This window comes from Watersipora subatra, chromosome 7, assembly GCF_963576615.1.
Source record: "Watersipora subatra chromosome 7, tzWatSuba1.1, whole genome shotgun sequence".
NCBI classification, from domain to species: Eukaryota; Metazoa; Bryozoa; class Gymnolaemata; order Cheilostomatida; family Watersiporidae; genus Watersipora; species Watersipora subatra.
Genome location: NC_088714.1, coordinates 2,545,143 through 2,603,394, shown reverse-complemented (window position 1 = coordinate 2,603,394; position 58,252 = coordinate 2,545,143). Strand labels below are relative to the sequence as shown.

Here is a 58,252-nt window from a genome sequence, read left to right as displayed (position 1 = left end):
ATAAGCTTGCAAATTTCTCTGAACTTGCTACAACATTATATTGTACTCTTTTTAGGTTTGTTGTGTCTATCAAAATGTATCATATAAGTTTTTTTTTCAACACAATCCCTTAAATTTATTATAACGTCAGAGTTGTGTTGTAAATTTGTCGATTTATAAGACATTGTGAATCGATTGCTAATGGTTATAGAAAAAAGCTAGGCTCAATTTTGCTTGTCGAAGTTAAATCCCAAGGCTGAAGCAAGCTATCATGGGGGATAAACTTCCTACCCAAGATAACAAGTTGGTAGTGGAAGTTGAAATGAATCTCAAAGCTATTGACTCATCATCAGGGAATGGTGCCACTTTATCTGAGACCCCACGGATTGACTTCCTTAACAACTCTGTGCCAACAAGGTGAGATATATTTACCTAGAAATATTATTTTTTGTCTATTTATAAAACGGTGCTCTCGGCGGCTGTTTAGTCAGTAATGATATATAGGGGCTCACAGTTTGGCCTTTTTTTGGGCTGTAATACTTAATTACCACTATAATACTCTATCACTAGTTTAAATATTATAGATGTGTCTTGTGTCGTATGCGTGAATACATCAAATACCTACTCTACTCATTTCATTTAATGCAATTTTTATTGAAGTTTGTGAATCAATTTGCAGAGCACTTTAGTCTCTAGAATTGTTTAAGCCTATCATCAGTATTTATTAGTGTTGTTACTCGTTCTCAGCCAATCCAACTCAACAGCATCGCCATCTACAAGTCCATCAATAGAAATACTTCCCGCTGATTCAATCGATGATGTATTTGGCTCATCTATAGTATCTGATGGGGGTGTCTATGTGGATTCAGAGGTATGTCTTATAAGCAATCAAATTTGGAGGAACGTTTTAAATTGAAACGTTCAAGAGAAACGATCAAATTTGTTTTGTGTGGGAATTTGTTTTGTTTATTGCTGTCATGAATACTTCTCTATGTTTATGATAGGCCAATGTTATAAAAAATGATGCACATCTATGATAAACACTGATGTTGTGCACATTATTCATGTCTCATGTTATTAGTATCATGACCATTGCTGCGTCATGGGCTGGCAGGTTGCTATGGTTAGTAGTATGTAAAGTAGCTGACCTGGCTCAGAATTTTCGCCCTGACAATTTTTGTCTAAAGATGTCTAAAAATCCTAGAATTTTCGAAAGTTTTCAAAATCAGCAATGATTTTGAAAAATGGAGAATATTAAAAATTCAAAAATAAAATGGAGAGAGTTAGAAACAGGCACGGCTGTCACCTAGGTGACACGCGACTGCAGGACCTTTCGGTGCTGATCACGCTTGCTTTTTGCACCTGTTTATTATACAAAATTCTTTAAACCTCTGATTGTCTATTTATTAGACGCTTGACTGAACATTAGGTCATTTGATGTAGGCTTAAATCAATAATCATATAATAAATGGCGAGAAGTTTAAAGTTAGATGCAAAACTCCTACAAATCGAAAACCACAACAATATGAACAAAGATGAGCTGGAGGAAGCTGTAGAAAATGCATGGGAAAGGATTGAAGTTGAAAAATTGGACATTGAAGGTTATGATAATTTAGATGATGATGAAAAATGGTTGGTAAAAAAAGAACGTGTAATTGAATGGGTACATAATGGGTTATGGTTAGATAAATATGCAGATTTAGAATTGCGAGATTGGCTGCGAACAGAACTGAGGCAATCGTATTTTGAAAAGTATAATGCAACTGAATGTCCATTGTGCAAGCAACAAATTGATGCTTAAAGATTTTTGTACCCATTGCCTGTAGGATTATAATGACTAGTCATTATAATCCCTAGTAACAAAAATCTGTTTATTAGTTGTTAGATGCGCAAAGTGAATATCCTTCCTGTGCATAGCACTTGCAAGTATATAGCGCTTGAATGATTTTGTGATATGACAGGTGTATGCTGTGCTTAGTTTGATGTAGGGTTAAAGAAAACTGTATAATAAATAACAATGCCAATTACAATCAGAGGAAAAACATACGGAGCTTCACACGCTGTGATGCGCAAGATTAGTGAAATACCAAAGGAGATACCGCATATGTGTTTAAGCAAAGAATCAAAACCAACAAGGTTTGGCACATATATAGTCAGTGTAATTAATATGGATACTGAGGAAAAATACAAAGTTTATATGCCAGAATATGCAGCTGATAGTGCTCTACCAGATAGGGAGTTTGTCTACTGCGGGCTTGTAAAGAAAACCGATGGTAGTGGGCACTCATATCACTGCATAGAATGGCTAGAGTAAATTTGAATTTAAAACATTTTACTAAGAAAAATAGTGCGACTGACAATCATTTTTAAAGTCTGTTGACTTTAAAAATTATCTTTAAAGCTTTTCTATAAAATCCGTCAACCGACTTTGAAATCCGTCGGCATAAAATAAAATCCGTCGACATAAATAAATAAAATCCGTCAACCAATTTTAAAATCCGTCGACATAAAATAAAATCCGTCGACATAAAATAAAAACCGTCAACCGATTTTGCAAAATCCGTCGACATAAAATAAAATCCGTCGACATAAAATAAATGGACAAGCTAAAGAAACTATATTATTCGCCGTCTGGCTATCAGCGTGGTAAGACAGCTGCTAGGAAGCTGCATGAAAAAATCCCTGAGTTGAAACGAAGTCAAATTCAAAACTGGCTTGACCGTCAACCCATCTACCAGATTTACAAGGCAAAGCCAAAGCGTATAAAATTTCCCCACTACAGCCAAGACAAACCAAACCATACTCACCAAATTGATCTGCTGAGCCTTCCCACTGACAAGGGGTACAAGTACGCGCTCACAGTGGTGGACATCGCTTCTAGGTACAAAGAGGCGGAGCCACTCAAAAAGAAAACAGCGGCTGATACGGTTGAGGCTATTAAATGTATATATAATAGGTCACCACTGGAATATCCAAAAGAAATAATGTCTGACAAGGGGCGTGAGTTTATGGGAACTTTCACAGAGCTGATGAACGAGAAAGGCATAAAAATATCTAGAAGCCTTAATAAGAAAAAGGTAGTGTTTGTAGAGCGTTTTAATAGAACGTTGTCTGAAAGGTTGTTTGCTCACCGGTACGCTGAGGAAATTAAAACTGATAAGACCAACCGAGAGTGGGTAAAGAGGTTGCCGAGTGTAGTGGCTGCGATAAATGATGAAGAAACTAGTATGATAAATATGAAACCGGTGGATGCTATAAAACTTGACAGTGTAACACAACCCGAGTATGACGAGGTCACTGAAGACTTGCCGATAGACTCATTGGTGCGGTATTTGTACAAACCCGGAGAATAGCACAATGACACGCGGTACAGAGCCACTGATGCCATTTGGTCGGTAAACGTATACACCATAGATGAGATTCGTTCAGCTGAGAATCAACCATCCGTGTACACGCTCCAAGGCATTGATGATCGAACGTTTACTGCAGAGCAGCTGCAAGTTGTACCACCCGATACAGAGGAATTAGATATACAATAAATGACGGAAAAAATATATCCCAAACTGCCGACAGCGCCTCCGGATGGAGGTTTTGAGCGGTACAACAGAGTGCGCGACATTCGCAATGAGCTGCAGGTTCTGAGAGACAATCGGAATGGTTATTACAAGAAATACAGCAAGGCGGTAAGTGGTCTACAGAATGCTCAAATAACTCTATCGTCACTGGCCGCCGTGGAATCGACAGCTGGTATCGCTACATCCCTTACTATAGTAGGGCTGCCCATTAGTGTGGTACTAACGGGTCTAGGTGTTGCGTCAGGTCTGATGGCTGCGGTACTGACACCCATAGCGAAGCACTGCGCCAAGAAAAAGGTCAAGCATGCCAAGAAGCACGCCATTCTGTGCACTGGCATATCTGTGCTAAACAAAAAGATCTCACGCGTGCTGGATGATAACTTTATTAATGACACGGAGTTTGAGGACATTGTGAATGAATACAATGCCGTACGTCGCGAGCTCGAGTCTTTTGACGTTGACAAAATAAGAGCGGAGGCTAAAGAAGAGCTAACTCAGCAGCTGCTTCAGCGTATGCCTGGCGCAAAAGAAGCTGCACAGTAAACCTCGCAAAATTTTATACTCGCGAGTATAAAATTTTTATTTAAATACGTTTGCGGGCAGTCCGGCGTCCTGTAGTTTCTTCAGAACAAAGCTAGCCGCTGCAATTTCTGCGGACAACATGCCAAGACTCTTGACCTTCATTTCGACGGTTCTGTCCTTGAAACCCAGTTCCTTAACCGCTTTTCTAGTGACTACTAACCCTGTAGCTAACAAAGCGCCTTGGTACAGCGCGTTACCAATATCCTTGAGAGTGTTGTTCATCTGCGCCATTTATTATACTAGAATATTCTCGCTTTTACAGTGGGCGTTGGTGTAGGCTTTGGTGTGGGAGTTGGTGTAGGCGTTAGTGCTAGTGGCTTTGTGTACCATTGCCAACCTATCAACAGTAGAGCTATACCGAGACCGACGGTTGTCCATGCGTGTTCAGTTTCTTTGGGATGTTCAGTTTCTTCGGGATGTTCAGTTTCCTGGGTTATCGCGGAGAGCTCATCGTTAATGTCACTCAGAGGTTCTAGAGGAGTCTGCATCGGCGTCATCCTCTTGGGGTTTTTCTTGACCGTTGTCATTTATTTCTAGAGAATTTCCTACCCACTTGTAGTCGATGTGGTTGGCAGTAGTGAGCAGTACTGAGAAAGGGGCCAAATACATTCCGTAGTCGTAGTAGAATGGCGGGAAATATTCTTTGAGGAATGCCTCGACAAAGACGTCTTTGTTTAGTTCAGCTTCCAGTTCCACCTCATCTACAGACACGACTCTAGACACAGATTTTGTCCAGAGTTTGGCGAACACCTTGGATACGTTACCGGCAACGTTGTCAATGATGCTCTGCTCGTGTTTGAGATATAACTTTTTAACTTCATTCTCTGACATTTTGGCAAGGTCTTCTTCCGTCTTGACGCGTGCCTTTACCAGCCTTTTTCGATAGTTGGCATCATGTACTGATGTCTCTTCAGCCTGCTCCGGTAGTGAAATTGTCGGTTCCATTTTATTATACAACCGTTTCCATGTCAGGTAGCACTTGATGATTACAAAGCTCCCCAGAGAAAAGAAGAGTGAACCCGTCGCGTAGAATATTTGTTCAATCATTTGCTAAGGATCAAATACTGTCCAAGGTCAGTGTTGACAAACAGCATAAAAGTATTTACTAGTCCAGCCTTTATTTCAGCGTGGCGCTCTGACGGGATAATGTCATTCTCGCCGGTAAGAGTCTCAAAAGACTTTTTACAAGTGTTTTTGGTTACCAAGACCCAATGAATATTTTCTCTAAAATCTTTGGGAGCCGAAACGTAGCGTTGCGTTATGAACCAAGTGGTTAGGTTGGCATGGCGCCCGCTAAAAGCGATCTTGCTGAGTGATGTGCGGTGTTTGTTGAGGTCCTTTTCCGCGCTGCAGTCGTCAATGATGATGAGCGACTTTTTACCCGACAGTTGGCCGCCTTTGGAGTGTCGCTTGATCAGGCTTTCTAGGTTGTCAACCAAGTTACCGTTGCACAAAACTGTGCACCTATTCAGCCAAGGACGATTGTAAGTCTTGTTGTCATGGAATGTGGGACAGATGATAAAAATGTGATCAAAAGCATGAAGGTAATACCTTTCAATTACATTTAGCGCGTGATAAGTCTTACCCAAGTTTGTTCGTCCGCAAATGATTGCGTTGTGCGGATGCTTTGGAAGTAAATTGTCCATTTATTGTTCGATATTACTCAGTTGGTTATTTACAAAAGATACGCGTTTGTCAGTCACTAGAAATACAAACGCTTTGCCATCGTCTTGCGTTACATCTTTTGATAGCTTAAGCTTGACATAGTCTTTGATCTGTCGACCCGTCCCACTCGATCTTTCATCATTCAAAGTCCTCATATCTATAATTAAACAAAACTTGTCCGTGTAAAATTTTTCTTGGTTGATGAACGCTTCTCCTCCATCACCAAAGTACTTGACCGCGTTCTCATACGAGTAGGGAGCTAAGTAATTTGATGTAAATTGCTGGTTTGTTGCGCCGTCTATATCTAGTCCGACATCTTTTAGCATCGGATTCCAAAATGTAGTGTCAACAGAGTTATCCTTCTTGAAAAACACCGCGATCGCTCGAAGACTTTCATAGCTCGCGTTTATGTTTATTTCAAACTCGGACTCTTCTTTTTGTATATCCTTGGTCGTGTGAGATTTGTAATCGTTGATAATGTGACTATGATTAGAATATTTTTGTTTAATACCTTCAGCCAAACTGGGTTCTAAAATGTAGTCATATTCTAAGCAGAGGTTGGTCAGCGTATACTTACCCGCGGCGAATTTGATATGAAACTCAACATTGTTTTGGATCGCCTGCGCAGTAAAGGCGGCGTAAGTCAAAAATGATCCTAGGTGAAAAGAATATCTCTCACCGTGAATCTTTGCGAGAATGTCTTCAGCCGCGCCGTTTATTGAATGTCGTTTCTTTTTAGTCGCTGTAGACTGAATACCTCTATGCGTAAGATCGTAAGTATACTTTTGCTTCGAATGCCAAAACTCTCTATATATCGCTAGATGAGCGTAATTGGATATGTCGGATATAGTTTGACCATTTATGGTCATCTTAAACTTTTCTACGATCGCCGATGTAAGGTGATCGGGAATGTCCGCTTCAGTTCCATCGCTGGCTAGTTTGAAATTGTAGGTTAGATTAAGCGATTTGGGGTAAAGAACTGTATTGGGCGTTAGCTGGGGCATTTTAATTACTAGCTCATCGCTAGGACTCGCTGTAGATGGATTGTGCACGACTCGCGCACGCATCTTGTGCTCTTTTAGACCCTGCCTGTCTCTCGCGGACAGGTTATGGTTTAATTCTCCTGTATACATTTATTATAATAAATAAATATGGAATTGGAAGGTAAAGACTTTAACCCCGATGTCGATGAAATCCCGGGAGAAACATCATTTATTGAGCCCGCATCATCATTTACCGAGCCGCGCATTCATGAACAAAATGATGCGATATCCAAGGCGAATAATTGGCTCGCTCAAGATGACTTGCCCAGCATTGATGAAATAATTTTAAAAAAGGGGAAAGGTAGGGTTGTAGATAAACGATTGTTTTCGGCTATTGTTGAAGTCGTAAAACCCCGAGATGTTGATGGAATAAATGCGGCTATAAATATTTATGACGAATACTCGCGGCGCGGAGGTACTTATGATGACTTTGTTAGTAAAAGGTTTCTTACGCGAGAAGAAATTGATAGCTATCTCGCCTCTTCTATGGATAGTGTACCTAATCCTCCCGTTAACACGCCGGGTGTAGACACGCACACGCAAAATACAATCGGTGTAAAACTATCCAAGCTGGATATATACTCTGGTATAGATCATTCCAAGTTTGTTCCGATGGATGACGGTGGCCTCGCGGTAAAAACGAGCAAAGGCTCGCAAATGTTGACTTATGTGCGTAACCCTGAGCTTTTTGTCAAGAATCCAAAGATCCCAACCGCGGAATATCAAGGACTTTTTGGCTTGAACAAAGACGAATACACGAAAAGAGTAGAAAAAGCCAATGCTAGAACCATCGCTCCGGTGGATGAAGAAGTGGATGCGGATCAAGGCAATTTGACTGACTTCAAGTCATGGCTATCTAAACAGGGAGATACGGTGAAAGACCGAGCAAAAAATTTCATAGACCGGCTCAAAAGTAACAGAAAAACATCAGAGTTTAATTATCGCGAAGAATTTGAAATGAGTGATATAGCGGGAAGGTTACCGGAACGAGAGTTAGTAGCTATTGATCAGAGATTTCAAACTATAGAAGGACAAATATCAGTGGCTGTGTCAAAAGCTGCGAACCTGACAGAGCAGATACAACAACTCGATGCTAAAGAGGACAAATCTCCTAATGAACTCGCAAAGTTGCAACAACTAAAAGAAGAGTTGGATGCGCAAAACGGTTTAATCAGTGATCTAAAAGGAGACCTTTCGGATAATACAGCAAAGATGCGAAAGCAGCGCAACCTAATTTTAGGCATTGGTGGTGGGTTAGCCGCTGGAGGAATTTTAACGGCCATATTCGAAGCGGTAGCGAATGCGTTGGGATCTGATGCGGTAAAAGATCTTATTCCTAAATCTACCGATCCGAAGGATATTATCGAAAGCGGCATTGGCAAAATTATCAAGAAAAATCTGGAAGACTTGGCCGCGTACTTTCATGACAGATATCTAAACACTTCCGGCGCAGTACAAGCATTTTGGCACATGATGGAAAATGCTGTAGATTATCTCGAATGCAACTTGTGGATAATCATCGCCGCGGCATTAACTTTGTTAGCGTATGAAATAAATAAGCACAGATAAATCTTTTATGACGCCATAAAAGATTGTTACAAAGATTGTTACAAAAATTGTTGTTTAGGTTTGCGAAGATTGTTACCTTATTGGATTAGCGCAAAACCTCCTACACCCGCAGCCGTGGCAGCGCCTACAAAAACTCGCTCATATTTTTTTTGTTCAGAGCTAGGGGTGTAATCTAAAGAAGGCGCTTTTAAATCAGGGTGAGGTAGTGTAGGCTTTTCACCGTAGAGCTTTTCATAAGTATCAAAGGCCGAATTTACCGAGTATATTTCATCGGTAGCCTCCTGCTTTCGAGCATTTTGCTCGTTTAGCCAATCTTGGTTTTTGGCTCGTTTGATGTTGTAATCCGCTTGTTCAGCGTTTAGCTTTTCTAACGCCGCATTATGTCTCTTGGCCTCATCTTGAGCTCCATTTTGATCGATCTTTGAAAAAAGATAATTTCCTCCGGTAAACGCTAAAGAGTTTACGACGGCTCCTACTACCATAATCGCGATACTAGCCATTTATTATATCTCATAAAATACTATGAGCTCTTTTATATTAGGACTGGATATGAGACAGGACACAATTCCCTCTACCCGAAGATTGATCGCGTGAAGTTTATTAGTTAACAACCCGGAATACGTTCCTACAACCTCGGATTCGTCATTTAAAAATTGTACATCCAATTCCACTCCGGGTGTGTACGGCCGGTAGAGAATAATATCCTTAATAGTTCCACCTCGAGGAATAACTGACATAAACAAGGATTTACCATCATAAAGCCTCGCCCGATCTAGCTTGACTTGATGCACATTTACAGATTTTGATTTACTGCCATACATTTATTCTATAACTCGAGCTCCGCAATAAATTTTCCGGGATAAGCGTTACCTCGTTCATCCGAGATTGACACGTTTAAGCTGTTGAGCTCGCCAATGAGCATGGATTTGTAATTATTAGTAGGATGGTGTTGTATTATTTCTCCCACATCAGTTCTGCCTATGGGAATAATTGAAAGGAGATTTGATCGTTTACCGTTCCATAAATTTTTAGACGTGTCTATTCCATCGATGTATAAATACAAACACAATGGGGTCAGATATAAATATTCATTCTCTATCAGTTTGGCTAGTCCACCCGTAATCGTCGCGTCAGTACTAACCTTTAAAGTGTTTTGATGAACTTTAAATGAGCCTGGTAATTTGGAAAGGAGCTGCTCATTCGTGTAATACCCCGGCTGAATAGTAGTCGTTCTACCGTTGTACGTGTAACTGGTCACCTCGGTCAAATTGTAAAAAGATAAATATAACGTAATTGTCTTAAGGCTAATACCGGTTGCCTTCACGGATCGATCGAGCTCAATGCGACCGGTTTTGTTTATTGTCAAAGAGGTCATTTATTAATAAATGACTGGACAACTATCTAGCGGTTATCCCATAGATTTTTACAACTTAACTGTCGTCGTAGCGATAGACGAACATAACAAAATATCGTATAGCTTTGTCAAAAAGTTTGTCGATATCTCACCAGCACCGGTAGTGGTTAAAAGCTTTGATGATGTCAATCGATGGTATGATGACCCCATGTTATATTATTTTCAGCAATATAAGTTTGCCTTATACTGCGCGACTGCTTTGTGCGGTGTGAGTAAAGATCAGCTGACACGAGGTCTACCTCTTACAAAAGCTATTTTAAACTTTCACGTTATGTACCAAACTAAAAAGATGTTGGCGCAAATGGAGATTAGAAATCCCGGAGATCGAGATTTTGATCCGTACAACAATCCTTACAACAAAACCGAGTACTGCAAATTGCTCAATGAGTTTAGAGTAACCGCTAAAGATATTCCTGAGATTGATCAACCAGCCAGAGGTCTCGGATTTATCATACAAGATGGTGGTAGTAAAGTAGGTTCTTTAGAAAAACAGATGGCTGATCTAGGCAGGCATCACAAACCGTATCCAAAATATCCATCAAGCAGTAAAGATAAGACGGATATGGATGTGCATCGGAGTGGTGCCAATGGTTGGGGTACTTATTACCAGTTTCCGGAGTGGAATTCGAGTGCGGGTACTAAAATGGTTTCGGTAACTCAAGACCCATTTGACTACAAAAGGGTAGTGCCCGATCATAGTAAGTCATTCACATCCCCCGGAATAGTTAGACTTAATGATAGTATTAGAGCTTACGTCTACTGTTTACTGGGAGCTCAGGTGCAAGCTAGACAAGCGGGTTCCTCCCTCGAGTCTCAACAAGAATTTTTAGTTCTGGTCAATGACTTGATCATGAAAAAGCAATCTCTCCAAGATTCTATATCAAACTTTGAGGACGCCCTCACTAAAACTCGTGGGCAAACAAATTATGTTATAGCCAAAGGTCTGTACATGATACCGTCAGACTTGAACTTGAACGCTTTAGGACAAAGCGTAAAAGGATTTAACGATAAAATTAAAATAGCCCAAGCATTTGATAGCGTAGGAATAAAACCTCCACCACCGAAACCAAAACCCACACCGCTAAAGCCTTCACCAAAACCCAAACCCACGCAACAGCCAAAACCTGCGCAACCTGCGCCAAAACCTGTGCCACTACAACAGCCACCGAAACCCAAACCCGCACCACTAAAGCAGCATCCAGCACCGACACTAAAATCAACTCCTTCTGTAAAGCCATCTATATTTCCTACAGAATTATTTTCACCAAAACCTGCCCCTTCTGTAAAGCCATCAACAGAATTGTCACCGCCCGAGGGCAACGTTCACGAAGGAAATAAATTGTTAATTGGCGGCACTATAGTCATCGCGGGTATAGCTTATTCCATGATGTAATTTTATACGACCGTATAAAATTATGACAATGTGGCTTGTAGAGCCGCCTTTTTCATCGTTTTGTACCCAGGTATACCTTGTGCCTTGGCCAGCTTTTTGAGTTCGGGTACCTTGACACGCATATTCTCATACCTAGGTATGGGTCTACCTCGAAGTGTATATCTCTCAGTAGACTCTTTATATTCATCATACACAGGGGGTCGGACGAGATCAAACAACTCCATCGCATTGATCCATCTTTGACTCAACTCATTTAAACTTTCTTTTGCTTTCCTATTCAAGAAGTGCGGCATTGTTAATGTCATTTATTCTGTAATGTCCGTGTGCCAAGCTATTTATTGAATCTAGGTAATAGCGTTTGTCGTCAAAGGCCGACAGAGTCTTTTTGCTAAAAGTCCAATTTTTTATCTCGTGTAGTTTGGACTGGAGTGTCGTCATGGTGGCATTCGGAGCCGGAACTCCACTATCCAGGCATTGTTTGTAGGTATCAAACTTTAGGTTTTCGGTTATACACTTTTTCACTCCTTTGCATTTTGTCAGTCCCCAACCCTCACCCTCTACGCAGTATGACTTGGCTCGCAAAGCCACAAACTCCGATATCGCCTTACCACCACCCTCATCTTTCATGAGGCCTGGCACCTTTTTGTTTTTGTCACTATAGCATGAGTGATCTTTTGGGTAATTGCTCGTGTCGTACAGGTGTAGTGGCATCTCTTTATAAAAATCTTCAGTCTCGATCAGGAGCACAAGACTGTCCGTGTCAGTGTACATCATTCGGGCATTGGGATACTGCTTTCTGATGACATCATAAAAGAAATCGTACATGTGCATCTTTGATAGATCCAAGATGGTTTGACCAACGTAGATTGGCTTGTTTAATGTTACCGTCGTTTTGTTCATTGACACGGCTGACAGTTCATCATTAAACTCTTTCTTACACTTGAACCGTGGTCTGTTGATGAGCTTCTGTTGGCGTTTCGTGTTAGTAGTCAGTTCAACCTCGATCCGTTTGCGAACATCCTCCATCATCTTGCCAAATAGCGCATTCATCATAAGCTTGAAAAAAGCTTTACCAAAATCTGTCTTGGCCTCCTTTCGAAGTTGAGTATTGAGTTGTATGTAGCATTCCATCCAAGCGCTCTCTTTAAACTTGAAAGCGCGGTGCACTTTGGTCACACGCAGACCTTTTTTGATATAATACTCTAGAGTTTTGTGATGTACAACGTAATTGCACTTATCTCTAAGATTGGGCACTAGCTTGGGCACTTTTGCGTAGCAAGGCTCTCCGAGCTTCACATCACCAACGGATCGCATATATTCCGACCATTGATCGGGTTTTGTTGACTCGGGTGCGAATGGATAGTCGTTGTGCTCATCATGCAACTCGGTTGGATACTCAAAATCCACTTCCGCGACATACCCTTCATCCTCGCTAACATCGGGCAGTTTGCCATCTTCTATCCACTCAAAACCACCAGTCGGTAGTTTTTTCAACATTGTCGAAGGGTACAGACTGTTGGCATCCAAGTACATAATGTAGGTAGTTGGCTTACTCGGATCATAGTCCTTTACATATGGATTGTTTGCCTTGGCATACCGCAAACCACCGCAGGTAGACATGCCACCTCTTATGCCTCTCTCAAAGAAATTATACATATCTACATCGGTAATGAGCTCCAGTTCTTGCTTCGTTATTTTTAAGCAAGCATCCAATGACAATGAGGGTGCAGAGATGTAATGGCATGGATCGAGGCCATAATTCTCCATGGCTATTTCTCTATAACTCTCAAAGACATCCGTCAAGAGTAGCACATCGCTCTTTAGATATAGGTCATGGTAGTCACCCAAATTTCTACATCCGAGCTCTCTCCACACTTTTTGAGCATGCAGGTAGTCACTTGGCTGCAAGCCCGCATGATTGTCTAGCGATGAGCTAAAGTGTATAATCTTTGGAAGTTGCTTTTCTTCAAATCGCTCATGAGAATCCATATACTCGTACGGATACACGCCCTTTCTCGCCAACAAGCCATAGTGTTCCGGAAACTCCTGTTTCAAGTGCGGGAGATCGTCTAGTCCTTCCACTAGTTCGGCCAGTGAACTGTTGAGGTGTTGCATGCTGTCGATAAACTTAAAGCGATCTATTCTCATTGACATGTACTTTTCATCCGTGTTTGCTATAACATCAATGCCCTTGTACCCCTCGTAAGCCTTGACAATTAAATGAGAGTCATACCCCTTGAGGTTGTGAAATATCACGTTAATCTTTTTTGTCTGTCTGTGCTTGAGATTGCAGCTATTATGCGCGGGGCCTCTGTACGACCCAGAGACATGATCATGATCTCTAACTAGCCAATCTTCTTCTTCCGTAGCCTCGCGCCCACACATGTAGCACTCTGTCGCAGTTTTAAATTCTCGCTCTTGCTCCGGAGTGATTATTATTTTCGCGATTGGAATGCTATCTATCAACTCTTTTATTCCATCCAGCTCTGCAAAGAATCTCTCCATGCAATCCTCACCCCTGTAAGTCTCAAACCTCAATGACTTTCCTAAGCTGTTCACCAGGTTTACGCCGTAGCCACACGCTGTATGGACTTTGGTATTTTTGTCTATAATAGACTCAAAGTCCGCGTAGACGGTGTAAGGCGCCTTTTCCATATTTTTAATGTTCTTAAACTTCATGACCGAGCCAGGTTTGGGCATCTTGATCACGCAAGTACCATCGTGAGTGGCTAGGCACCCTTTGATGTGGTCCTTAAATGTTCTCTCGCACGTTGAGTGGTGGAGACATCGTAGGCAGGTATAGTTGCTACGACCACCGGTCATATCCGTTTGCTTCCTCATTAACGCTGACATACTCTTGATCCACATGTAATGATCTTTGTAGAGAAGCAGGTTAACCTCGGGGAGACCTTCCGCCTCCTCAGTATACAACCGGTTATCCGTGTGAACAATCTCCATTCCACCATCTTTCCACTCAAACACATTAATCACAAGTTTGTTCTTGTTAGCAAACTTTTGAATCTGGTCTATGGTGACCGGGTACTTTAACATTTTGGTATTCAAGCTGTTTTGATATGGCGTGTAATTTGATAACCTGTCAGCATTGTTGCTTGGTGGGTATAGGCATGAGAGTACCGCCCACAAAAAGCACATGATGTCATCTACCGCTTCCGGATTTATATCTTTTACTTTTTTAACTAACGCTGATTTCTTGGTTTTGGTAGTAAAAGCAATGTCCAGAGATTTTGCAATCCGTTTTATCTCTGCCATTGATTTGGCACCTCCATTGTTGACGTTTATGATGCCATTTTTGTTTGCTAAAGCTTTAGGGGTTGGTTTGTACGTTCCACCTCTTAGAGGTTTCCACCGATAAATTTCCAAATAAAATCTAGATACTCGCTCCAAAATCCACCCCGAACCGTTGTTCGTAAATTCATCAATTTTTCTGATTATATTCGCTAGCTGTCTGTTTAATTCTTCATCCAGATTGGTTGATGCTAGGATTGGTACGGCGCCTTCTCTAGGGGTACCCCAGAATCGAGTGATTATAGTACCACGCTCCAGATGGGAAAATGCAACTTCAGCACTTACGCGAAGTTTTTTAGTTCGGTTAAACGCATCATTAATCCTACCTATAATGACGGGTTTGGCGTGATTCCATACAAAGTCTATGTTGGCTGATTGATAACTGGATACATCTATAGTAGATTTGTTGGTGACCTCGTCTACAAAAGTGGTTCTTATCTCCACCCGTGGCGCTCTGTCAACACCTCTCAATGCGTCCACCAAGTCCGCTTTTTTCAAACGCGGCCCAACTATTATATCTCTGGCTCGAGCTAAAGATTTTAGATCTTTCATACTCAAGTCATCCTCTGTAAGACGTTTCTTGCCATCGACAATATCCTTTAACTCGGCTTTTCTCAGCTTCGCTGTATTCCCAAACCCCATACGCTTCGCCTCCTCCCTCATCTGACTGGAGGTAGAGTCTCCATACAGGTTTCTCACATTGCGGAGGGCATCATCCGGGTGTGGCTTTTTGTAAGTACCGTCTACCACTATTGGTATACCCTTACTAGTTTTACTAATCACTTTGGATCGATCGCCCGCACGATACGCTAGCTCCGCTTTGCTCATTTTGCTGTATCCTTTAATACCGCTTCGCTTGGCATCCTGTCGAAGCCAGCTCGTATTCCCATCTCCGTAGAGGTTTCTAATGTCAGACACCGCCTCAGGTGGTGCCCGCTTTCTAACTCTCTTTTCCATTTTATTTATTATTACAAAGCTTTAAACGTTAGTCAAATGAATTGATGTAGGCTTAAAGAAAAGCGTATAATAAATAGGTGCAAAAAGCAAGCGTGATCAGCACCGAAAGGTCCTGCAGTCGCGTGTCACCTAGGTGACAGCCGTGCCTGTTTCTAACTCTCTCCATTTTATTTTTGAATTTTTAATATTCTCCATTTTTCAAAATCATTGCTGATTTTGAAAACTTTCGAAAATTCTAGGATTTTTAGACATCTTTAGACAAAAATTGTCAGGGCGAAAATTCTGAGCCAGATCAGCTACTTTACATACTACTATGGTTGCATATGCTTTTTTCGCATTAGCCTAGATTTTTAGCATTAATATGTTGGGTTCAGTTATGCAGTCGAACTGTAGGCCTAATTGTTTTGTACGCATGTCTGGGTCGGCATTCCAGTGGTCTTGTACCATTTGATTATGGTTGGTTCAGTTGTAAAAGAATCTGCCGGCCTTTACTTGGCATGATCTAGACTAATTCATACAGAAATAAATTGCGTTTGGTTCCATTCAATTTTTTTATTAGAGAAGGAAATCCACTAGCCGAGGAGCGTACGGCCATTTGCTCTGCTCAACTAAGTGAGCGTGCTCCTTTATATATAATAACATCACCCGTTCCGGCTAACGCATACGGTAAGAATACCGGCTAACAAGGTGAATAAACAGGATCGCTAGTGCGTTGGTAGGACAACAATTTAAGTGATAGCATAACAAGTAAAACAACGATATAATAAAAAGGACATACAAAAATAAGACAACAACATGAGTGACGACAAGTGACAGCACAACGAGTAAAACAACGATAAAATAAAAAGGACAACACATACAATAAAATAAGAAGTGTAACGTCATGGCCCGGCGTCCACCACACAGTACTATTTTACCCTGTATTTCTTTAGTATTACTGATTCGGTAGAATAGTGAGCCCGTGATCCTTGATTATATATGTTTAGTTCCATATTCTAGCCTTTGCTTCTGAGTGCTGTTCATCTCAATAATGTTGAAAGTCTGTATTTCCTGGTTACTGTATCTTATTATTCAGACGTTGAAGCTTGCAGCCACATTGTTTGAAGATGCCAAGTCAAACCGCTTCATTGAATTTAAACACACAGTACGATCGCTTGGGTGAGTATTACAAACATGTCTATCATTCCTTTGCGTAGCTTTTTTGGACTGACCCATTCTAGGAGTCAGTCTATATATTGTGTGATGTACATAGTGCCCATAGCAATTGCTAATACTGAAAAACTATATACCCTGCTATGTAGGTGAGCTGATACTGAACATACATGTAAAAAAAAGCACACACTTAGTATACAGATTTTAACATACACATCCATATACGAGTTATTTTGTATATCATGCATGCATACTCTATGCCACATGTATGTGTACGCCAACACTTTGTATTCTAGGCATTCATGTAAACACACTGTTAATATGTTTACAAACATCCATGTCTTGTGCTGTTGTAGGCTCTATATACTCTACTATAAGTCTATATTCAAGTGGCTTCAATACCTCGCTATATTTGTGATATTGGCTTTAGCCACTATAGAGGAACCTGCGCTTGCGCTATTGAAGGGTGTTGTGCCTTTTTGGGTAAGAATATTTTCCTTTATTTGCATCTTAAATTTCTCTCATTAGCATTATACGAAGTTACTGTAAATAGATAGATGAATAATGTAGATACTTTAATACATACAATAATATTAGTAATATAATATCATCTAATATAATTTATATAGAATATAAACTGCATCTAATAATATTTTCATCGATAAAGATGATTGATATCATTCAGCATTCTCTCGTACTATACGCAGATGGCTGAGTGGTTGTTAAATACCATGTATATTGAATGTTTTTTTCAGTTCACATGAAGGTATAATAAAAAAAGAAAGCTATACATAGATTTGTATCACTGGCTTCGCTAAACAGCCAACATTAAATCACTAATGACAAGGTTTGGTGCAACATGAGCCTCGCTCGCTTGATGTGTTGAATATGTGTGAGAAATAATAAATATATTAGACTATACTCAGCACTTACTCCCTGTTGTGCTCTTATATTTTGTAGTCGTGTTCTCTTCGCTATTTACAACCTGAGAGGTACTGCTGTAAAGTAGGACTTCAGTTCAAAAACATATGAATGCGAGCTGCATTTAGAGCTCGTTCAAGTTTTGTATCTCATCTCTCTTTTGCTCTTGTGTATTAGTTAACTTTGAAGATTGACTACTGCGCAGTAGCGTTATGGTAGTTGCGCTGATATACATGTAATTTTTGTGTTGGCTGATCGGCGCGGCAACTGTGACAGGTTTTCAGGCTATTGCAAGGTAGCTCATCTGATAGATGCAGTAAGTTTAGTGTTTGGAATAAACCTGGTAAGCAGAAAGGTTGCTCACACTGAGTAGAACAGCTCATGTAACCTAGTATAGTGAAATGCACATGTCGCTCACTGAGGGTCGTCTTGTCCGAGGTTGTACAGACAATTACTAATCTCTGCAATATATGCAAGACTGGATAACTACAATATGAGAAAGCACACTGTGAACAGCTCATTACTTTCTGCTTGAAGGAAAGTTATATGCATGACCATCAACGTCTCGCATACATGTAAACTAGTAGGAGAGCCATTAGTTATTATTTATGAAAAATTGTTGGCTCAACGTGTTTGAGGATGCCTACAGGTTCACACTGCTTATTCTTACAGGTCTGCATTATATTTGAGTTGATTGCGATATGCTACCTCGGCTTCAGAGTCCTTCACCTTGCCAGCTTTCAAACGAGAAAGGATTTCTGGGGCGATAAGAAGAATTATGTTGTCATCGCACTTATAGCGGTAGGTCTGAAGTTAGTATGTCATCAAGTGCTGTTGCGGCCCCGTAATCACTTATGCTGAACGAGTCTGATCAATACATAATACCTACATCACTACAACCAAATATAGTAATCATGTAGATCAACAGACATCGAAGTGATTATCCAACCTAAGCAGTAGTCTGATATTTACTAGTAGTGGTCAGTGATGAGGATGAAATGTATAGGCATCACCTGGCTTGGTTTGTCCTTTTTGTTACCTCAAACCTTTGTAGGCTTCCTTATGCAGTCAGTTGATTACGATCAGGAGACGTCTGCCTCAAGTCATAGCCTTGACACATTAAACTTGTCAATGTATCTAGTTTTACTGTTGGTAGGAATCTATATATATATAAATCTCAATGTTTGTCCGTCTGTGCTTTTGTCAGTCTAGCTATAGCGATGAACAGGCCCATATTCCCTTTTTAGAAATTTTTGACGACTAAGTGCAGTCAAATTCGGATAACTCGCCTTCAAATCAAATGTAAAATTTTATCACGAACACTTGGTTAACTCGAACGGTTTCTTTGGTCTGTTCACCCGCAATGATAAATTGCTTTAGATAACTTGAACTCAACACCATTAACTCGAACAGTTATTTGCCCAACGGGAACGGTTTTTATCGCTGTAGAATATCACTTTATTCTAAGCCATAGAGATAAACGTCAACTTTTAATAGTTCTTGGGCGTCATTATTATCATCATCGGCAAAATATTCTTATTAACGACTTTTATAAAAGTTTGCAAAATGTCAAGTTTTAACAAACATCTGCTTGGCAATGGCCCAACGAAAGCGTAGAAACCTTCGGATGAACTTGAAATAAAATCGGCAAAATTGAGCTTTGTTGAAACGCTAAAAAAAGTTGTCTTTTCTGAGCGTTTCAACTGCAGTCAAGTTTAGCCTGTTTTAATCTGAAAATGTCTTGGCAGTCACATCACCTAAAACAAACAAATCTCAAATAATAGAAAAAATGTTTATACTTTCCGATAAAATCTTACTCAGTTTATGTGAATACACAGGCATTTTTTGTTTTTAAAATATTATTTTTGAGTATTTATCTGTTGTAAGAAATAATTTATATTTTGCTAAACGTAGTAAATTACACAAAACAAATAGGGTAAAAGTTGGCCTTCATCAGTAAATTGTGTTTAGTTTCCCTTTAAAACTACGTGAGATGCCCGGTGGAGGCCCTACATAAAAGAAACCTGTTGGGGGGCTGACACCACCCCTTCCAATCCCCCAGATGCTCATAACTAGTCGCCTAACATTAGCCGCCCCAACTTGCAACCAGGGAATACAGGCCTGGCGATGACGTTTTAAGAATGATAACTTTACTGCCAACTGAATTTGAACTCACAACCCCAGTTCTGCGGACATCTATTTATCCAATACACTACACTGTCCAACTGGCTATACCATGGAATAAGTTTAGCACATGCTTGGAACACATGCCAATCTTTCATGGCTTCACGTTAAACGCTGCAGCTACCGTTATGCATAAAGCCATACCAGAGGAAAAATCTGAAGCCATACCAGAAGAAAAATGATTAAACTCATATGGTCAACAAGGAGATTGCAATCAGTCGATTGCAGTCGATTCGGTATGAATTACACAGAAATAAACACAGTAAACAGAAATAGCACATTACACAGAAATAAACAAACACTTATTTAAAAGTTAAAATGGTATATGTGGATTAAAAGTAAATTTTCTGTACCAAAAACATTTTTTTTACCCAAGCAACCCCGGGCATTCAGCTAGTCAAACAACAATGATTAATATGGCAGCAGCATAGTTGAAATGGCTAGAAGGATGGCGACCTGACTGTATTTGTATAAAGTCTAGCATTTTCTTGAGTACAAAATATTTAGTTTGGCTGATGCTGGTACAGAATAGGAACAACATTTAACACTTACATTTACCTTGACACTAGTTTGTTGATTATCAATAACTAAATTCTAACTGACTAACTATATATTCTATTTTATATATTCTATTCTATATTTTATATATTCTATTCTAAATTTTATATATTCTATTCTGTATTCTATATATGCTATATATCCATTCTAAGTTCTATATATTCTATTCTATATATTATATTCTATATATTCTGTTCTATGTTTTATATTCTATATATTTTATTCTAAATTTTATTCTTAATATAACTATACTAAGTAACTAAATAAATTAAGAAAAACTAAATTCAAGTAACACAGCATATTGGAATGTCTTTTTCACAGCTGTCTCTGATAGACATCATGTGCTATGTCATTTGGAGGAGTGTTGCTCCCGAGTCTCCAAACCACTTTCCTCATCCTATCCGCTGGTCGCGCCCCCTCCGACCATTGTTCATTATTAATTTTCCTCAAGCTAGACAGGTAAGACACAATCAATTTATCTTATATCTGCTGCTTTCTTTGTCTATGCAACCATATTGAACCTTTCTGGCCAGTATGTAGCATTTCCGGTCCATTTCTGGACTCGTTTCTTTTATAGAGACATCTTCTGTTAGACGTGTCTAAGTCAGGGTGGTGTGTCATCTGGAACGGAGTCGTACATATATGATCAAAGTGTGAATAGAATTATGGCTAAGAGAATATTCCAAGGCTCCAAGTCGTATTATTTAATTTGGTAGAGTTTCAAATAACAAGTAGTCATGAAACACTATTGAATGGAAGCAGATGTGGTGCGAGTCGAAGGTTTAACTACCGATATGTTTGTTCAATTTATGAATTCATCATGAATGCTGTCATAGCGGGACTCCTCTGTCACAGTCATGTGATCATAGCACTCATGAGTCCAGTGGAAGCAGAATGCTGTCATAGTGGGACTCCTCTGTCACAGTCATGTGATCATAGCACTCATGAGTCCAGTTGAAGCAGAATGCTGTTATAGTGGGACTCCTCTGTCACAGTCATGTGATCATAGCACTCATGAGTCCAGTTGAAGCAGAATGCTGTCATAGTAGGACTCCTCTGTCACAGTCATGTTATCATAGCACTCATGAGTCCAGTTGAAGCAGAATGCTGTCATAGTAGGAATCCTCTGTCATAGTCATGTGATCATAGCACTCATGAGTCCAGTTGAAGCAGAATGCTGTCATAGTGGGACTCCTCTGTCACAGTCATGTGATCATAGCACTCATGAGTCCAGTTGAGGCAGAATACTGTCATAGTGGGACTCCTCTGTCATAGTCATGTGATCATAGCACTCATGAGTCCAGTTGAAGCAGAATGCTGTCATAGTGGGACTCCTCTGTCACAGTCATGTGATCATAGCACTCATGAGTCCAGTTGAAGCAGAATGCTGTCATAGTGGGACTCTTCTGTCACGGTCATGTGATCATAGCACTCATGAGTCCAGTTGAGGCAGAATGCTGTCATAGTGGGACTCCTCTGTCACAGTCATGTGATCATAGCACTCATGAGTCCAGTTGAAGCAGAATGCTGTCATAGTGAGACTCCTCTGTCACGGTCATGTGATCATAGCACTCATGAGTCCAGTTGAGGCAGAATACTGTCATAGTAGGAATCCTCTGTCACAGTCATGTGATCATAGCACTCATGAGTCCAGTTGAAGCAGAATGCTGTCATAGTAGGAATCCTCTGTCACAGTCATGTGATCATAGCACTCATGAGTCCAGTTGAAGCAGAATGCTGTCATGGTGGGACTCCTCTGTCACAGTCATGTGATCATAGCACTCATGAGTCCAGTTGCAGCAGAATGCTGTCATGGTGGGACTCCTCTGTCACAGTCATGTGATCATAGCACTCATGAGTCCAGTTGAAGCAGAATACTGTCATAGTGGGACTCCTCTGTCACAGTCATGTGATCATAGCACTCATGAGTCCAGTTGAAGCAGAATACTGTCATAGTGGGACTCCTCTGTCACAGTCATGTGATCATAGCACTCATGAGTCCAGTTGAAGCAGAATGCTGTCATGGTGGGACTCCTCTGTCATAGTCATGTGATCATAGCACTCATGAGTCCAGTTGCAGCAGAATGCTGTCATAGTGGGACTCCTCTGTCATAGTCATGTGATCATAGCACTCATGAGTCCAGTTGAAGCAGAACGCAGCAATACTTCTCCCTACATCTGTGTATTCTAAAATAAACACAGAAAATCAGGGTTAAAAGCTCGGTCAGTGTTTTTGGCAAAAGGTTAAGCTGTATCTCAAGCCGATGGCTCTTCGTCTGTGAACTACCACTTATAACAGTGATGCCCCTCAGGCCATCATTACTTGCTTAAAAATAAAAATGGTACATACATCAGTAATTTGAGTAGCTAAAGTGTGGATATGTGTTGTAGATTCGTAGAGCCTTCCGGAACATTCGGAGAACGATTGTGGAGATTGTATTCGTACTGATTCTTTTTCTCTTCAGTGTCATGATCTTCGCCCTCCTTGCCCTCAAGCTTTTTTACAAGAAGTTAGTAAAGTTGCTATCTCTGCTCCGTAATCGCATCAAGTGCGGTTTTTTTCAGAGTTAATAAACTCTCTACTAGGCTGAACATAAGGCTTGGCCAAATTAACTTCTTCAGTAAACTTGTTCTATGCAGCTGGTGTGCTCCAAATAAAAGAGGAAGTTAGTAGAAATATAATATATCTAGTTTGTCACAGATCATATTTCTAAAGCTGTCACTTATATACAGTTGAAATTGCAGCAATACGTTTTCTATTTCAGGTGTGTATATACCGGTAATTAAAATTAGTTGCCGTATATACTCATGTAGGTAGTCTAGTTTCTGGGAAACAATTTTAAAATAAATCGGTTGGAGTTGACTTATACATGAGTAAGTTTTATGGACATGTTGCTGCCGAGTCGAATAGAATGTGAAAAGGAAACGAAAAATCCGTTATTATAAATGCAACTAGGTGAATGCCCAGCATTGCTTGGGTAATAAAAGTCTTTACACAGAAAATTTATTTTACTTAACATATAACAACAGTTACCATTCTAACTTTCAAACTTCATATCATGAGAAAAATGTTTTGTGCAGGTCAAATAAATTGAGAAACAAAATAAAACGACTTTAAAATTGTTTAAATGTAAATGTGAAATAATTAATGTATGTAATAACTAAATTAAGTCTGTTTTGCTACGATTACAATAAAAGATGATTTGGTAATGATACAGTTAATATGAACTGAGAAAACAAAATAAAAATCCTGAATATGTTGAATTAATAACAACAATTCATGCATAGAAGTGTGTGTGGGTATAAAAAAGGTTACGGTGCCAGCAGAAGCTATTCATCAAAACTTTGAATACAACGATACGGGCACCTCTCGATACTGGTACAAAGGTGAAAATTAAATATTGGACTTTCTTTGTCAGGTACTTTGACCTAACAAAGAAAGAATGTAGAGGTTTTTTCTACTCGAGATAATACAATTGTTCGCGTGAAAAGTATTAGCCATTACTGATTTAGCAATCGAACCTTATGAAATCCGGGAATAGAAGTGTAATGGCACATTTGAAAATTACAAATTAAAAAAATAGGTAATAGTAACAGAAAAATTAGTTTTAAACATATTCAATAAATAACAATTGCAAAAGGTATTATTAGTTAATAATCAAAAGTGCACATTCAACGTATGCATACGGTATACAGTGTGTGATAAGAGCGATAGAATCATAAGAACAGCGTTGATTGGTGGCTAAATGTACGGTTCGAAACTTGTGGTTGCAATTTTTGTGAATTCAAGTCCAGCAGAATGCGTGCTTTTAGTTAAAAGATTTTAATAGCTATAGCCGGACACGCCGAAGGACAAACAGACAAACTTTAAGATCTACATAGATATACACACGGCGATATGAAGCATTAACAAACACTCATATTAATGGTGTTTTTTCATACAAATGTTAAAGTTACCTCACAGAGTTACCGGTAGCAAATATTAATGAAAATATAGTGTATATTACCGATAAACAAGCTTACGATGGCACGCTCAATCATAACCTGGCAGCTGTACTGCGTCAGCCAGTTTTGATTTTGATAAATAATATATTTGGGAAAACTTTAGGCGAAATTTTACGACTGCAAATTTCAAATAAAGTCTAATGCACATGCGTGTAAATATGCCTTGCTCTATAGATACAGCTTGTCACGCACTCAATTGCGTTTTTTGTTTCTTTACCAGCCGAGAAGCAGCAAACACGTGACTGAGAACAGGCAATGCTTAACACGAGGTGTAGCGTGCAGTCATTACACAAATAATACAGTAAGCATGTCATCCCAAACCTCATTTGAAACATGTCGATGAACTCCATCTGTCGCATTGAGTAAAGAATTAAAGTTTTGAAAGTTGTGTTTTTATTCTGAAATAACAAATTGATTCAGACTCGATATAATTCTGAGAGTATTCTGGAATAGTGGAATCGATTTATTCAGAAGTATTATTTATAATAAAGCAATTTTTGATTTGAAATACTTATTGACTTCTACATGAGATCGCTGTATACACGAATATATACGGTACATCTTATATAAGCAAACTGATAGAATTTCACTGAAAGCTAAGAAGTTGTCCACCATTACAAGTCTCCTAGTTAAACCTGGTTCACATTGTTCATTGTTTCCAGACATGTAATTGTTTAAACAAGGTAAACATTTTCATCTGTCATTGAAGCGATGACTAAGCGATGTGAAGCAGGCTTTAGGATGATCAAGGCTCTAAAGTTTATATTGCCCTTAGTATAAGGAGACATCTCTGCCTTCAATGTATATCTCTGATCATGTCAATGTATATCTCTGATCATGTCAATGTATATCACTGATCATGTCAATGTATATCTCTGATAATGTCAATGTATATCTCTGATCATGTCAATGTATATCTCTGATCATGTCAATGTATATCTCTGACCATGTCAATGTATATCTCTGATCATGTCAATGTATATCTCTGATCATGTCAATGTATATCTCTGATCATGTCAATGTATATCTTTGATCATGTCAATGTATATCTCTGATCATGTCAATGTATATCTCTGATCATGTCAATGTATATCTCTGATCATGTCAATGTATATCTCTGACCATGTCAATGTATATCTCTGATCATGTCAATGTATATCTCTGATCATGTCAATGTATATCTCTGATCATGTCAATGTATATCTCTGATCATGTCAATGTATATCTCTGACCATGTCAATGTATATCTCTGATCATGTCAATGTATATCTCTGACCATGTCAATGTATATCTCTGATCATGTCAATGTATATCTCTGATCATGTCAATGTATATCTCTGATCATGTCAATGTATATCTCTGATCATGTCAATGTATATCTCTGACCATGTCAATGTATATCTCTGATCATGTCAATGTATATCTCTGATCATGTCAATGTATATCTTTGATCATGTCAATGTATATCTCTGATCATGTCAATGTATATCTCTGATCATGTCAATGTACATATGTATCAATCAATGTACACGTACATTTATTAGTGCTGGCTTTGAGAGCGTTGTATTCTTTGTATATATTACAGATTGCTGAATGGTAAGAAGGGAAAGTGGGTATGGTAAATAATGGGTGTCCAAGCATAGCATTGCCATCCAGTCATACTCCATGAGTTGTTAATATTTCCTGGTTCATGAGCTTGTGTTTGGGTTGATTGGTGGCTTATTATTCTTTTTGTGTTGTAGCTATGCACATTAATTTTTGGTGTTATCTGTCTCTGTGTAACTTGTGCATATTATTGGAAGTGTTTAACACTTTGTGTGCAGGGCTTTAGACTGTCGTCTGCTTGTAGTGGTTTCGTCTGCCAACTCGCTTTAGTCATTGCTGCTTTCACAACTCGGTCTAGCTTAGCTTTCAGACTGACTCTGTTATTTCATAGACATGCTCTGTTAGTTCATAGACACACTCTGTTAGTTCATAGACATGCTCTGTTAGTTCATATACACACTCTGTTAGTTCATAGACACACTCTGTTAGTTCATAGACACACTCTGTTAGTTCATAGACACGCTTTGTTAGTTCATCAGCTGCTTTATTAGTTTTCAGGCTTTATATGTTAGACCGCTATTTCATTCTGTCTGTTTACAAGCTGGTGCTCAAATCTTTAACTCGCTGTAGAGGCATGTGAGTGATGAGAAGAGGCTCTGGGAGTCTGAAGACCTGATTTTAGTTGCTGTGGAATAACACTTTTTGCATACTCCAAGTCTCCGTTTATGTAGCCTTTTTACATGGGACCTGTACTCATAGCATTGCATGTGCAGGAACAAAAAATGTAATAGTCATTGATGTATAACTTCCTGACTGTACATATCCCCATGCATTTAAACTATACACTGTTAAACATTTTAACCCCAATTGATACATTTTTAAGAAAAGTGTACTGTTCTATGACTAACTCTGCATTTGTCAAGGTGATAGCCTAAGGTGTTTGGTGTACATATCTTATAGGGGCTGGACTTTCCGTACCGGAGATCCATACTTTCAGAATTACATTGATTCTCTGTGGAGTTTGTATGTTCTAGTCACAACCGCGAACAACCCGGATGTTATGTATGTAACAATCTTTATTAGTTTATCACAGCAAATATATTTTACTTTTACGTGCACACGTCTCATGCACTCAGTTTTTGACTGAAACTGAATGCGAAAGATTTTAAAGTATTTTTACAGTGTGCACCGAGTTTTTTTATTGCTTTCAGAATTTTAAACCATGCAATATGTATTGCAGGATGCCTGCTTATGACAAAAATAACTTTTATGCGCTCTTCTTCATCATCTTCCTCGTCGTCAACCTATATGTGTTCATGAATGTCTTGCTTGCTGTCATATTCAACGGTTATAAACGCCATCTCAAGGTAAGAAAACTTCTCATTGTTTCTATTTAGCACACCATCATTTAGTTATGACAGACAGTTTGGTATATTATTGTTGTTGTTTTCATTTGTATTAGTTCTATTAATACTCTAATATTAGTATCAGTTCTATTAATACTGTGGTGGATTGTGTTCAGCTACTAAACCGAGCCAGGGCCGAGTCAAGTCCAACCAAGTAGAATAAAAAGCGGGACCTACCCACTATATGATGAGCTTGAACGTTTGGTTTAGAGAGCAGAGCTGTTTTGGGCCTGTTCATGGCATGCGCGTGATTATTTTTGGTACTCTTATGAACAAAGCAGAAATACATGTATAAACTTATGCATCAAGTCTCATACTGGTGGAGTAAGTGAGGGTGGCACAAAACCTTTACACTGGTGGCAGCGGTGGGATAACTATGATTCCAAAACAACACTCCACCACGAGACTCGTACTAGATCGCTGGATTTCTAGATGAACTTTCTGCTGCCTTAAAAGCGGCAGTAGAAAGAAACCCATGCAACACTTGACAAAGGCCTGTTTGAAAAACGGCAGTGCTGCTCCTACTAGAAGAGTTTCCTGGCAACTGGAAGAAACCCAGAGAGAGCTGCGTAAAACCCTATGTACAGGAGCGGACTCAGTAGATGCACTGCCCTAGGAAAGGAGTAGAAAACTACTGAAAGTCGCCAGGGCCTGACTGAAAAATGGCAGCGCTGCTCCTACTGGAGGGACTTCCTGGCAACAGGAAGAAACCCAGAGAAAGCTGTGTAAAACCCTGCAGCAACAAACTCAGTAGATGAACTGCCCTAGGAAAGGAGCAGAAACCTACTGAAAGCTCTAAACATGGCCAATAGAAGGGCACGAATCGCCGATCTGGGACCCGAACAGGTCCCAGATTTGCGCTAGAACAGGGTGCTGCTGATGCCAAGGGCCCAGAAACTGGCACCACGATTCAAGACTCCCCAGTACACAGGAAAGGGAGACGTGGAATACCTTATTGCCCACTTCCTGGAGGTGGCCGACGCCAACCAGTGGGCAGAAAGAACAACACTGTTGCACCTCCAAAAGGCACTGGGCGAACAGGCCGAGGACTGTGGGGGAGCCGAGAATCCGGAGGCCATATTCAATGCCCTTATTATAATGTGGAGTTTCCTCAAGGTGGTTTTATTGTATGAATGTTGACAAGGATAATTCAAGACGACTGCTTAGCTAGGCTGCTTGATCAGTACTGATGAGTCATAAAGATAACACCAGCTAGACCACCCATAACATTGCTTCAAGGTCACACATACTTAGTGCACATATAACACGCTCCTTTTTGGGAGGACAGTAAAACAAAACTTAAAATGTCAGTGAATACAAAAGCATAAAAATAGAAAATGTTTATAATAGAGTTTGGAGCTGAGTTAACTAAAATGTATGTCGGTGGATGCAGCTTACTAAGCGAGGTTAATGTTACATGCTCAATTTTTAAAATTAGTTTTCTGGCTGGGGGTACCTCACTGGTGGTTTGGATATGCGCCCTGACCTAGTTGTGTGCGTTTGCGCAGATGGAAGTGACTGATAATTACTACTAGGCTGGTGGGTGGTGTGTGAAGACTGTGAGGTATCTGATGAGGTTAAAGGCTGTGTGGCCTCTGACCTTGTGTCATTGTGGTCTACACCTTGTGCCGGTCTATGTTCCACTGCCATAAAATTACGCATGGTTATATTCTCTAATTGCAAAGATTGCAGGGTTGTTGGGGCTTCCTTGTATGGCCTCAAGAATTTTATGTTCCTTCTAAAAACTCTACCCTTGCCGATATTCACATAAAAACTCCTGGGTGTCTCTGCTCTCCGGATGATCACACCATCTACCCAACGCCGATGGCCTAGTTGGCACCAAACTCTCATGCCCACACACATCTCAATAGGTCGCCTAGCTGGGCTTGTGTTGAACATATCTTGCGACTGGCGCTCTCTGAAAGCTTTCTCAATCAGGTTAATGTCTACTTTTTGAAGTTTGAGCTGTTGAGGCATGAACTGGAGATTGTTTCTTAGATTTCTTGACTGTAATAGAACTGAAGGTGATGGTAATTTACCCCCCAGTGGTGTAGATCGAAGGGAGGCTAAGACATCAAACAATGTTTGATTTGACTCATGGGCCTTTTTCAGGCTGCTTTTGATAGTTTGATTCATCCTTTCAGCAAGGCCGTTAGAACGAGAATAATACGGACTAGATGTGATATGCTGTATCTCAAGTTCTTTTAGAAACTGTTCAAATTCAAATGATGTAAAATACGAAGCATTATCAGAAACTAGGATCTCAGGTCTACCAAAGTCAAGGAACTGCCTACGCAGTATCTCGACAATGCTACTTGAGTTTGCATTTTTCAGCTCACAGCAGGTAGGCCATTTGGAATATCTGTCTACCGTGACTAGATACTCCTTGCCAGCTAAGTGAAAAACATCTATGCTTACTGATTGCATTGGATACTGCGGTATGTCATATGGTTCGTAAGCACATTGTGAATTTGCCCTCACATTCTCCTGGCATGTTGCACAACTCAACACCACATCCTGTATCTGCCCCTGATAACCTGGCCAGTACACGGAATTTTTGGCTTTCTCTATGCACTTACTAACCCCTAAATGTCCTATGTGAATGATATCTATTACCTGCTTGCGCATAGACACTGGGATAACTATTTGACTGTTTTTAAGTATCAGACCATCGTGTGTCGTCAAATCATATCTCGCTGCCCAAAATGGTTTCAGTGGTTCAATGCACATTCTCCTCTTAGCTGGCCAGCCATTTCGTATGTAGCTGCTAAGGATTTGTAGAGTGCTGTCTGATTGCACTGTGCTAAGGAGCCGGTCTTTGAAGGTTGGGTTTCTAAGGACACCGCTAGTGACTGAATGGATTTGTTCTGTATCTAGTGAGCTTAGAGCTTCTGCATCTTCACATAAATCTGCCAAAAAGGCACGCGATAGTGTGTCTGCAAGAACTAGAGCTTTACCTGGTTTATGCACAAGTGTGTAATCATATAATTGATTGCGTAGTCTCATTCTCAATAGCCTGGGACTGATATCATTAAGACCCTTATTCATGATTCCTATGAGTGGAAGATGATCCGTTTCTACCACTACATGTTGACCATATATATATTGATGGAATCTTCGTAAGCCAAACTGAACTGCTAGATATTCTTTTTCAATTTGAGCATACTTTTTTTGAGTGTCTGTCAGTGTGCAGCTAGCAAACTCAATTGGCTGCCCGTTATGCATTATCACTGCACCCATACCAAACTGACTGGAGTCCACAGATAATACAATAGGCAGGTCTGGATCAAACATTCGCAATGCTGGAGTGGATGTCACCACAGCCTTCAGTTGTGCCAAGGACTCATCATGTGTGCCTGACCACGACCAAGTCGCATTTTTTTTTGTTAGTTCTCTCAGCGGGGTGGTTATGTCTGACAAATTAGGGCAAAACTTTGAGAGATAAGTTGCCATTCCAAGCAATCTACGAACATCTTCCACATTTTGTGGTTGAGGCATGTCAATGACTGCTTTGATCTTAGCTGGATCAGGCTTGATGACCCCATCCCCAATTATGTGACCTAGATATTTGATGTGCTTTTGTCTGAATGTACACTTTGACTCATTTAACCGGAGGTTCTTTTCTCGGCACCTCTCTAGCACTGATTTGAGGATTGCGTCATGTTCAGCCATTGTGGGTGCATGAATCAAGAGGTCATCGACATAGCACTCAACGCCTTTTATATCCTCAAATAGTTCAGAAACTGTGCGACAAAATATCTCTGGGCTTGAAGAAATACCATATGGCAACCTTAAAAACCTGTATCTACCGAAGGGAGTGGCAAATGTGGTGAGTAGGCTACTATCTTCGTCTAGCTCCAACTGTAAGAAGCCAGATGTAGCGTCTAACGTTGTGAATACCCGCGATTTAGATAGTTTAGCAAATATTTCTGATGCCGTGGGTAGTGCAAAATGTTCACGCCGTAAACATTTATTCAACTGAGTAGGATCTAGACAAATTCTAAGTGAGCCATTTGGTTTTAATACATTTACAATAGGGTGAACCCAATCTGTGGCCTGTTTCACTTTGGCTATAGTGCCCTGAGATTCCATTTTTTGAAGAGTGTCCTTCAACTTATTGCGCAATCTAAAGGGAACCCTTCTGGCACTTTGAATTACTGGTTTAGCATTTTCTTTCAGTTGCAGGGCATGTTTGCATAGGAGGCACCCCAAACCACTGAACACATCTGGGTAAGCTTTAGCAAGGTCATCGCTGACTGTATTTGAGACATTGACCAAACCCAATTCCATTGCACTTGGTAATCCTAACAAGGTCTTCTGACCTGCACTTGATGACACTATTACAAAATCTAGTGGTACAAAACGACCGCTAACATCCACCAACAATGTTACTTTACCTAGTACATCTAGTTCATGGTTGCTAAATGAAACTAATGACTTGCCATACTTTTGTAGAGGTGTATGCACCGATAAAGAGTCAAATATCCCTTTAGGCATGACATTGCATGAAGCTCCAGTGTCAACTTTGAGATGTAGCGGCTTTTCATTGCACCTTGTGGTGATGCACCATTCTCTTCGGCTCTTGTCGTTGTTCACAGTAAAAGTTATGTCATTCTGTTCTCCACTGGTCTCTACTAGCTCATATGCAGCTTTGGCAGCAGACTTACGCTGTGGTGCCATACAAGCTATGCTGAAATGATTCATCTTGTGGCAATTTCGGCACTCTTTGCCGTATGCAGGGCATGCTCCTTTAGGGTGACTCGACTTACAGTATTTACAGTTATTTACCCTGGCGCCGTTCTTATTCTTGTGAGCTAGATGGTTCGGTTGTTGTACTGTATTAATATTAGCATTCTCTTTGTCGATCTTCATATCTGTAAGATAATGTTTGGTGGCTTCCGCCCGACGACACAGCTGTATAATTTTGTTCAAATCCGGATTGCCATCTAAATTGAATATGTCCTCTCTGACTTCTGGTGAGTTAATGCCACATACAATCCTGTCTATCAGAGCACTATTTTGTTCATCAGCATGTATATTGCAAGTAGACAAGAGTCCGCGTAGTGCAGTTAAAAAATTGTCGAATGATTCACCTGGAAGCTGTGTTCTGTTATGAAACTTGTACCGTTCATAGATGGTTTTCACTTGCGGTGTAAAGTGCCGGGTGAATGCCTCCTTAACGTTTTCAATATCCTTGCGGTCTTCTTCAGGAAGATTGAAAGTTCGGAATATCTCCTGACCCTGTGGTCCAAGTAGGGTTAACAGTATGGCTACTTGGATTTCTCCCCCTTTTGTTGACTTCTCTGTTGCTAGCATATAAAAGTTAAATTGTTCAAGCCATTCGTGCCAGCTTCTGCTAGTCTCACTGGGGTTGCCAGCATTAGATATAAAGCAACCTGGAGCTCGCAAACCACCCTCTGCCATTACTATCCAGAAGCGATAATCCACACTATATACTATAGACGTCCTGACACCATATTATAATGTGGAGTTTCCTCAAGGTGGTTTTATTGTATGAATGTTGACAAGGATAATTCAAGACGACTGCTTAGCTAGGCTGCTTGATCAGTACTGATGAGTCATAAAGATAACACCAGCTAGACCACCCATAACATTGCTTCAAGGTCACACATACTTAGTGCACATATAACAGCCCTCTAGGAAAGATTTGGACTGTCCGCTAAACAGGCTCTAAACCGGCTCAACGTCCTTAAACGAGAGGAGAAAGCGCCACTCCAGGAGCATGCCATGGAGGTAGAAAGGCTGGTACGCATTGCATACGGAAACCTGCCGAATTGTCACCGAAATAACACGGCCTTGGAGACATTCTGCAGCTCACTAAGGGACCCTGCCCTGCAGCGACACCTGTTGGCAGTACACATGCCCACACTAGCTGATGTTGTACGGGCCGGGAATGATTATCTCCAGATTCAAGGAAGCAAACGCAAACCCGCGGGATCTTGGGTGCGAGCCCTGGAGGGGGACTCCCTGGACAGGTGAACTCGGCTGAAACTGTCGTCGTTGGACGACTAGCCCGACTGGTCCAATCCCTCACGGAGAGAGTGGAACGACTTCAGGAGCGAGTCCACACAGAGACCGAAAGAGGAAGCCAGCCAGCTACCCTTTGCTGAGGTTATGGCCAGCCAGGTCACGTTTGGAAGAACTGCTCCCGCTACTCAAAACCGGCTTCGGGGAACAAGGGGAGGCCATAGCAGTAGCTCCGGCTACTGACTGTGCCAAGGCCAAGGATTCGGTGAATGCTGACGGATGGTCTCAACCAGCAAGGAATAGACCGAAGGAATTTCATGCACAGGAAGAGCCTGTGGAGACACAAAATTATTATCAGTCCTTGAGTGAGGCCAGCCTCGACACTTTTCCGATCCCTGATGCCGCCTACACCCCTCTGTGTGAGCGGCAAGGACGTAACCAGAAATTTAGAAGGGTGACTACCAAATCCCTTCCACCCAAGACACTGCGGACCACCCCTACAGGACGGAATAGTCGGAAGCCTGCCTTGAAAGTGGCAGGGCCGGCACCTTCCCCGCCTCAGGCGCGGTGACCTTAGGAGCTGCGACCTCAGGAGCCGCGACTCAGGAGCCGCGACCTCAGGAGCCGCGACCTCAGGAGCCGCGACCTCAGGAGCCGCGACCTCAGGAGCCGCGACCTCAGAGCCGCGACCTCAGAGCCGCGACCTCAGGAGCCGCGACCTCAGGAGCCGCGACCTCAGGAGCCGCGACCTCAGGAGCCGCAGGTCAACCCCGGACGCAGGGCGGCCCCAAAGACTAACTTCGCCTCGTTACAAAGGGAGGGTACTCCAAGCCCCTCAGAAGATGCCCTAGAGGACACTACTTTGGCGCAAGCCCTCAGCCGACCTCACTCTACCAGCTATTTCTTTCCAGGAAGAGGGGAGGGGCGGTCCATTCAGTTTCTCCTAAACACGGGGTGTACCGCGAACCTGCTAAACAAACAGGTCTTTGACCGACTGCCTGGAGCCGTATGAGACCAGCTCGAGGAGAGCGACAGCCACAGCTTACTGGCTGATGGGACACGACTTCCCTACTATGCCAATTCATCTGAGGGATGTAAGGACGGAAGAAGTTTTCGTAGCCAGTCGCCTGAGTGAGGATGCCATATTGGGAATGCCATTCTTCGTGGCCCATCAGTGTTCGCTCGAGTTTGAACAACTGTTAGTTTGAGTGGATGGCAGGCAGCTAGTCTGCACGGACCGACATGGACGACTATTACAGAGTAAAATGCAGGTAATCAGGGGGGTGGTGGTACCAGCCCGGACAGAGATCACTACATGGAATTACTGCCCCATGGGGCTGATCGAAGGGTTCCCAGTCGGACCCAGTGGCAAGTAGCCTAAATCAGTCGGGACCCAAGGGACAGGTCATCACCCGATGCATGAATACGGCGGAACGGCCATTGACCTTCCGGTCTGGAGCCACTATTGGAACTTACACGGGGTGGACACCTCGCAGGTCGAAGAGGACGACCCCTTATCGTATGAAGCCGGTCCGACTTCAACCCATGAAGTGCCGCCTCACTTTGAGAAGTTGTTTTGGGCGGCCCGATCGAACTGTGAAGGGATGGGCTAGACGGCGATTCAAGGTAGAATATTCTCTTCCGCTCAAGGAGGGCACTTGGCCGACCCGGCAACCCCCCCCCCCCCACATGTTCGGGCCGAAGAAGGAGGCGGAGGCCAAAAGGCAGGTCTAGGACCTACTCAAGAGGGGACTTATCGAGCCAGCTGGAGGGGCCTGGAGTTCCTCCATGGTGTTGGTCCAAAAAAAAAGACCGGAAGTGGCGCTTCTGTGTAGATTACCGGCATCTAAACGCCGTCACCGAGCAGGACGCCTACCCAGGATCGATGACAGCCTGGACGCGCTGTCTAGCAGTCGCTACTTCAGCACATTAGACCTGGTGAGTAGGTACTGGCAAGTGCCCCTGGATGTGGAAGCCCAGGAGAAATCGGCCTTCTCGGCCCGATCCGGGTTGTGGAAGTGGAAGGTGCTACCCTTCGGACTGACTTCCACCCCAGCCACCTTCCAAAGGCTCATGGAACGCGTCTTACACGGCCTCCACTGGAGGACGCTGTTGTTATACCTCAACGACATCATAGGCATTGCACCGGATTTCAACACATACCTGCACCGACTGGAGGAGGTCTTCCAAAGGCTCCACAGGGCCGGACTAAAGTTGAAACCATCCAAATGCGAGCTATGGCAACCCCAGGTCTGCTATCTGGGTCGTATAGTGAGCAAGGGCGGAGTTTCCACGGACCCCGATAAAGTCAAGGCGGTCGCAGAGTGGCCTAAACTGCCCGGAATTAAGAAACTCTAGGAGTTCCTCGGGACAATCGGCTAATACCGACGATACATTCCGGAGTTCGCCACGATAGCGCATCCCTTGCACCGGTTGACTGCGAAGGGCAAGTCCTGGAGATGGACGGAGGAGAAACAGATCTCCTTCAACAAATTGAAGGGCAGCATCGGCACTGCCCCAATCTTTGGCTATCTGCACCCCTGGCGGCAGTATGTTTTGGATACAGAGGTCAGTGTATGTGGAGTAGGGACCATGCTGTCCCAAGTACAAGAAGGCTGCGAGAGGGTCATTGCCTATTACAGCAAAACCCTCACCCCCTCGGAGCGCAATTATTGCCTCACTCAAGAATTGCTCGCGGTAGTCAAGGCAGTGCCTATCTGTATGGACAGGAGTTTCTTCTACGGACAGATCACGCCTCGCTCCGGTGGTTGTGTAGGATGAGGGAACCTTTGAACTATGTGGCCAGATGACTCGAGATCCCGTGGAGTTCCGATATACCCTGGAACACCAGTCAGGAACCTGCCATGGGAACGCAGATAGTCTGAGTAGGCAAACCTGCGAGGACTGCCGACAATGTGCAAGCATTGAATAGAGGGACGGAAGCCCCTCACGAAGGGAGCTGGCCTGGGAACAGGGGCCGTTGTCTGCATGGATACCGGCCAGTTGCCTGGATGGGACTCCCGCTCTCGACAGGGCGGGATTGACCCTGGGCAAAGTCGCATATCCTGGTGTGCCGACCAGAAGATCGTATGGGACTCCCACCCCAACTGTGGCGGGATTGAACCCAAGGGCCGGTGGTGCCCCCGAGGGGCTACCAGCCCCACCCGGAAAGACAGGACCGAAAATTGAGCTGGCATGGCTAGAGGCCACAGGACAAGGACCAGTAGCCATCATGTACCGCGCAATAGCCACGAAAGAGGTGTCAGCAGAGCACTTGGAAGTCAGAAGCAGAGAGCTGGATATACTGCATCACATGCAGGGCTCTTTGCGCATGTGACAGGACGGCATGCTGGAGGCACGTGTGGCCCTGCAGGGCCATGCTAGATGGTGCGTCATCTGCCCGCCCGCCATGCGAGAAACAACGGTGTGGCAAACACACGCCCTGGCTCATTATGGGGTGGGAAGGATGACAAGCCGCCTCCAGCTAACCTAGTACTGGCCCGAACTGACGTCCACAGTCAGACGGCTCATCAAGAGTTGCGAGGTGTGCCAGGCCGCAAAGCATGGAGGGAAAAGGCGGCTGGAAGGAAACGGAGGCTCTACGCCGAACCACCCTGGCAAAAGATGGCTGTAGATCTGGTCGAGCCATTTCCGGCCACTTCAAGAGGGAATAAGTGGGTGCTGGTCCTCACCGACCACTTCACCTTATGGCAGGACGCGCCGGCACTGCCTGACGCCACAGCACCGGTGGTCGCGAATGCGCTGAACGAGCAGGTATTCTGCTACCTGGGGCTGCCAGAGCAGATCCACACAGACCAGGGGGCGCAGTTCGAAAGCTAACTGATGGCCGAACTGTGCCAACTCTAGAACGTGGAGAAAACACACCCCACTCCTTACCACCCACAGGCCAATGGAATCGTGCAACGGAACAACCGAGGACTCGGAGATTCCTTGAGGGCATTACTCCTAGCCCGGGGACAGGTTGAATGGGATCTGTTGCTCCCCTAGCTGATGAGGGCATACCGAGGCACCTCCCACTCCGCAACAGGAGAAACAGCCAACATGCTGATGTTGGGACAAGAGCTGAGGTTGCCAGACTAGTTGGAGAGTTACCGACTGAGTTCTTTCCTGCCCACGAGCATGCCTTCAAGGTACAGCAAAGACTGCAAACAGTGCATGAGACACTACGACAGAACCCGATGGAGGTGAGGCAGGAAGACCGAGAGGAGCCACCGGTGTACGCCCCAGGCGACTGGGTATGGCTCATGAACAAACGCTGGAGACGGGGAAAACCCCAAGCTACAGGCAAAGTTCGTGGGACCATACCAAGTCCTAAAGGCCTGGGGCAACCAAACTTATCTGGTAGAGAGACAGGGCCAGTCCTCAATTCAGAGCGAAGCGAGACTGAAGCCTCACCACACCTGTCCAGTGAGGCTGGGACAAGCCCTAGCCACCCTTGAGCCAAGAAGGGGCCCTAACATGAAGGAGCCCGACCCAGCAGGCCGGAGAAAAATCCGGAGGAAACCAGAAATGACTTCTTACCGGTAATGCCGTCCCCATCTGGGAAAAACTGCTGATGGATGCCGCAAAAACCCAAAAGCAGGAGACAACTCTCGTAGAAAACTTGGCCGGTCCCGAAGAAGGGGATCAGCAAAGACCGAGCTCAGTAATAATCGACCCGGTCCCACTCGGAGAGGTTCCGGGAGAACTGGAATCAAACCCAGAGGAGGCCAGAGCAATGGCGACGCCAGAAATCCCATCAGCTCTGGTCCAGCACAATCCGAGGCCGGCCCGGACTACTAGAAAGCCGGATTGATACGGAGATGGAGTGTGTTACTTCATGGAATTGCCGGAAAATGGTCCGGAGTTCGAACGGGAAAGTAGTAAAACCGTTCTCATGACGTGACCAAAGCTTTCCTTTTAAAGCACTCGTTTTCTTTGGACGACATTAGAGCACTTGAGAAAATAGACAGCGAAGGTAACACCTCTCTACAGGGTTTATTGACCTCGGTCACAATTAGCTTGAAAGAAGCTGGAGAAGCAGTGGATAGGCCAACACCGGCGAATGTTATGGCCTCGTCCGGCCTTGACACAGAGGAGGCAGACGACCCTAGACCGGCCTGGACATCGTACTCTGATCAAGATAGTGGGACAGACCCCTGCTAGCCAGGCGTTGCTGCAAACCCAGCGTAGCAGGGCCCAGCTGCTGTCCCAGGATGCACCGGACTGGGAGAAGGCCGCGGAGACCATGCAAAACTTACTGAGACGAGGAAACCTGGAGGGCCAAGAACGCCAACTGCTACTGGATAAAGTGGAGCGCCTCCGCTACGGAGCCCGCCAGCATGAAGCCCTGGTGCAGCTAGTACTTCCCCAAAATATTAATTGGAGACCCTAGTCGCCAATGGGGGGAGTGTGTGGTGAATCGTGTCAACCTACTAAACCGAGCTTAAGCCGAGCCGAGTCCAACCAAGTAGAACAAGAAGCGGGGCCTACCCGCTATATAAGCTTGATTGTTTGGGTTTGAGAGCAGAGCTGTTTTGGGCCTGTTCATTGCATGTGCTTGATTATTCTTGTACTCTTATGAACAAAGCAGAAATACATGTATAAACCTATGCATCGAGTATCATACTGGTCGAGTAAGTAAGGGTGGCACAAAACCTTCACAATACTCTGATAATTGTATCGGGTCTAATAATACTCTGATATTAGTATCAGGTGTATTAATACTCTGATATTAGTATCAGGTCTATTAATACTCTGATATTAGTATCAGGTCTATTAATACTCTGATATTAGTATTAGGTCTATTAATACTCTGATAATTGTATCGGGTCTATTAATACTCTGATATTAGTATCAGGTCTATTAATACCCTGATATTAGTATCAGGTCTATTAATACTCTGATATTAGTATCAGGTCTATTAATACTCTGATATTAGTATCAGGTCTATTAATACTCTAATATTAGTATCAGGTCTATCAATACTCTGATATTAGTATCAGGTCTATTAATACTCTGATATTACTATTAGGTCTATAAATACTCTGATATTAGTATCAGGTCTATTAATACTCTGATATTAGTATCAGGTCTATTAATACTCTGATATTAGTATCAGGTCTATTAATACTATGATATTAGTATCAGGTCTATTAATACTCTGATATTAGTATCAGGTCTATCAATACTCTGATATTAATATCAGGTCTATTAATACTCTGATATTACTATTAGGTCTATAAATACTCTGATATTAGTATCAGGTCTATTAATACTCTGATATTAGTATCAGGTGTATTAATACTCTGATATTAGTATCAGGTCTATTAATAGTCTGATATTAGTATCAGGTCTATTAATACTCTGATATTAGTATCACGTCTATTAATAGTCTGATTTTAGTATCAGGTCTATTAATACTCTGATATTAGTATCAGGTCTATTAATAGTCTGATATTAGTATCAGGTCTAATAATACTCCTATATTAGTATTAAGGCCATATATATTGCTTTTTTTCAGAATGAAGTTCAACAAGCAGTTTTTGCAAAGAGACGGAAGCTGGCGATGGCTTTTGACTTAGTCAAGGTATAACATTTGTAAATTGGCGATGGCCTCATCATGCTGTAACATAATTATGAACCTTCCCTTTACGACATGTACTATACTTCTTTGCAATGAAGTAGTGGATTGTTTATTGTTTACCAGAATTTATGCTCGAGCAGTCACCTTAGCCTTGCCATTGGTGTTACAGTTGTTCTCTCATCTTTTTGCAAATCTGGCTGTTTCGTCAGATACGAATTCGCATCACTCCGCAATCATCAATCACAATGTCATATACACTCAGCAATCATCATATCACATTGTCGTACACACTCAGCAATCGTCATATCACAATGTCACATACACTCAGCAATTGTCATGTCACAATGTCATATACAATCAGCAAGAATTGTTTTCTTTTGCTGTTCCACATTAATCTGGTACATATCTGACATCTTTGCAAACATCTACCAAACTTTATTATGCTGTTGCTCACTTCCATTCTATAGAGCTCTAATTAAACTTAGTGAATAATGTGGGTATAATGGGTACATGTATGTCTGGTCTCTATATATGTGTATGTGTGTAGCCAAGCGATCCAGTGTGGTCACCAAATGAAATATGTTATATAATGAAAAACTTGTTGGATGTCAAAGCTGTTATTTCGAACCGATTGACTTGTTTTTCTAGACTGGTGACTAAAGCCTGGTTTCCATATGACAGCGCAATGGTCGTGCGCGGCCCACTGTTCGTGCGCAATGCATTTCTTGGGCTGCGATGCAGTGTTTCCAAAAATCGCGCGTAGGCGCCATGCTTGCTTTGGACAGGGTGGATAATTTCTTTACTTTTTCATAGGAGAGACAGATTTCTTCGGAAAAACAGCCCTCCGTTGCGAAATTGCGCTGTCATATGACAACCAGGCTTACTCTTTCGTATGGGAGACAAATTTCTTCGGAAAACAGCCCTCTGTTTGAATTTTGGGATAGGTTCAAAAGGTCTAGCGGTGTATTGTGGGATACATCATCGCGTGCACCCATCGCAAGGATCCATTCTGTTGGATCCTTGCGATCAGCGTACGCACGTCGCGCAATCGTCGTGCGTTGATGTTCCCATATCACAGCTGGTCTACGCACGACGTCGTGCGCCTTGTTGCACGCCTTGCGCTGTCGTATGGAAACCAGGCTTTACAAAAAAGTTGTTTCTTGAAGAGCAAAGCTATTCACATAACTTACCTATCTCATCAATTCACTTGGTCATCGACTGGCAAGTGTCAATAGGTGTTGGTACAATTGTTGGTTTTGGTCTTGAACCAATTGTACAATTGGGTCAAGTGTTGAAAAAAATCATTCAGTGATGATACAAGTAGTACGAACTGAGAAAACAAAATAAAAATCCTGAATATGTTGAATTAATAATAACAATTCTTGCATAGAAGTGTATGTGTATAAAAAAGGTTACTGATCCATCAGAAGCTATCCATCAAAACTTTTCTCATGATATGCAGTTTGAAAGTTAGAATGGCAAATGTTGTTATAAGTTAAATACAAATCAATTTTCTGACCAAAGACTTTTTATTACTTGGGAAACGCCGGGTAACACAGCTAGTTGACACTAAACCTCAAAAACCAACACCCATTCAGACTAGACAATTATGTCTAGTCTGAATGGGTGTTGGTTTTTGAGGTTAAATAAAGTAATACCAAGTAATAAAAAAGTCTTTGGTCAGAAAATTGATTTGTATTTAACTTATAACAACATTTGCCATTCTAACTTTCAAACTGCATATCATGAGAAAAGTTTTGATGGATAGCTTCTGATGGAACAGTAACCTTTTTTATACACATACACTTCTATGCAAGAATTGTTTTTATTAATTCAACATATTCAGGATTTTTATTTTGTTTTCTCAGTTTGTACTACTTGTATCATCACTGAATGATTTTTTATTGAAATTGTAGCAAAACCGATTTAATTTAGCTATTACTTGCTAATTATTTCACATACACATCTAAACCCTTTTATAGTTGTTTTTTTTAATTTATTTGACCTGCACCAAACATTTTCGTCATGATATGAAGTTTGAAAGTTACAGTTGTTTGACAAAGTTTGAAAACTTTCAGTTGTTTTTATTTTTTCTTTTAATCTATTTCAGCTACACAAAACACTACACAAAACAAATGGTGCAAATGTAAAAATGAGATATTGTACAATCTTTGCCTGACCGAACAGAGAGAGAATGTCGAATCTCGTTTCATAAATTTCCCTATGAGAAGATTTGGCCTTGACCCCATATATAGTAATTGAACCTTACGAAAAAAAATTTCTTAACAGGGGCATTGTAACGTGTCGGCGTATTGCTAAAATAATTAAAGCGTGGTTATGGTGTATCGAATATGATAACGACTTAGATTAAAAATTCCTAACAGGGGCATCGTAATGTGTGGGCGTAATGCTAAAATAATAGCTATAGCTAGACAATCAAAACGATGAATACACATAAGACCAATTTTGAGAAATATATGCTATATATTAATAGATGAGTGTTAGCACTCGATGTTGACTATCAAGAGGTGTTGATGCTTGATGGTGGCTGTCAATAGGTGTCGGTACACGATGTTAAAAAACTTTAGGTGATGGCACTGGATGTTAAATGTCAATAGGTGATGGTACTTGATGTCAAGTGAAATTAGGTTTTGGGGCATGATGATACGTGACACTAGGTGCTGGTGCTTGATGTAACGACACTTGGTGCTGATGGTTGATGTAACGTGACACTAGTTGCTGGTGCTTGATATTAAGTGACACCAGTTGCTGGTGCTTGTTGGTAGGTGACACTAGGTGCTGGTGCTTGATGTTAAGGGACACTAGTTGCTGGTGCTTGATGGTAAGTGACACTAGGTGCTTGTGCTTGATGTTAAGTGTATTAAGTGACAACAGAGGTATTGCTGGTTTATGCTGTGTCGAGTCTCAAACCTAACTGATTGCAGGAGAAAAACAAAGACAAGCCTGGCTACCATCTGAGTCTCACCACATGGTTTAAGCTCATGAAGATGGTGAAACCTAAGCAGAGTGCTGAGCAGGTAACAATGTTGTTCCAGGTGATGGACAGTGATCTTGACAACAGAATTAGTAAGTAGAATATGCCTTATATGCAATAAAAAATATCTTCTTTATTCCTAAGCGATTATCTGACAGTATGGTCTTTGCTGTTCGTAGTCCCTTTGTCATAGTGATGTAAAATGCAAATAGTTTTGCGTGTAAACTAACTTTTCTAGCGTGTAACAACTCTCAACAAGCAGTGCATGTGTCTCGATGTCTTTCAATGTCTTTGTACAAAGAGGCTACATTGTGGTAATAGTGTCTCTCGTATAGTTGACCTATCGTAGCCTAGACTATAAATATAGTTTATTTATTTTTGTATTTAAATTGATTGGATCAAATTTGTTAGTTGTTTTTTCAGATGTTTTTACATCAAAAGGAAAAATATTATTTTTCGATACTTCTACTTCACTGTCATATTCGGTCTTTGCAAACAATGTTTCTGTCTATGTATCCTATGTTTGTGGCTCCTGTCTATGCCTGTGGCTCCCAAAGCAGTGTGTACACGAGTCTACAATCTAACATTAGTTGTCAGCTGATATTCGTCATGACCTATATTTGTTGCAATTACTTCAACCGATTTACACTGACGATGGACATCATGCTTGTGAATACATCTAATATTCTTATCAGTAGTGCTTAATATTAGTGCTTTACAAAAACCATGATATAATTTATATTTATGTTTACAAAATAAAACCAAGTTCATTCCGTGTGAGAAATTAGACCCGTCTGCTGGGCTTGTTATGATTGCCTGTCATGGCTGAATAGACATCTGCAAATTAAACCAAGTTCATATTACAGTGCAGCCAATTTTTCGACACATTTTTAGTCGGTCATTAAGACAGATTTTAAATTTTATTGGTCGTTCAAGATTTGGGTAAAACCTGCCTTATTATGGGCTAGTGTGTCCAAGGCTATCAGCTATGGCTATACTATGGCTATCTGCCCACACTGCTGTTTGTTTTTGTATTGTATCTATCTATAACTTTGAGCTCCTTCCTTGAACTATGAATGATGTTAGAGCTGTTAGTGTTACGACAGGAGATAACTCTCTAGTACCGCAACGCATTGTTTCTTATTTGGTTTTGCATTACTTTTATGGGCTAATGCAGCAAATCAGTTCCAATATTGTCATTTTAACATCTATGCAAGTCTGATTGCATCGCAGACATGGGTTTCATTTAGATAGCAGTGTACTTAACCCTCACAGTTGACAGGCTCGAACAGGTGTTTGCAGGGTTTTATTTAAAGTCAGTTTCACTCTACTAACGTGATAAGGCTGAAGCTATTTCAGTATCACTGTTTTATAGAAATGCCAATCATGAATCAACTTTATTTACAATATTAATATCTGGTAAACTCAAAACATGTCATCGGATTTTAGCCAAAGCAGAATTTCTAACAAGTGCTGACCTTCTGAATGTTCCGCTGACAGAAGTGAAAGATCGAATGATTCTCTGGGATAAGCTCTTTCCTAAATTCTTCAACAATACTGGCAGCAAGTTCATTAGAATCGTTGTGTTGCACAAGTAAGGTTATACTCGCTATCAGCTTCGGAAACATGTTTTCAAAGTTTGAACTCCATTTAGAGAATTTTCGGCGAACAAAAAATTATTTCACTGCATTTAATCCCATCGAAATATCAGTTGATTTTGCTTATCTGTTTGACTTGTTAGTATTCAGCTGGCAGCTAGAGTTACAGGCAGCCTAATCTACCATTTAGAGATGATTGTGCTATGCTCGCATAAGAATTATCACTTGTCGCTGTTCATATCATCGACATTTGATGGTGATGGTAGCTAAATGCTCTCTTTAGTTGTGAATAAGTTGTCACATGCACGTCGAAACTATTAATTCTTCCCGTGAAAAACTTTTCCATGTGTCTTGCTTAGTTAAAATTTGATTTTTTAAATTGATCTTTAATTTATTAATTTAGTTAATTAACAATTGTAGTTCTAGAATTTGTTCTCAAGTTCAGTTATACAGACTCTCCATTCAAAGTCTGTCCCTCCATCCTAGTCTATCCTCTCACTTCCATTCATAGCACTCAACCTCAATCTGTGGACTATTTATTGGTTGAACTATCACTCCTCTTTCAATTTCAGTTTTATTTCATTGTTAGTTTTGTTGAAGTTTACTTTTGTTCTGTCTTCTGTTTTTAGATTTTTCAGATATTTCTTTGACTTTGCCATAACGGTGAATGCAGTGTTTATAGCCTTGGATATCACAGAGGCAGAGTGGTTCTTCCTAGCTTTGTTTACTTTGGAAATTCTACTCAAGCTCTATGTCTATGGCCCTGTAAGATTCGTATCACAGCTCTGGAACATGTAAGAGTTCATACGGAATACATTGTAAACAAGCTATTCTCTGTATATATATTAGCTCTCCTACACTTGATGCGATAACTGACTTTAATGGCTCACTGAAAGGTCTTTTCTCATGAGAATTAGATGTACATCAGAAACTCCTTCTGTGACCAGGTGCTAAACAGAGATCTTCATCACAACAGCATTCTAATAGCAACATCTATTCTTTAGTTTTGATGTGCTGGTCATCGGAGGAGCAATGATAGTAACCAGCGTAGAAGCAGCAGACAAAGAACAGAAGTTAGAAGGAGAAACACTCGATTTTATTCTTGTAATAAGAGTACTTCGCCTTGTCAAGATAGTGAATGGTTTTGACAGGTACTCACGTTCTGCTCACATAATCTCACATCTAGGCAGTTTCATAGGTGCTCTCCAACTGTCGTTGGTAGAGGACAACTCTCTATTAACCAGACTGTTTTAAAATACCCATCACTCAGAAATTTGAATGATTGCATTTACTCTAAGTGAGAAGTTTTGGTAAAATTTAGGGAACGTTCGGTTGAATTTCACACAGCATACATGTTTTGCTGCTAAGGTCATGATGTGTAACCTTCAACTGCTGGCACTGATTTTCTCTCGAGTCTTTCTCAAAATCTGCTGATTTAAGTGTTATTGGTTTTAGGTTTAAGATAGTGGTCATGACCCTAAAGAATATAGGCCCTTCTATCATCATATACGGCGGAGTTGTCTTTGTAAGTATCACGTAAAATTTAATAGCAATGGTTTCTTTCTTTTGATCGATAGCTTTTAATATGGTAGCAGTTTTAGATGTTCAGTGTTACTTCAACCAGTACTAGTTGGAAACAGCATTCTAGTTTTCATATGAACAGCATCACTCTATTTCCTTTGGAGTTCATCAGAGTTACGTTGCAAACATTGCATGTCACTGTTCTTGGTCAGTCCCCGTCTCTTGTTCAAAATTGTCTTGGTATTAAGTCATCAACATTTATTATAACAATTGTTATTTAACATAATAATTAATTAACAGGAATCATAGTTCCTTATATTGTCGGGATTAGAGATGAACTTGCACAGCTTTTTAGTAGATTTTATCAGAAAGTATCAGTATTTTTCTATCATTTGCGATTGTTTTTGGTGTTTGAGGTGATCTGAATGTCAGGATGTTTCACGATTAAAATTCATAAAACTTGATTGCAGTTAGACTGCTCAGATCAAGCGAATGTCTATAGTTGACATCTATATGACAATTATGACGTCTATAGTTACAAAGAGGCTAACGGAACAGAGACGCGTAACACTGCTACTTGAATGCAATAGCCGATATCAACTGTAGTAGCGATAGCAACTAGTGATGTCACTTCGCGGGCATTGTTCCTCTGAGGGTTTTTACAGTGATAAACTTTTATTTTTTGTCTTGAATAACTTTTAAACTTTTGTCAATTTAATCTTGAAACATCCTGGCAGTCAGATCACCTAAAACATCAAAAACAATCACAATTGATAGAAAATACCAGATACTCTCTGATAAAATCTACTAAAATTTTGTGTGAGTTCATCTTCAAAAACCGTTTTTCATGTCAAGTTGTAAAATCTTGTCAAGTCATATTGGCACTGGCTTGCTATGGCATACAACAAGGTATGCGTTGTATGTCATAGACATATGCACATGAACCTAATAATTTGTGTTTTGACTCTAACCAGCCGATGAGTTTGTCTCGATGTCTGGTGAATGTGTGATGCTTCTGGTAAAGTGGTACTAGGAAGTGGTAATAGCGCCGGAGGAGATAAATGACCGTATATAATTTAGGTTCTCAGTCTTGTAAATGAGTGTAAGCAAGTTTCAAATTTAAAACAGAAAGTCTGTACATTACAGCTTGTTACTGCAGGTGTCTGCGAGTATTTTAAGTCAAAGATGCCTCGTTCTTGGTGTCAATATGGATGTTAAGTGTGTCGGTATCAGCCAATCATTTTAAAGTTTTGAAACTTGTGATATTTTTAAGAAATATATTATTGATCATAGTAACAGCATGAACACATGCAAATATAGTAAACGGCAAGTTTTATCACTCAGATGTAAATATTTGATGAATTCCGCCTTTGCCATTCATACCTTAGGACCGCAGCTAAAAGTTAAATTACCACTCTTGTTTTATTCATAACGTGAATTCGATGTGTCACAATGATTAGAGTTTTTACAATCATTCACAGAAAGCACTATTTAAATATAATTATTCGACCTTTTGCATAAATATGAACAAATAAATGCATGGTTATTTTAGTTACTCTATACTAAAGCTCTGGAATTGAAGTGATCTCTTAATCAACTGGCATATTTAGAATTGGGCTATCACTACTTCAACTAATGCTGACAATCATCTATTTGATGGCAAATAAAGGCATCGGAACAAAATTTATTTATTCATATTTCTAGCATTTAGCAATAATATTGTCTCAAAATTGGAAAATAATTTTATGACGTTCAGATATATTATACAATCATATCATCCAAAGCTGTCTGGTATATCCTTAGAGAGATCAGTTCAACCATGATGGTAGCGTCTGTCCTGCCATTACCTCCTCTTGCCAACCCACTTGTTCTTTGTAGATATTTTACTACACATTTGCCATCGTAGGCATGGAGATATTTCACACCAGGATAAGATATTTTGGTGACCAAACTTACGAGCTGGATAAACTCCAGCCAGATGAGTACTTCTGTGGAAATGCTGCCCTCAACGGTTCTGAGTTCTGGATGGATCGTTATTGCAGGTGCTGCTCGGCTTCATGAACATGTTCCCCTTTTTATTTCTGCCTACATGCAACTAACTGTAGAACACTTTTTACTACAAGACTAAAATGATTCTAGCATCACACTGTTATTCTAGGCTATCTATATTTGTACTTGTGAAACTGTGATTGTCTTCTTCTGTCACACTAAAAAAATAATTTCTGCGGTAATTAAAGTTCTCCATAAAATACCCCTCGTGATACTCGCTGTAGTAGACCGACGCTCTACTACCGACGCTCTACTACCGACGCTCTACTACCGACGCCCTACTACCGACGCTCTACTACCGACGCTCTACTACCGACGCTCTACTACCGACGCTCTACTACCGACGCTCTACTACCGACGCTCTACTACCGACGCTCTACTACCGACGCTCTACTACCGACGCTCTACTACCGACGCTCTCACTACCGACGCTCTCACTACCGACGCTCTCACTACCGACGCTCTACTACCGACGCTCTCACTACCGACGCTCTCACTACCGACGCTTTACTACCGACGCTCTACTACCGACGCTCTCACTACCGACGCTCTACTACCGACACTGTACTGTACCCGCTAATCGATTATCGTTCAGAATGGCAGAATAACCTTTACTATAATTAGACCAGTATTCGGTAACATAAAAAAATTTCTAGGGTAAGGAAAGAGTTATAAGAGCAGACAGCCAGAGCTTCATGCGCTATCCATGGCTTATTTAATCACAAGCTTCAAGCAACAGGCTAAATTCACAATCTTACAACTTTCGTTTTTCACATAAATATGCCTTGATTTATCTGATTAGAAATGTGCCTTCACAATTATTAACCCCTCAGTACCCAGATTGGGAAAGTGAATTAGGATATTCAATGTTTCACTTTAATCTACATCAATTTGCACCTATATTTTATGTTTTATAATATAAAAACAAATGTTGAATGTTTATATTATTACACGAGCTTTTTATTATGTGACATATATTGACATATGTTTCCAGCTTGATAGTTCTGGTGTTCTTAACAAGTTACTTCAAATTTGGACAGAACTAAATATAAAAGACAGTAGTGACACGTAATGTTGCAACTCGAAGGCCTTTGACAGTATCAATGACAAGCAGCCGTGCAACTAGTGCTGTCATCTTGGCACGTATTTTGGAACGTTTTGTTGATTTTAATCTGAAAACATCCTGACAGTCAGATCGACTCAAACACCAACAACAATCTTAAATGATGGAAAAAGGCCGCTACTTTCTAATGAAATTTAAACATGTTGCATGAGTTTGCATGCAACTTGAGGTTGCATGCAATTTCAACATGTACATGTTGCATGAGTAATAAAACCCCAGGAACATTTGGCTTCTGGGAAAATGCGATCTTTAGAAATTATAGCAGTACTAAGTTCTTCCAGCACGCAATACATTGAGTGAATCATGTTACTCCGCTCTGTGTTTATTGGTTACAGTGAATCGCCACAGATTCCAAAAACCTAGTAACGGTAGTAACGTAGTTCCAGTAAAATATCTTTGTCCTATACACCATGCTTAGCATAAACATGCTGCACTCTCCATATTCTGTCACCGATATCGTAAGTGCAGTTGCGTCTATACATGTGTGGGTAGCATTGTGTTATTTGTTTATGTTTGCTTTACCATATATATAGGTCTAACAACATTTACAGATTTCAACTATAATTATATCTGCATTCATATGTTGCAAAACTTTCTGCGCCTGCTTTTAATAGGCAATCAATGTTTAATATTTTAGTAACAACTTCAACGACATCGCTAAAGCTATGGTGGTCCTAACAGAGCTGACAGTGGTCAATCAATGGCATGTACTGACCTCTGGCTTTGTCAAGGTCACTCATCCGGTTGTCAAACTCTACTTCCTGATATTTCACCTCGTTGTAGTGGTGCTCATCATGAAGTAAGTAGCCTCATCAATTCATGTACCACTTTCTGGTAGAGCTCAGGCTTAGCTGCTGAATTGTTGAAGTTTTTAAAGGTTGACTTGCAACAAAATTCACATTACAGTTATTTGGTATCATAAGATTCACCATGTCTTACTCTGTTGTGTTGTAGGTGCCAAATATGTGGAAATGTGATTACAAGCTCTTAAAAACTCAAAAACGAACAGTTAATCACAGCCACGCGAGACCGCCGTAGTTTGGATTCTCTTTCCAAAACTGCTCAAATGTGACGCATTTGTGAGAGATGGTTTCTGTTTACACTTTCATGCAACCTTATTCGTCGAAATATTTTCACAAATATACTTCACGCATTCAATAAAACCATGTCTATTGTTCTTACGCGTCTGTTTTATCGTCATTGTAATGCTGTCACTTTTAGCAGTGATATCTTATAACTTACCGTAAAAATTCATTTGACTTTTTAACTTTACCTCGAAGGAGTACATATCATTGTCTGATAATCATGACGAGCCTGTTGGTCACCTGTGATAATCGAAAAGTGCTGCAAAAATTATTTACGAAGTATTGGGTCACATGATCAGATTATGACTTGCCGATTAGACCAGGCCGAAACAAAACTGTAAAGTAGCGAACATCTATATTTGATACGGGGTCTTCGGTAAAACCCGAAGTGTTTGTCATAAACTAGTACTACGATAAGTTTTATATTGAGCTTTGTATTGGCCTTTCAATTCACGTGAGAACATACGTGACAAGACGATAACCAAATTTCGTGACTACATCATTGACATAAAGAGATTCCAATCTACGGCGGCTTTTCGTTTTCGAGCTTTTAAGAGCCTGTAATCACATTTCCACATATTTGGCACTTACAACACAACAGAGTAAGACATGGTGAATCTTTTGATACCAAATAACTGTAATGTGAATTTTGTTGCAAGTCAACCTTTAAGGAAAGGTTATACTAGTTAGCTAGTTAACTAAAGCTTCTTGTCATGCGACCTTGTTTCATAGACTGGAGTTGTCCATACATGTAATAATAAAGCTACTCATGGTATAACATGGGTGGGCAAAGAAGTTGATTGCTGCACACTAACAAAAGATCAGAAACTCTGCTATTCTAACAGAGTTTTACTCAGCGCAACTAGAGCCCTGCTGACTTGGTCGAAAAATTGTTTACACCTTGCAGTCTGATTGTAAAATTTATTTTCGAGTGTTTGTTAAATTTAAATATTTAAAATGAAGATATACTATAATTTTTAGTTATGGTTAGACTTATGGAGGCCTCTGTTGTTTGTGAGCCATTACCATGGTAGATGATAACATGAGAATATAAATTATTCCTGTTATCATCATGATATGATAGATGCAAAACTTAATTGTTGTTTAAAAATGTATTGGGTGGAGTATAGCATTGGTCGTTTCTATATTGATCCAATATAATACAGTCAGATATTGTAATGTACAGTCATGCCTCAATTTGCGGATGCTTCTGGTCTCAATCAAATCAAATTTAAGCCAGAAAATTCACGATATTGGCGCTTCTGACGACCCAAAAAAATTGACTTTCGACCATATGTTACCGTACTCAAATTTTTTTATGTTACAGTTGGTAAAATAAAAAACAAAAATACATTTCTGCTGTGGTTTTTTTATTTCACACGATCTCTGCCAGGGAATGTTACTGTACTCTTTCGTTAGAATATTATAGATCATAACCTTTGTGTTGGCTAACTATTGCTACTGTGTGTTGGTTAACCATTGCTACTTTGTGTTGGCCAACCATCGCGTACAGTACACAAGACTCGAGGCTGGGGTACAAGTTGCTACAGATACAGCTGTACAGTACATTCCTTAGTCTAGTCTACTATTAGATTTTTATGAGACAGTCACTGTAATTTACATATTACCTGTTATATACAGTTTATGGTGTAAAATAGTAAAAAATGTATATAAAAAGTTGTTTTCTCGGCTTGGAACGAATTAAAATTATTTTTAAAGAAATTTTTTTTCAGATTTTGAACAAATCGCAGCAGCATTGTTTCAAACAGCCTTCTGAAGTGGATTATGATTAAAAAGTGAGGTCTGACTGTATATGTAGATCAGAGGGCAACAGTAGTTATTGTTATATATGTCAAAGCATCAGAAGTAAGTAGAGAGCTCTATATTTTAGTATCTTCATTGCGTTCATCCTTGAGGCATTCCTGCTAGAGTATTCCCTGTCAAAGAGTAAATTTGAGAGTCAATTTGAAGAGAGGATCCTGAAACTTGGCTATGCGCTCGGGTATGTTCACAGAGTGCTTATTATACAAATTTTATACAATTGTTATACATTTGTTATGTACATTGCTGTACATTAATGATTACTGACTTTTCATCGACTCAACAAAAATACTTCAAACATTAAAGAGACCAGCTGTCATCACATGCTACTAGTTGTCATCACATGCTACTAGTTGTCATCACATGGTACTAGTTGTCATCACATGCTACTAGTTGTCATCACATGGTACTAGTTGTCATCACATGGTACTAGTTGTCATCACATGCTTCTAGTTGTCATCACATGTTACTAGTTGTCATCACATGCTACTAGTTGTCATCACATGCTTCTAGTTGTCATCACATGGTACTAGTTGTCATCACATGCTTCTAGTTGTCATCACATGCTACTAGTTGTCATCACATGCTACTAGTTGTCATCACATGCTACTAGTTGTCATCACATGCTACTAGTTGTCATCACATGCTACTAGTTGTCATCACATGCTACTAGTTGTCATCACATGCTACTAGTTGTCATCACATGCTACTAGTTGTCATCACATGCTACTAGTTGTCATCACATGGTACTAGTTGTCATCACATGCTTCTAGTTGTCATCACATGGTACTAGTTGTCATCATATGCTACTAGTTGTCATCACATGCTTCTAGTTGTCATCACATGCTACTAGTTGTCATCACATGGTACTAGTTGTCATCACATGGTTCTAGTTGTCATCACACCCTACTAGTTGTCATCACATGGTACTAGTTGTCATCACATGGTACTAGTTGTCATCACATACTACTAGTTGTCATCACATGGTACTAGTTGTCATCACATGGTACTAGTTGTCATCACATGCTTCTAGTTGTCATCACACCCTACTAGTTGTCATCACATGCTACTAGTTGTCATCACATGGTACTAGTTGTCATCACATACTACTAGTTGTCATCACATGGTACTAGTTGTCATCACATACTACTAGTTGTCATCACATGCTTCTAGTTGTCATCACATGGTACTAGTTGTCATCACATGGTACTAGTTGTCATCACATGCTACTAGTTGTCATCACATGGTACTAGTTGTCATCACATGCTTTTAGTTGTCATCACATGTTACTAGTTGTCATCACATGCTACTAGTTGTCATCACATGCTATTAGTTGTCATCACATGCTACTAGTTGTCATCACATGCTACTAGTTGTCATCACATGGTACTAGTTGTCATCACATGCTACTAGTTGTCATCACATGCTACTAGTTGTCATCACATGCTACTAGTTGTCATCACATGGTACTAGTTGTCATCACATGGTACTAGTTGTCATCACATGCTACTAGTTGTCATCACATGGTACTAGTTGTCATCACATGCTTTTAGTTGTCATCACATGCTACTAGTTGTCATCACATGGTACTAGTTGTCATCACATGGTACTAGTTGTCATCACATGCTTCTAGTTGTCATCACATGTTACTAGTTGTCATCACATGCTACTAGTTGTCATCACATGGTACTAGTTGTCATCACATGCTTCTAGTTGTCATCACATGGTACTAGTTGTCATCACATGGTACTAGTTGTCATCACATGCTTCTAGTTGTCATCACATGTTACTAGTTGTCATCACATGCTTCTAGTTGTCATCACATACTACTAGTTGTCATCACATGGTACTAGTTGTCATCACATGGTACTAGTTGTCATCACATACTACTAGTTGTCATCACATGCTTCTAGTTGTCATCACATGGTACTAGTTGTCATCACATGGTACTAGTTGTCATCACATGCTACTAGTTGTCATCACATGGTACTAGTTGTCATCACATGCTTTTAGTTGTCATCACATGTTACTAGTTGTCATCACATGCTACTAGTTGTCATCACATGCTATTAGTTGTCATCACATGCTACTAGTTGTCATCACATGCTACTAGTTGTCATCACATGGTACTAGTTGTCATCACATGCTACTAGTTGTCATCACATGCTACTAGTTGTCATCACATGCTACTAGTTGTCATCACATGGTACTAGTTGTCATCACATGGTACTAGTTGTCATCACATGCTACTAGTTGTCATCACATGGTACTAGTTGTCATCACATGCTTTTAGTTGTCATCACATGCTACTAGTTGTCATCACATGGTACTAGTTGTCATCACATGGTACTAGTTGTCATCACATGCTTCTAGTTGTCATCACATGTTACTAGTTGTCATCACATGCTACTAGTTGTCATCACATGCTTCTAGTTGTCATCACATGGTACTAGTTGTCATCACATGCTTCTAGTTGTCATCACATGCTACTAGTTGTCATCACATGCTACTAGTTGTCATCACATGCTACTAGTTGTCATCACATGCTACTAGTTGTCATCACATGCTACTAGTTGTCATCACATGCTACTAGTTGTCATCACATGCTACTAGTTGTCATCACATGCTACTAGTTGTCATCACATGCTACTAGTTGTCATCACATGGTACTAGTTGTCATCACATGCTTCTAGTTGTCATCACATGGTACTAGTTGTCATCATATGCTACTAGTTGTCATCACATGCTTCTAGTTGTCATCACATGCTACTAGTTGTCATCACATGGTACTAGTTGTCATCACATGGTTCTAGTTGTCATCACACCCTACTAGTTGTCATCACATGGTACTAGTTGTCATCACATGGTACTAGTTGTCATCACATACTACTAGTTGTCATCACATGGTACTAGTTGTCATCACATGGTACTAGTTGTCATCACATGCTTCTAGTTGTCATCACACCCTACTAGTTGTCATCACATGCTACTAGTTGTCATCACATGGTACTAGTTGTCATCACATACTACTAGTTGTCATCACATGGTACTAGTTGTCATCACATGGTACTAGTTGTCATCACATACTACTAGTTGTCATCACATGCTTCTAGTTGTCATCACATGGTACTAGTTGTCATCACATGGTACTAGTTGTCATCACATGCTACTAGTTGTCATCACATGCTACTAGTTGTCATCACATGCTTTTAGTTGTCATCACATGTTACTAGTTGTCATCACATGCTACTAGTTGTCATCACATGCTATTAGTTGTCATCACATGCTACTAGTTGTCATCACATGCTACTAGTTGTCATCACATGGTACTAGTTGTCATCACATGCTACTAGTTGTCATCACATGGTACTTGTTGTCATCACATGCTATTAGTTGTCAGCACATGCTACTAGTTGTCATCACATGCTACTAGTTGTCATCACATGCTACTACTTGATAACAATGAGCATGAGTTCAGCCTCATTCCTAATCCTGAGATTCACAATGTCTCAGACATGTATTTCAGGCAAAAGAAGTTAGAGGTTCCAGGTAAGACACAGGCCCAAAAAGAATCTATTTTGGATGACATGGAGATGGAGGTCTTACCAGAAGAAGGCACCAGGTTTCACATACGCCAGAGTAAGTACAGGTTTCACATATGCCAGAAAAAGTACAGGTTTCCTAGACTTACATTTGGCTGCGCTCATGCTTTAGGACCACAGAATATTTTATAGTGTAGATGAAATGGCCTTTTGATCTGATGTTATGCAACTTTGGTAAATAATAATTTCATTAAAAGCATTGATATATTGTAGAACCTCTAATTACAAAAAATCTCTACATGTGAAGTTTGCAAGTTGTGAAACATCTTTTACTACTAGAAGTCTTGCCTCGACCTTTGAAAGATATTTCTAAATACGAAAGACCTTTCGTACATTGGTCTGTTTGCTTCCCGTTAGTAGTGCTACATAGAACCAATGATATACAGCCCCCACGTTGGGGGCTGTATATCATTGATAGAACACCCCCATCCCGTTCCATTCGTAAGTAGAAGTTCCACAGTTTATGAATTTCAAGTTTAACGACATAATAAGTGTGAGATCTTCTAATCTTCTTAGTCTGTGGTATGCAAAACCTCACCCAACACCTAGATGAGGAACAAAGCTTATCATAGTTGTTCGCTGTTAGTCGTACTAATGATTACAAAAGCATTTCACAAGTTCTGTCTTGCAGCTACCTACATGTATCTTCATTTGCTTTTTCTCACAGATATTCAGCATATTAGGAGTTGTCGGCCTGCATTATCGTGTAAAGCATTCCGGTGCTGTCACACACATGTTGGCTATTGCAGGTAGCAAGAAAGTGGAAACATTGCTGCAGCGTATGTTTGAGAATGAGTTAGACCCGGAGGACATCGGCCTAAAGGACTTGGATGAAGAAAAACCTCCCAGGAAATACACCCTGGACTCTGTGGTGGACTGATCTTAAGAATCACTGGCGTACTTGAACAAGATGAGATGACTCCTAGGAGAACAAGCACACTTGAGTCTTTCGTAAACTGAAGCCATTATTTGCTCTTGTTTTATGGTTATCATATGTCCTACCACTAATAGCATCGCATAATTATTTATATCTTTAAACTTTTATGTGTTCAGATGCCAAAGTTTTTAGTCATTTTATTCTATTGCTCATCTATTGGTGCTTTACAAATCATTTTACATTTAGGTACTGTTGATAAATACTTCAACTAAAATACTTAACACCTAGTACGTTGCTGTTTCATCTTGAATACTGATTACATTCTCGCATGATTTTTGTTGCAATATAATTTTTCCTTTAAGCAAGATTGATCGATCACAGGCTATATAATTAAGTTAATTAGTTGAATAGCTGTATGTTTAGAAAGAGTGGTTGTATTTTACATAATTGAACCAATGAAAATTTTAGCAGTGGATTCCGTGACGGAGGAAAATGAAGATTATGTCAATCTGTCAATTAACAGGGTTCTAGAAAAGAAAGTGCTTTTCTAGAATCTGCTTTTTCTAAAAGTGCTTTTCCTTGGTGCTACAATTCATTTAGTCTGAGAATCATAATTCTCTCGAGTTAAAAATATAGAGGTGTTTCATATAGTATATTACCTAGGCTGTATGACATTGCTATAGATATGGTGCACCATTATTACAAATGCTGCACAGGAGGCAGTTTCAGTGTTGTCATGGTAGAATTTTGGTGGGTTCAGTAAGCCAGACCATACTTGGTCTTAGAACTCGGCCACACCAGCAGTGATTGATCTTACAGCAAATAGGTAATGTAAGAAAATTAGCAATCCTATAAGATAAAAAAACTAACTTGAATATGCTTCCAATGTGTTAAACCTGACCAAAATGACACAGATCAGCGTTAGGAAGAGCAGAACATACTTTAGGTCATTGCATATCTCCAATTTTGGTGGTAATCCTACCAATTGTGGCAGCAGTAATACATAATACAATGGCTGCCATACTATATCTCAGCTTTTTGATGCAGCAGACATTAAAACAGCAATGTTACTTTGCTATGTCCTTCGCAGTTTGGCACTTGAGATATGCTGTCAATGTATACATTCTAATTCGTACCAAGATACTGCACAACTGTGACCTCAGAATTCAATGTATTGATACAAGTTACTGGATGTTTTTGCTGCGACTGTCAAAGCATTGCACTGGTCTAGTAAGAGCACTGCTACTAAACTGAAATCTGCCTGTCTTGTCTTGGCCAGCAACGAGCTTTCCTTTTTCTATCAACTGCATGATAATAGTAAGGCAAAAGCTAGTATAACATTTGCAAGCAGTATTTATAATACTGTCAACCAAAAAGTATTTTGTGTTGGTTTGAGTATTCTGTAAGTGCAAACAACGTCTGCACTCAGACAGTCGGTAAAAGGTCTGCTACTAGTAAGAAGAAAGAGGATTGACAGAAAATCAGCGCTGTGTGTTGCAGAATCAAACTGGTGAGTGGCGTGAGTGCTGATAGTTGACTCTCTCTATCTCCCTTCCATTTTCTTCTCGATGACCAAATGAACACCGAGGCTAAAGTCAACAGGTACCAGATCAAGAAGAAAGCTGAACAAAATGGCTCTGAAAGACTAAGCAAAGAAGGATGAATAGAAATAAGGAATGGAAGCAATCTACTTAGAAAAGGAAGTATAAACCATTGAAAGAAACCATGTATTTGACTGCCAGTAACATAAGTT

At 40.6% G+C, this 58,252-nt stretch overlaps 1 protein-coding gene across 1 annotated transcript; it reads left to right on the top strand.

The window, feature by feature from the left end:
• The first annotated feature begins 236 nt into the window (after window positions 1–236).
• LOC137399716 (two pore calcium channel protein 1-like) lies at window positions 237–56,925 on the top strand. Its single transcript, XM_068085924.1, has 20 exons — window positions 237–396; window positions 727–850; window positions 16,559–16,641; window positions 16,992–17,118; window positions 18,229–18,357; window positions 20,620–20,757; window positions 22,690–22,808; window positions 26,809–26,910; window positions 27,089–27,215; window positions 39,766–39,831; window positions 42,774–42,915; window positions 44,273–44,417; window positions 45,051–45,215; window positions 45,426–45,572; window positions 45,877–45,946; window positions 47,821–47,984; window positions 49,752–49,913; window positions 52,091–52,201; window positions 55,547–55,659; window positions 56,372–56,925. Exons 1-20 carry the CDS (start codon window positions 251–253, stop codon window positions 56,500–56,502), a joined length of 2,511 nt encoding a protein of 836 aa, XP_067942025.1. The 5' UTR covers window positions 237–250; the 3' UTR covers window positions 56,503–56,925.
• The last annotated feature ends 1,327 nt before the right edge of the window (window positions 56,926–58,252 follow it).

Coding starts and splice junctions, on each gene's coding strand:
- LOC137399716 (XM_068085924.1), top strand. CDS start 251: ATGGGGGATAAACTTCCTACCCAAGATAACAAGTTGGTAGTGGAAGTT. Junction 397..726: donor AACAACTCTGTGCCAACAAG/GTGAGATATATT, acceptor ACTCGTTCTCAG/CCAATCCAACTCAACAGCAT. Junction 26,911..27,088: donor GCGAACAACCCGGATGTTAT/GTATGTAACAAT, acceptor TATGTATTGCAG/GATGCCTGCTTATGACAAAA.